This window comes from Curcuma longa, chromosome 18 (assembly GCF_044706935.1).
Source record: "Curcuma longa cultivar G26 ecotype Majalengka, Jawa Barat chromosome 18, ITB_CL_G26_1.1, whole genome shotgun sequence".
In the NCBI taxonomy this organism is placed as follows: domain Eukaryota; kingdom Viridiplantae; phylum Streptophyta; class Magnoliopsida; order Zingiberales; family Zingiberaceae; genus Curcuma; species Curcuma longa.
The window spans coordinates 6,003,495-6,075,583 of NC_133878.1; the positions used below are offsets into that span (position 1 = coordinate 6,003,495).

A 72,089-nucleotide genomic window follows, 5' to 3' on the forward strand; every position below is an offset into this window, starting at 1 on the left:
CTCAGGTTGCCCTCGTTTATCATTTTACTTTAGCAAAATGTGGAATTCACCACTCCAACGGTTTTACACGGTCGGCTCCATGATCATCTATGAGGAGGTAAATCGGGAAGCTGCAGTTGATCATTACGAAAGAAGACATTGTCTTGACTTCGCTGAAATTTAACTCTTATCCACTTCAACAAATTATCCCGCACTAATTAACTCAACTATTTCACGATTAAGGCACGAGAAAGTTAATTGTGATGATAAATGCAGCCTTTTGGTTTGGTTGGTGAATGACAATGGCAGACCATGCAGATCATCCTTTTAATTATTATTTTTCCTTGTCTTCATCTTCATCTTCATCTTCAGTGATTAACATGTGAAATTAAATGAAATTTTTTTTTTATGTCTCGAGGATGCACAGACGACACTGGTCAACCTCATGGGATCTTGAATGTCGTCTCATGCAGAGCATGATCATCACTGAAATGATCTCACATAATTAGAAGCAGGGAAGGGGACGAGAAGATGAGCACTGACAGGAGGGTAGCGTGGCTGCATCCAGCACCTTTAGAGCATTATTTAAAGCTAGTTTGGAGTTTTGTTGCCCTATTGATTTTGATGGCAAAGGGCAAAATGAAAACAATGTGGCCTACAAAACTTTCCTCTCCGTGTCAAAGTTCAAACAAGACGGCTTGCCCCTAGTATTATCAATACTCTAAGGGGGTGTTTGATTAGCGGTTATCATTGATAACCTTGGTTATCTGTCCAAGGTTATCGTTGATAACCTTGGTTAGGTTATGATTGATTCCCAAGTAATACAACATCACCGCCACATCAGCAAATGAGTTATAACCCGGTAATCTGATTACCTTGGCAGCCTAAGATTTTCTACAATTCCTGAGGTTAACAAAAATTTTTCCATGATTACCCTCCGATTTTAAAACTAAGTCAATTAAAAAGTACTATGAAATCTAATTAAAATCAAATTATTTAATTCAATAAATTTTATTTTAAATATTTATAAATTAAAAATAATTTATTTTAAATTTAAAAAATAAAATTAATGAATTATATTTATTAATTTAATGAATTATTTTATTAAAATAATTATTTTAATAAATTATTTTATTAAAAATATATTTTTTAAAATTTAAAAAAAATAAAATTAACCAATTATATTTATTAATTTAATAAATTATTTTATTAAAATAATTATTTTAATAAATTATTTTATTAAAATAAAATAATTAAAAATACATTTTTATGTCAAAAAAGCATTCTATAAAAAGACAACTTATCCCCTACATTTATCTTTCTGTCCTCAATTCACTCTTCGATTAAGTTTGATTAGTTTGCATATTGGTTCATGTTAAAATCCTAAATTAATCCTAAATTAGTTAGGTGGGCGAGAAAAAACTCAATACATTTAATATTTTGTACTTCTTAAAAACCCCGAACATTTCAAACCCTTCTTCTTCAAAATCCCTTGTTCGCCCTTCATCATCTTCATCGATCATCCTAAGCTTCCTTTCTAAACTTGTCTAAAGCTATTAGACATATAAGAAAAAAAAAATCTTATTCTTGCCCATAATCTTAGTGTGTTCTTATGTGATAATCTTCTATTATTATTTATCTTTTAACTATTCATCGTCTCATATTATTATTTAGGGTTTAGATTTTAATATTAATTTAATTCTCATTTGAGTGTCTGAATATCTTCCTTCTCTATAGTAGATATTTAACTGTCATTGTTGTAGCAAATACAGTATTGTAGCTGCTACAAAATCTTAACTACTATAATGCTCTAGTTTATGGTCTAAACACGTTGTAGCAGCTATAATTTCATAGCTGCTACAATATTAGCTAGTAGAGCTAAATTATTTATTATTCATAAAAAATTTTATATTATTTTCCTTTTGTAACTCACTTTATTTATTTTCAAGGACTCATCAATTTCTATTGATTTACTATCTTATATCGATAGCATCGAGTAATAGTGGATGTCTTCCTCATCCACTTAGCAAACCATCAATCAAGGGCATCATTGTCAAGCAAGTCTAATGGATTATTTCCAATAGCTTTTGCAGTTAAAGAAATTGAGAGTAGGCTTGCTTGGGAATGCTTCTTGTCCGAACTTTGAAATGAGATAATAGGGGATAAATGCATATCAATTATAAGGGATAGAAATCCTGACATACTACATGCTATTAAGAATGTATTTCTAGAGTCACACCATGGTTACTATCTTGTACACCTATCCAAGAACTTGGTATCATATGATAAAGATAGAGAGGCTGCAAAGTTGTTATGGGCAGCAACACGAGCATGCACTAAGCTCACTTATAATGAGTACATGGATAAGATGAGGATGTACCATATTGAAAGCTATGAGTGGGTTGCGAAAGTGAAGAAGGAGAAATGGGCTAATGCCTACTTTCTTGGACATAGATTCCACATGTTATCTACTAATGGTTTAGAGTGCATGAACGTAATCCTGAAGCTTGCATGTTAATTACCAATCTATAGAAAGTTGTCTGAATGGTTTCATTTTCGTAGATAAATCGGTGAAAATTAATAACCAGGATGACTCCCTATGTCAAAAATCTACTAAAAAGGTACAACAGTTTGGGCACGCATTACAATATTCACCCTTGTTCTAATACAAAATCCCAAGTAAGCATCAGTGTTGGTATTTATGTCGTGATTGGTTTGAAAGACATTGTACATGTTGTAAGTTCGACTTCATGATTTCCCATGTTCTCATGCAATGTGTGTAATTGGGCATGCTCATCTAGATCCTTAAAACTATTTGATATTATACTACAGAAACACACACAATGATGGTTATACATGGAACTAGAAGTAAGGAGTATTGGATACGTCGACCCATTGATCTCCCTTCACTCCCTCCTAGGTGTCGTGTACAACTAGGAAGACGACGAAAGACACACATTGAAAGTAGACAGTGGTAAAATTCAAAAAAGGTGTACAAGGTGTTCATTGCTAGGTCATAATCGTCGATCTTGTAGGAATCCTCCATCAGTTTGAATACGTGGTTACAATGAAATTATATGCATTTTGTATGATGCTTACAATGAACTTGGTATCATTTTGTATGAGGTTTGAAATATGTAAGTAAATATCATGATTGTTATAATGAAATTATGAGCATTTTTTATGAGGTTTAAAGTAAATATTTGATGCATGTAATTTGACTGAGCTATACACTTACAATACAACATGAGACTATTATATATTTACATTTAAAGTATTCAATATTTAAATATTTTTAGTATTAATTTATAGTTTCATTTTCATATCGACTGTGACTGCTACATAGAAGACTTAAATAAGTCTGTGTTGTAGCAACTAAGGATAAGTACCTACTACAACATGATTAAAGCGTTCAAGTTCGCGTTGTAGTAGTTATGGTTACGTAGCTGCTACAACTTCATATCTGTGTTGAACAAGTCAAGTCTGTATTGTAGTAACTACGAAACCGTAACTGCTACAATGTGATTAAGCAAGTTAAGTATATGTTGTAGCATCTACGGAACTGTAGTATGTACGACATGATTGAACAAGTCAAGTTTGTGCTACGGAACTGTAGCTGCTACAACATGAATGTAAATGAACAATTCAAGTCAATGTTGTAGTAGCCGCAGTTTCATAGCTGCTACAATGTCAAGTCTGTGTTGTAGCAGCTATGGAACCATTGCTGCTATGGCATGATTGAATAAGTCAAATCAGCATTGTAGCAGCTATGGTTTTGTAGCTGCCACAACGTGATTGAATAAGTCAAATCCGTGTTGTAGCAGCTACAGTTTTGTAGCTGCTACAACGTGATTGAATAAGTCAAGTTCACATTATAGCATCGCGGCTTGCGAGTCGCATCGGCGTCTGGTCCAATGTCGTGGTGGGTGTCGCAACCGCGTTGTGGTCGACGTCAAGACAAGCGTCGCGGCGTCACGACCGACATCGCGGTCGACGTCACGACTCGCATCACGATCGGTGTCACTGCCGGCATCACGGTCATTGCGGGCATCGCGATCACTGCCAGGGTCACGATTAGCATCGCGGCCCGCATCTCTATCAGCATCGCGATCGGCGTCGTTGTTCATGTCGCAGCCGTGTTGATCCCAACAATTGCAGGCATTGCGATAGGTGTCGCGGCTTCGTTCTGGCCTTCGTCGCGATCGTCATTGGGCAGACATGTCGCATCGACATCGGGCCAGCGTAGCGGCCGACGTAGCAACTCAGCCCAGCGTCGCGACATTTATAAAACATATCTTGAAATCTATAAGTTTTACATACCTGAGTTTGACGAAGAAGTCATTGTAATGCAATTATTTTACATATATTGGTTTCTCTCTTTTTTTCCTTTTTTTTTTTTATGAAAGGACTCAATTCATTCGTACGATGGAACATTATTATATTTTCTATTTATAGATAGAGAGAGGACCAATTTATGTATAATATTTTTATTTTCATGCATTCATAATAATAATTATTATTTAGATGAGTTACGTTTGATTAGTAATTTCAATTGCATGAAGTTATTTTACTTCTAGTTATCTCCTCTTTTTAAGGTCAATAATAATAATTATTAATAATTATCTAACGGTCCCTCCATATCCTTCAGGATAAAGAAAATTCTAAGGGTTCAAATCTCAGTGAAGCCGAACAATATCCTTCTTCATCGTGATCAACTGCAGTTTTTCGATTTACCTCCTCACAGATGGTCATAGAATCGACCGTGTGGGACCGTTGAGGTGGTGAATTTCACCTTACGCAAAAGAGGATAAAGAAAATCCACATCCCTTAGCTATTCCAATAAGTATATAATAACTGTCTTTTTCTATAAAAATGTCAATAACTGAAGCAACTTTTCATTTGAGTTTTGTATGCAATAAATATTTATAATGACGACGTAACTGCTTGGTTAACAATACTTTCAAAGTCGATGGAATTCCGTTCTAAGATTCTGAGTCTTTTCTCATATAGATCTAAAATATTAAAGCTGATATGACTTCTTTAATCTGAGTTGGAGAGAAATGATCCGATTTTTTTCAATAACGGATTTGAGTAATTAAGGGAAAACCATCCAACTTCTACAATGGATCAAATTTAGGGGAAAACAATCTGATTTCTTTCTATAAAGGATTCGAGTAAGGAAGAGACTATGACTTTACAATGGATCTTCCAACTTCATTTTATAATGGATCTAATGTGTCACCCATATGTGTCACCCATTTTGATCAAGTCAGAGATTTTATTACGTGGCAAAAATATTGATATACTCAATACCTAACCTACGAATCAATCATCATTAGTAATTCGCATTTATTTATTTATGCTGCTTAATTTATTAGGATTTTATAGTGTGCTCGAATCTTGACAACGCTTTTGCTCGAGTAGAAGAATTGCTGATCGAACATGGGTCGTCATTAATTCGATGGCCTGATGGATTTCTCTCAAGTAAAATAATAAATCAAAATTCAATTTTCCCCCCTAAACTTATGCACTTTTAAATCCAACAACTTCAAATGAAAACTTGCATTGGATAACTTTTGGCCAATTTTCATGGCGCACATGCGATAACATCAAAATGTGTCATGTTTCCAATTCCTCGCGCCACTATGCCCTTACCAGTCCCGCATTCACCGTGATTTACTCCCCCACATAAACCTTGTGGGGCCGGGGTGGGGGGGCCGCTAGGTTGGCGGTTCCAACCTTTTGCAGATGCAGTTGAATTGGAAAACTTTGCACTTCCTGGATTTATTTTTGGGTAGTCGATGGAAAATTTCTCGTACTAATGACCGATCACCTCCAAAGATAGTCAATGGAACTAATTGGAATTTATCATTTTTTTAAATTGGATAACTTCGTTATTATCAGGAGACAGATTCTTCCATGGTCGTCAGAACGGACGAGAGGAACAGTCGAGATGGGTGTTCCGGCACCAAAACAACTCATGCCGTGTCAAATTTCTAGTAAATAATATTGGTTTCTATGGACGGCGTTCTTGGGCATTATAACGGTAAAAAAGGCATGGAACGGAACAGAACAGCGGAATGGACTTTGAATTTTTTTTTTTTTTTGTTACTATTTTGTTTGCATTCAAGGCAGATTTGATTTTGCTTTGATTTTTTTTTTTAATGTTTTGTTTTGTATTTAAAGGAAAAAAAACAGATTTGATAAGTTGGGTATACGAAACATTATTACAAAGTCAATAATTTATATCGACACCCATATGTTGAAGATCAATTTAATTAACATGATACTTAAGGAGTTCTTCGTGGTATTAGCTTTGAGAATGTATAATTTTTATTGTATTCTTCTCATTATAATATTATTGTATGATAATTATGTACTGATGTATTAATTTTTTATGATTTTATGTATTTTATTTTTTATTACTAATGTAATTTATACATTTATTTAAAATTCTTTACTAATTCTCTATTTATCATTATTTTTTTATAAATCTGTGCCACAACCGTTCTGTGAAATGATATTGAAACTGGAATGGTAGAGTTGGTAGCCGCCACGACTGTTCTTGCGAATCTTGTGGTACATGCTAGTGTTCAATGTAAGTGTGTTTATAGTTAATGTTGTTATTATGAATTTTAAAGGCCTTTAAAACAACAATGTCAAAGATGTAGTTATTTATGATCATGGGAGGAGGATGTTTAAATTGACATTCAATTGGAGTTGTAAATGAATCAAATATTTATTTGATTCAATAAAGTTCATATATTTGTTCATTTAATTGTAAAAGAATTTATAAAATAAACAAGTTCAAACACTATATGAGTTCAGTTAGTTAATATTTATGAATAAACTTATTTATTCATTAACCTATATAAAATTTAATTGTAAAAAATTATATATATATATATATATATATATAATATTCATGAACAATTTTATAAATTTTTTGTTTTTTTCAAATCGAGTGTTCATAATATATTAAAAAATAAAGAAATAATATAAATTTCATAAAGAAATTAAAAAAATTAATATAAATTATAAAAATAACAACGTTAATAGTTGAGCTCGATTAAAAGCTCGAATAATATTCATAAACAAGCTTAAGTTCGGCTCAAGCTCTATAAGGTTTTTAATAAAAAATTTAAACAAGCTCGATAAATAAATGAACATTATCTTGTAATTTTGTAAAATGTTAGTTAAAGGTTTAATTGAGTATTTAGTTCCTAATTGAAATCCAATTAGCAATCAATAATTTCAATTAAGCAAAACAACCACCTTAATATATGTTAATTTCAAAAAGTAACAAACTTTGAAGAGTGAACTAGAACTTTCCTTAAACTATGCCAATGTGTGAGGCTTGCCAATGTGTAAAAGGCGTAGGAGTATAAAAATAGGAACGAATGAGTGAGGGGTGAATCGGAAGCGACGATACGACTGTCCCTCCTCAACATAAACACATATCATCAACAATAGCAATATTTCTATCATGTAGAATTATCCAACATCAAGAAGTTGGATCATCTCCCTATGACTCGTATCTATTACAAAAAAACTTGGATCATCTCCTCGAAACTTAGATCTATCACATAGAGAAGCCATATTGTGTCCATTATAAAGATCCAAGATAAGAAAAGACTCGGAGCCTCTGAGAGCTTGGTCGAGTTCAATAGTATTGTATTCAACAAAGACTTGATATTATGTCAAAGCAGTTAGACTACCAATGCAGTTATCTACTATGTCAGTCATAAAAAGTCAAATGAAAGATTGTATCAGTTACAAGCAATTGTATGCATGAAGCAAAGAGTTAGTTACTGATTACTTATTTAAAGTCATACTTGAGTATTTAAGGAACGTGATTGTGTAGGAAAAACGATGAGCCTTCGGAACGATTCCGGTGATACAAATTATCATTTCTCGATCGGATCGAAATATAGCGGAAGCGATTATATAATTTCACAAATTATTAATCAACACATATGAATATAAATCAATGAATAACTTAAATTTACAAAAAAAAAACTTTTTCTAGAAAACTAACCTCTTTGTAGTTTTCCTCTTTCGTAAATTCTAAGTGCGTAGAAACCACAGCTTTCCAGTGCGATCCTTCTATTGACGGTAGTGTATGGGCACTCCAAAATATAAATCTTAGAAATCTATTATTTTTCTCACTCTACGTTGTTTTTCAACTCGTGAAAACATAGAGGGAGAGAGTGGCTATTTAAAAACGAGGGAAGATCCTTTATTAAAAGAAAGATCAATCAAAGATTTACCGATTTATTTGAAGGATTTCCAAAATCCTTTTTCCCTTTATTTTCCACGGTAAAATCAAAAGATTTTCTTCTCAAAATAAAAGATCTTCACTTACCTTTTATAATATTTAATATATTCCAAATATATTAAAGATATTATTAATATTCTTTTGGATATTACCATAATAATCCAACAATTATAATTATCTCATAATTATAATTTTAATTAAATCTCATATTTAATTTATCTCCAAGCCCTTGAAATTATGGAAACAAATTTTCATCTTTACCTTTGATTTCTAAATTGAATTTTATCTTGTCATTGATAAAAATTGTCATTGATAAAGAAGACGTACTGGGGACCATGGACCTATAATAAGAAGCTTCAATAAATTGGATAAATAATTAAACTCTTTAATTAATTTATTCAATTTATTAATTCCATTATTACTCCACTAAAAATATGGAATTGCACTCTTCTTTATTATAGAATATCTTACTCTATGAAAAAAGTCGTCCATTGATATAATCATTACATACGGATTAATCCTCCATAGATAATTCACAATTAGAGCTAGAAAATTTTCCGCTTACCTCTCCAATTGTTTTTAAATCTCATTTACCATTAATCCACTAGTGAGTGGTTCAATTTATAATTCTATTATAAGTAAATTGGGCTCAACACTCAGTTTCAGAATTAACAAATGAGGGAATTATCATTCTGCTTCCCGCAAGAAGGAATGGATTCCATATTTGTAAATTTATATTCCCAGCCATTCATTTCAAATGTAAATCTAAAATGCAAGTGTTGAGAATGCATAATTGCAAACTTTAAACAAGCAAATTAAGAATCACATAGAAATAAATAGGAGTCTATAATTACTTAAGGATTAAGATATATCCATATATGATCATCTTTATGATTTAATTTAAATTTCATAGTATAACAGAATTTATTATGAAATTTCTAATTAAATCGGTCCAAGTCCTACATAATTTCATTATATATAAATGCCCCCATCTAGATGTCTCCATATCGACGGTCCGGATAAGACAGTCACATTCAAAATGTTCATGGGCCGCATTAGTGATGTTTTAATTAAAGATCCCATACTTTAATTAATTTTATCACAGACTTAATTTAAGTTTATTATCCATAATTTAATCCTCTTGTATATATAACTCTTATATATACTAAATTATGGGTACATCCAATAAACTAAGGATTTTGCTATGATATTCAAAATAAAATATATTCAATGATAAATGTCGCTTTTAAAAATATAATCCAATTACAATGCTTTGAGGGCACTATCCCAACATATTGTTCCTTGATTTGAAAGGTAATGATTGTTATAACTCATCTGATGAGACCTCAACCGTTAGAATTGAAGGAAATGTCACATTAATGAAGACATGGGTTCCTTCCTTTATAAAAGATATTTCACTTCTTCAATCAAAGATATGCAATTTGTAATATTCTAGCAACATTCTCGTACTCATGAGACCTCAACCATTAGAGTTGAAGATAAAGTCACATTAATGAAGATGTGGGTTCCTTCCTCTATAAAAGGTATTTCACTTCTTCAACCAAAGATTTGCAATTTCTAATAGCCTAGCAACATTCTCATACTTGCCATTCATTTTTTTTTTGTACACTATTCTGACTTGAACATCGGAGGGACAACTTCAAAGTATGTCTTGGTCTCATTCTAACATCTTGTTAAGTCTTCTCAAGGATAGCCGACTTCTCTGTAGCTGATTTCTTATGTCAATTACTCCTGTAAATTCCTCCTGCCCATTCCTTGAGCCGATTTCTTCTATCGACTCCTCTTGTCAATTTCTCCTGCCGACTTCTCCTATCGATTCCCTCTATCGACTCCTCCTGTTGATTTCTCCTATAATTAACTCCATCGATTCCTTCAGTCGATTCCTCCAATTGACTCCTCTAGGCGATTCCTGCAGTTGACTTCGTCTTGTTATTGATTCATCACAAAAGTCAACTACGCATGATCTGTCAAGGATTTGACCTACCTTCGTATTTAAACTGGAACACCAAGTATATGCGGTATCTATAATAGCATCTCAAGGCAATGGTAATTTCTCCTGTCAATTACTCCCATCGATTTCTTCAGTTGATTCCTCCTACTCATTCCTTCAGTTGATTTCTCTTGTCAATTTCTTGATTTCTCCTATCGACTCCTCCTATCGATTTCTCCTGCTGACTCCTCCTGTCGATTCCTTCAACCGATTCCTCTCATCAACTCCTCTTGTCGATTTCTCTTGCTAATTTTTCCTATCAATTCCTTCAATCGATTCCTCTAGTCAACTCCTCTAACTGATTCCTTCAGCTTCATCATAAAAGTAAATTATATGTGATCTGTCAAGAATTTAACTCACTCTCGTATTTAGACCAGAACACTAAATATATGCAGTATCTATAATAGCATCTAAAGACAATGACGATCCATCTTGGTGGAGCAAAGGAAGAGGAAACAGATGAAAAGGAGGCAAAAGAAAGCCTGGGGTAGTTGGTGGTCAGTAAGAATGGAGAGGAGGACAAAGAGAGAGACTCAAGAGAGGAGGGTATTTAGGGCAAAAAATACAAGGTGTAGTTAAAAATAAAAGAAACTCAAAGTCTATTTTTGAAAATTGTACCTTTTCCTACCTCGGCCTGAAAGGTGGCAATCAGTTTTGCATCATTCACATGATTCATCAACTCCAATCATCCCAATCAAATCCTACCAACTTAACATGTTCAAGAACAACCTATACTCAAGAAGAACCCTTTTAGCTAATTGTTACTCCTCCACCACTGACAAACTGACCAACACTGATTTGCACAGTAAAAGTGCATTGCCATTTGGAATTTTTACTGAACATTTTTGTCTCACTCAGTATCTGTCTTTCCTGCACAGTAAACAAGTGATTGAACATGAACAGTTATCTTCCAGAATGAGACCCACTCTCATCCTTAACCTTACAAGTTGCCACCTTGATGTCTCAAGACAGAACAGAGATTTCAGACATTCACATGTTCCCTGCTACATTAAGGTTCCTACAAGGTATCAAATGATTGCATGAAGATCTGATTTCCTTTTGAGTGCCATTTCATCCAGTCTGGTCATAGAAATTTGCTGCATGTTTGGTTAACTGATACAACTATTCCATTTCTTTAAGGATAATAACAAAAGAAAGATCACTAACAAGTTCCAGTAAGAAACAGTATAGATCATCACTGGATCAAAGATTTATCATCACACTTTTGACTCCATTTTTGTAGCACAGGAAAGGCAGAGTCCAGAGTGAGCATAAATGGCATTCAAAGAATAGGAATCGCAGAAACATAATGCACAACTGATCATTGAAACAATGTAGATAAATTAAATCTTTCTGAGGAAGGTTTCTTTCCCTTTTTCACTATATTTTTTCTCCTTTTTTTTTTTGTTTAGCTAGTTGTTTTTGGCCCCAAGGGCCTGATGCAAGCTAGAAGAAAAAATGAAGATCAACTACAGCAGTATCCTCGGTTCTGGATTCATGCTTTTTGCTCTTTCAACAACTGGTGCTTGTTTCAATCGCAAGGAACGAGTAGTTGGCTACCTATCATTTCTTACTCCTTGCCTTTTTCTTCAAGATTTTAGACAAAATTCTGCTGTATGCCTCCATTAATCAAATGATGCTAGTCGCATTGCAGTTCAGGGTTTATTATGAAATATTTTCCTCCTCTTGACAGCCGGAGAATCACGACAACGTGATGCAAATGAACCGGCAGCTGTATCATCACTCTTGTAGCTCAAGCATGCAGCGTCCAATACTCCAATTGGGCTTTGTGGTATGGTTCTAGCCGATGAGCTAGCAAGTTCATGTGACATATTCCTCGTTCCTATCGAGTCTTGTATCACTTTATAACATCTAAACACTCTTTCCTGGCAAAATAATCATAGCACAAAATCAGGGAAGAAGTTAAACATCTTTGAAAAGCATTCAGGGGGTTCACTACCGAAATACTAATCACATACAATCAAGAGTGCATTGTCTGAAAATATTTACAAGAGAAGAAGGTCCTCAAATACAAATTAAGTTCAGGAAAAAGAAATTCATAGGACAACTTCAACATTAATATCACCATTCAACATTTTGGAAAAGAGAATTAGAAGATCAAGTCATATGTACCTTAACCACATGGAAACAACATAAAAAAGCCTTTTCGAATTCCACAATCTTGAGTTCAACCAAGGCAAACAGCGCAACAGCTGCGGCAATTTCAGAAGGTCTGAATTCCAAGAAATCAATCCCTGAATGGCATTGACTCACCCTAGTCACGTAACTCAATCCACCCAACAAATATAATACAACATTGGTACAATTCTATGCAGGGAATGGTGTACCTCTAATTGTGTTTATTGTTAATTCGACAGAATGAGACACCAAAAGTTTGCTTGGGGCACTACCACCATTGAATTTATGGAGAAAGAAATCGATGTAAGAGAAAGGAGTAACTGCTTGCATCTTCCATTTGAGGGTACTAAGCATCAGCAGCTCCATTCTCTGGATAGTCCTAGATTCAAATACATATTTTGCATCCCCTACCTTCACGAAACAATTCACAAACGATTCATAACAAATTCACAATCAGAGAAGACCTTATGGAGTTTTTTTCATAAGACTGTTTCTCACTTGCAAGTCCAGAGATAGAGGGATTTCAGTTTCCTCCATCTTGGCAGCCAAAGACAAGCATGCTACAGATAATAGTTGTATCATCCAAGCCTTGTCCTTCTACAGATCGAAAAATGGAAAAGGAATTATATTAATAAGATTCTTTCATCCAACCAAAAAGGAATGATTTCACAGGTGAAACCACACATTAAAGAATGAATAGATGCAATGTATCTGCAAAGATCAGATTACAGACAATTGGGGAAGTTCTTACTGGCAGCTCATTGACAGAGAGGAACCGATCCAAGTAATTAACAGCTAAATATGCACTAAGTGGCCCAAAGTTGTAATGGGCATGAACCTGTTCGACATAAAATAACATTCAGTAATCACATTAGCTAGATTAGCAAATTTTGCCAAGTGAATAGCATGATATATATCAAAATGACAGGTAAACTGAAAGGGGGATAAAAAGATGTCAGCTTGAAGTGAGATTGTTGAGAAATCTACAGAACAAATAACCAAAATCAGATATAAGAAAAAGGAGACAACCAGATTTCAGTCCCAAAATGTACATTAAGAATCCCAAACGATGAATAAAAAGCAGTAAGATGAAGGATCAAAAGAACCACACTGATCATAGTGGCTAGAAACAGAAAACAAAGAGCAGATCAAGAACTGTGTTTTTTATGAGAAAATTATGAAAAGAAAAGATCGTTATAAATCCAACCAAAAAATGGCTTCTAAATCTAACCCATGAAGAAAAATGAAAGAAAACGGCCACCTTGCAAATCCAATCAATGGCATCTCTCCTGATAGCCAAATCTAATGCCCCGGACCGCAGCCTATCGGCATAGTCCTCCCTCGGCATATGCTCAGCTTCTCTCTCAACAAGCAAGCCCACGCACTCATCCGATTGAACAGGGAAGTCCACGAGGAAATCCCCATAAAAATCGCAACTTTTTACTTCTGAAACCCAACCACACCCAACCCCACCCCGTTCCTCATCATCGTCGTCAAAACCCAGGATGCTACTGTTATCCTCGGTGCAGAGGAGGGTAGATGCTGCGCATTCATAATTTGAAGCCATAGATTCAAGAAAGATGTTATCTTTGTAGTGACAAGGGAGCCCTTGTTCCTATTCCTCTCCTCTCCTCCTCAAAGATGACTCCTTTCCGAGTAAAAACTCAAAATAAGCTCGGTGGCAGCAGTATTCAGGAGGGTCACAGAGGAGGAGAGGAGGCAGGCAACTCACAGCTGTTGCACAGAGAGGAAAGGAGGGGCTTTGTAGGGCATTCGTGGGGGAAGGGAGAGAGGAGCATTTAGGGAAGGGAGTGCAAATGGCAGGCAAGAATATTAAAAAAGAGAATTAAACAGAGGATGAGAAATAGAGGGAAGGAACACAGAAATAATATGTTTCCTTTTTGTTTCTTGTTTTTTTGCTTTTTTTGGCTGCGTGCTAGGGTTTGGCTTATGGTTCTCAGTATCCCCAAAACCAGACTACAAGCCAATTCAACTCATTAGTTGAAGTGAAATCATCTTATTGAGTTAACAAAAGATTTTATAATTCAACCAAAGATCTTGTTTGATAACAATCTCCTAAATCTAATTTTAAGATTATTAATGTATTCGATATAGGTATAAGCATACCGCTTAGTGACTTAAGTAAAGCCTTCAATAGATTCAACCGATAGACGGTTTAGCTTCGTCATGGGACTTTACACAAGCTTATGGAAGGTACACCAATTGAAGGATGTACCATCGAATAGGATCGATAAATGGAAGGAATAATTCAGACGCAAAGGTTTAAAATGGTTTCTAGTTGATTGGAGACCAAGTAATTAACGAAAAGGTCGCATGAAGATATCTTGAATTCCTTTCTAAGCTTGTGCTAATTGTGCTTAAAGCTTTCAAGAGTTGGAACAAGGTTAAAAGTTCAACTCAAACATTTTGGTATTCTCTTATACCTTAGCTTTGCATTTCATTCTTATTAAGAGGAGTAAATTCATTATAAAACATGTCAAATGAATTATAGATAAAAATCCCCCATTACCTTTTGTCAAGATGTGGTTATATTAGAACCTTTGCTACACTCATGAAATTAATATTTGATTTTTTATTTGTGCAAAAAAAATTGATTTAAGTCAATTGTCTATTTGGATCTTACATTTGGTATAAGAGTCAAAAGCTCTATTTGCAAGACTAATTAACTTAAAAAGATGGTTGACAACTTCATATCACATCCTAAGTTTGATAGAGTAAATTTGGATCATTTAAAGATGAATAATAGAAATTGAGGTATATATAGTAACTTGAAAGGTTTCTAAGCTCCAAATCATAACAAAGGACAAATTTGCAAAAAAAAAAAAAATGGACAAGGGAGCAACTAGAGAAGTTTGAAGCAAAGAAGAGGCAAAGGAGATCATAAATGAGATTTTGTTCGATGAGATCTTATGTAAGATTGAGAGTGCTCTGATAGCTTCCGGAGTATAGCTGAGTTGGTTACGACGGAGTAAAATTACAGAAGAGGGCAAGGGTTCAAATTTCGACGAAGTCGGACAATACCCTCCTCCGTCATGGCCAATTGCAGTTACTCGATTTATCTCCTCACAGATGGTCGTGGGACCGACCGTGTGGGGTCGTTGGAGGTGGTGGACTCCATCTTTTGCATAAGAGAGTGCTTGATATAAAGAAATTTTGGAATTGTTGAAAAATGTAAATCGAAAAGTGATGGATAGAAGAAGATGTCATTGTAATGGGATGTTAGTCCCACATTGATAGTTAAGTGGGATTAAGGTTGGTTTAAAATAAATCACAACTATGAAAGTTGTGGATGTGCATGTGCGTAGCTTGTAGTGTAGGATTGAAAGTGCGTTAGAGGAGGGTGAATAATGCTTGTCGCTTTTTCACTTTTTAGAGATGCAGCGGAAAATAGAAATAAAAAAAAAGAAAGAGACTCTTTTTTTTCTTGATTTTCTACTCCAATTGTTACTGTTTTTGATGGGCAATTTACTAATATCTTCCTTCTAACAAAGTAGAAGGTTTCGTCTTTTACAAAAAGTAGAACCAATAACAAGTTCACTAGCCCTTACAAATTAAAGTACAAAAAGACAAGAAGAGAGTAAAAACTACCGACAAAAGATTTACGATTTGAGCAAAGTCATCGGAGTAGTACTTCGGCATAGAATCAAAATTTTGGAGCATAATGGAAGTAGGAGGCGATATAAAATTGTTGTTCAAAGCTGCTGGTCTAGACCCTCTTTTATTAGTCATTTCGAGCGTCCGGATCCCCTTCTGGGTGCCCCCAACCCGATCTGATTTGATATGATTCGATCCCACAATTACGTGATTATGTCATCTTTGGGCGCCTAGAACCTTGCCAGACGCCTAAACGACTAATGTGTCGGCAGTTGACAAAACGTATCTGATTCGTATCTGATTGCAACTTATCCATCCATGGGCACCTAAATTGCTTCCCGGCGCTTGGAGGGTGAGGTATCCCGGCCAATCTACGTTTATCACCTCATCTACTTTGCCGGCCTAAAATACACTTATTCGGGTGTTCGGATCTGATAGGGGCGCTCGGATCCAATAAGGGTGCCCAAAAACTCTTTTTTTTATTTTCCTTTGAGCTGACTTTTCTACATCATAGAGTTAAAAGAATACAAGCAAATGAAGAAATTTAAGTATTGATAGTTTTACAACTATTTAGTCTTGCTTTAGATTTCTAGTGAAATCCTAGGTCAGACCGACACATATTGTTCTCTTATACGGAAACTCGTCCTCACTTACTCCTCTCAAGAGATTTTACCTATTTGTCAAACATTCGATCATCTAAACCTATTTGGACTCTTACTTAGCATCTGATCCTTTAACCCCCAATCTCTGATCTGACTCGATCTTGGTTCTCTAGACCCTATCGAGTCCCTCCACTTGGTGCTCTTGATCTGTCAAGACTTTTGCGCAGTCCTTTCGACTAGGATTTTCTTGTCTAGCCTCCACCTAGGGCTTGCCTATTGTGCTATTTGCATGCTTAGATCAATTCATCAGTTCACAAACAATACTCAACTTTAGACCTTTGCTAACATCAAAACATGTGTTTGATTCTGGTGCTCCCTGCACCAATAATCTTCCTCTTTTTTATGTTTGACAACTTGGTTTAAAATTAAGTTTAAATTTTCATAAAGAAGGTTACTCCCCTAAGTTTAAGCTCTCTTAATTTAAGATCTCTTTTTTAAAATAAAAAACTCTCCCTTAAATTAAGATATTCTTTTGAAAATATTTTTAAAATTTTAAACCTCATTTCTCCCCTTTTGATATACATTAAAAAAAATAGGAGACTCATACTAATACTATTTTCAAAACTTAATGAGATTTTTAAAAATTAAAAGTTTTTGAATAAAAAGTGCATACATGAAAACTCTAAGTGACAATTTCAAAATTTTTCTCTATTTAAGATGGATTCTACTGTCAAAGAATAACTAAGTCATAGATTTCAAACATGCATCATATAAAAATATAATATTTAAAAATACAACATCTATGAAACTTCCTTATTAACATGTCTAACTTTTTTACTAGTTGACTATCAGAAGATGACAATTTTTATTAAGTTAGTCAAAGTAAATATGGATTTTCAACTAGTCATTTACTGTGATGGATCACTTAACTTGATCAATGTTAAATCATTTTTTTAGCCCAGATTTATGATGATGCACTAACATAAATATTTGAAATCCAGGCTTGACCCTAAGCATCTCACATCATTCTAAGTGGTTCAGTACACAAGCAAATTAATTTTAAGGTGCTTGTGAGATGTTGGTTGCCTAAATCCATAGGTTCATATTTTCTTTAAAAAAACATAGGCTAGGTCTATATTTTAATTTTGAAAAGTAGGTTTGAAAAACATAAGTTTTTGAAAAATAGGTTTGAAAAATTATGTTTGAAAAACATAAGTTTTAAAAACTATAAACTTAAATTTTGAAAGCTGATTTAAAACATATGGTTTGAAGACCATAGGTAAAAGTCCTACTCTACGGAGCACATTCTTAATTGCTATATTTAGTTAAATCCAGAAGTTCAATTAAATGAGTACTAAATCAGTATTAGTAATACGAAATCAAAGTCAAGTACAAAAGGTTAAGTACAAGAAATCAACTGTAGTCAACTGCAAACTCAGTACTGACTAAATGACAATCAAATGAGTAGCTACTGGCCTACTGGGAAGATAGAGGAGGATGATCCATGCTCCAAGATCTGAGCATCTCCATCATCTGAATATGTCAGGCCTAGTTCTACTCCTTTAGTCTCTGATATTTACTAGTCATAGTCTATTGATAACTGGTAACTAACTCATGAAGACTAGTGACTGAAGCATGAATACTAGTGACTACCTCTTTAAGTCTACACTCTTTGCTCTCGAGCGATATGAGATGGAGGTGGAGGAATCTGAAGGAGATATGCAAAATCAATATCATCCATCTCCTCTTCCTCTACTAGTGCTTGCTTAGGTTGAGGTTGGTTCCCTCGTCTCCAGGACATGATCTCATCATCATCTATATGTATCCAACTAAGGAGAAGTTTCTAACCCTTAACATGTCAAACTCACTCAAAGGTGTGACCTTGCCTGTGACAATGTAAATTCTAAGATAGGCTAGGAGTGAGGTCAAAATATGACAATATGACATGTGAACTCTCCTACTAGTGTTGATGCTAGATGAGTAAATAATAGTATAAAATATGTACAAACTAATATCTATGTCTAACTTGTGACAAAGTGCATATAGTAAAATGAATGAAATGGTCACATCATAATGACATTCCTAGTGGTCAATGGTAAAATGCATATCACTAAAACTCATAATGACATCCCTAGTGGTCAATGGTAAAATGCATGTCACTAAAACTCTATACAGGACTATGTCTTGTATCCTGAGTCTAACAGATGGAAACTGAGTAACTGTAGGGACCTCTCCTTCCAAAAAAATATGAGTACATTGTATCCAATATAATGTGAGAGTAGGGATTACCAAATGATAATTCCCTGGGAGGGTAGCATAAGAATGTAAATGATGGATATCTAAATCCTAGGTGCTCCCTAATGATAGTTGGAGATAGTAAAAAGTCCCTACCTCCAACTCTAGTGGAGTAGGTAAGGTCATCGACCTTAATCAAATTATTATATAACTCGGCACACAGACTTGTGTTAACCGAGCTAGTATAATAAACTAGGTTACCTATGTCATAATAGTCAATAACCTCCATAGTAGGTCTGCATGATCTCATAAAAAATGACCTACATAAATATCTAGAATGCAAACATATATATGAAATGGATGAAAACTTAATCCTAAGTTCCTCTATAAAAAATCTGAGATCGGTGCTAGGAGTACTAGAGGTACCAATCTCAGTGGTTTTTCTTTTAATCCTATCAACATAAATTAATAATTTATTTTTAAAAATAATTTAAATAAATATGAGCATAGTTTAGAGTATTACCTACGCATATTTGATCACTAATATTAGAATTGATGACCTAAGTAGCCTAGAAGACCGAGCAGAATTGAAACATGCGAAAGGATGAAAGATTTGGGATGCCTAGAACTGAAAGTTCAGGCGCCCTATATAAAAATTTTCCAGCCACCTGGATTCCCATCCAAGCACCTGATTTTAGAAAATCATGGGCACCTTTGCAAAATCATGGGGCAAAATCAGGTTCAGGGCAGCTGGATTATATCCAAGTGCTCGGAACACGATGAATCGAGTCGCCTATATTAGCTACAGGCGCTTGGTTGTTTGGTTTAATCAATTTTATTTGTTTCAAGATTAGATTTCAATTTTAATTATTTAATTTCAAATTAAATGATTTGTTATATTTGAGGATTATTTTGAATGATTAATTAAGTCAATTAATTTGTTTGGATTAATAGATTAAATTAAGTTATTTAGATTAATTCATTTTTAATTGAATTGAATTGATTAACATTAAGTCATAAGTCCATCTTACACATTTGTAGATTGTTAAACATGTTAATTTTATGAGTTATATGAACTGATAGTCAATTTTATCTTGATTTAATTTTAAATATGAACTTAGAGGTTTATCTAACCTTGTGTTAGATTTAGACTCAGCTTTGGATCTGCCAAACTAGTGTTTTTAAGATAAGCTTCCACGATGTGGTGAGTTATAATGGGCATCATTAAAGTAATCATGTGCCTAAGACAAAGCTTTCTCGAAACAATCAGTCTAAGAGACTTAATACTGACTTTTGGTCTAACAAGTTCATGTTGAACTAAGGTAATTTCAACTAGTTCTGCTAGACTGAGTGCACCAGGTAAAAGATATATGATTCAATCTCGACATATTTCGATCAGCTTTCCTAACCTATTATCATTCAAATCTCATTAAATGCTAGGGAAGATTAAGCGTGCAACAATTTTAATTTTGAGACCTCTAGGGGTCATCAAAGACTTTTGGTCAAAAGTATTTTACAACCTAAAATGGCTAAACATTTAGAGTAAGACACATTGTGTTAAAAATAAACACATGGTATTAGAAAATAAATTTATTTAATTTTTAATTTTTCAATGATTAAAATAATAAAGTAGTATTCTGATAATTAATTAATTAATTAAAATTAGTAAATTTATATAGAATGTGAAGCTTTAAATTAATAATTAATTAAATAGGTGATCATCTGCATTTAAAGTTTAAAATTAATTAAATAATTATTTTATTTTCTAATTAATTACTTATTAAGATACATATATTAATTAGTAATTTTGACATCAATTGTTAAATAATAATTATTAAATGATTAATTTAAGAGGGGATAGAGTGAATGATAAAAATCAAAAGGCATTCCAAATTATGAGAAACATCAAATAAGCATCTTATTTTTAAAAATTCTCCATCAATGATTTAATCTGAAAATGTCCCTTGACTCAACACTATTGTAGTAGCTACTGATAGTTGTTATAATGTGTAGAAGTTTATCTAGGAACTGCTATAACATATTTTAGGGTGAGTTTAGGATTTAAAGCTACTGAATAGCTACTATAATATGTAGAAGTTACCTAATAGCTGCTACAATGTGTTTAGGGTGAGTCAAATTTCTTTTAAACTAATCAAACAGATCAAATTTTTCAATAAAAATTGAATAAATCAAATCGATAAAATATCAATTAATTTGGTTTAAAATTGAATTAACCAATTTTTATACAAGTCCGCGCTGAGTTGTTGAAGCCGCAGGGGGAAAGGACGTCGAGATATCTCGATCGGCACCGTGGTTATCAAAGCCAAGAGGCAGAGTGTTGGGCAAAAGCGAGGAGGAGCTGACAACGAGTGTGACGAGATCAAGGAAGTCACGTTTGTCCTTGGTTGTCGTGAGGACAAGGCGTGGCGAGTTGGGCAAAAGCGAGGAGAAGTCGCGCAAGAGGAGCGTTCACCAATCTAGGGATTTAAGTTTGATTTGTTTGGTCTAACTGAAAAAGAAAGTTTAAAATCTAAACCGAATTGATTACCCGAATAAATTGATTTTTTATGAAAAAAATTGAAATTCAATAGTGTAATGGATGTCCATTTGATTTTAATTGAAAATGAGGCGTCCATCTCATGATTTTGTAAATGATGGACGTCCATTTGATTGTTGCCCAATTTGAATCTCATGGGGTTGTCAAATACTCTTGAATAAAATATTTGATAAACAACAATTGATTGACCCATACCTAGTCATAATTATTTTGGCCAAAGCAATTAGGACTAGTGACATGGCTAGAGGGGTGAATAACAATTTACTGTGTTTATTATTCATTGATCGTGTGCTTGTCTACAAAAGGTTAATACACAGTAGAAATATAAAAATTTAAAAACAAAACACAAGCATACAACATGTTAATTTTACGTGGTTCAGAACCTTGGATTCTATTCCACAGCCTAGAATATTAGCAATAGCACTACTATTCTTTTTCTTTATTTGACACCTTTCGGAGGTAAAGAAACCTCTTACAAGACTCTGTTTTGACAAGCAAATACAAATAAAATACAAAGATAGAGATAAAAATGAATAAAACATAAATAAATAAATTACATAAGAAATATTTATTTTGCTTATATTGTGGTTTCTTTAGATTGCCTTTGAAGATCTAGAATACAACAACACTTGCTCACAAAACCTCCCAGAATTGACTTGTGAAATCCTTCACAAAACTCTTTTTTATACGGTTGCTGTTATGACTGTATTCTGCTCAACAATCGAATGCTTGCCACCATCAGTTGATTGCTCTATCAGAATCTAAGTGTTGCTTTGCCCAACGCTCCATCTAGCTCAAAATCGAGGACAACAATTGATTGTTATACCACTATCAATTGATTATTGCATTAATAATTGAGTTTTTGGATCGATTGTAAAATATTTTGTCTGCTGCAATAGTGACATTAGTCGAGTGCACCACTTTAGAACACATCAGTCGATTGATCATACCACAAATCCTCTCAACCCCCCCCCCCCCCCCCCCCCCCCCCCTCAAACCTCGAACGCATGGTTTAGGATTTATTAGTCGATTGTCATTCCCATAATAATTGACTAAAACTTCTATTTCAACCTTACCAAAGCTGAACTTTTACTACGCCTAGTATCCGGTTGACTCCAATCCACTAGAAGTTCCTCCTACCTAGTATTTGATTAACCTTGACTTGTCCGAGTTTCTCCATAGCCAAACATTTGATCCTCCTGAATCTGTTTGGACTTCCTGTCTTATGTTTAACATCCAGTCAACTTTGACTTATCAAAACTTTTCTATTGTCAAACATCTGTTCCTTCTTAGCCTGTTTAGATTTCTCGTTTTATGCTTAACATCCGATCAGCCATGCCCTATTGGGATTTCACCCATATGCCTAACATTCGGTCCTCTATAGTCGGTTAGGACTTTACATTTCATACCTAACATCTAGTCCTCTATGTCCAATTAAGACTTTACCCACATGCTTAATATTGGTCCTTCATGACCTTCACTCACGTGCCTAATATTCAGTTCTCCATGATCTATTAGGACTTCATTTACATGTCTAACATTCGATCTTCCATGATTTACTAGGACTTCTACCATTGTCATGTGTCCGGTCGACTCGTGACTTATTTAGACTTTATCCTTGCTAACTCCTTATTAGACTTCCAACTACTAAGTGTTTGGTTAACCGTGATCCATTTGAACTTCTCCTATTGCCAAATTTCTGTTGTACTTTTAATTGTCAAGTGTTTGATCAACTATGATCTACTTGAACTTCGCTCTTACTAATTCCTATTGGACTTCTAATCGTAACCCACTTGGACTTTACGCGTCAACTCTTGTCAACTCCTGTTGGATTTTCAACTGCCATGTGATCTCAACCGTGAATACTTCTCAACTATCAAATATCCGATCAACCTTGACTCTTACTTGACTTTTCACTCAATCATCAAATATCAAAATCCAAATTGATCTTGACTTCTAGGTTGATTGCATTAATAATCTTTCCCTCTATTAATTTCTTCTTTTATTTGACGTCTCACTTTCAACCATTAAACATATTGATCAATTATCAACTCATCTGGTCAATCTTAACCTATTTGATATTTCACTCCACCATTAAATATTAAATATATTGATCAAATATCGAAATGCAGTTTGAGTCAATTCAAACTTAATCGACTTTGACTAGAGATCGATTGTATCAACAAAAACTATCTTAATGTCATGTCGTTTTGATCAAATTGATAGTGAAACATAGAGGAGCATTTTAGGTATTAATTAAATTATACGTAGGATTGTTTTGATAAATTTTTTTAAAAAAATGTTCTTTTTATGATATAAATAGTTAAGGGTGCCTTTCTGTTTTCTGCCAAAATAATTTATAATCTAAAGAGTGCAATCAAATTATTAATTCAAATTTATCCCTTCTTTAATAAAAGATGAAATTCGTCTTTCAACGGTTTATACGATCGATTTCATGATCAAATATAAAAAGATAAATCAAAAAATTATAATTAACCACAACAAGAATGAACAATTTATCCCTTCATTTACTTGACGAGGGCATTACAAATTATCCCTTCTTACACTTACACATGCATGTTCCTCGATGCTTTTCTAAGATAACTTTGGCTTTATCATCACAAATCTTATTCCTTTTTTTATATTTAATTATTTCTTTTTTCTTTTTTTTTTGCAACTTCGTCAGCATCGATTCATTTTTGCGAGGGATACAAAGTGGCCATTGCAAACTTGTTTAGCTTTATTTTGATCGACTACTAGTGCAAGAGAGGTGTGTAGATTGGCCAGCTTTTAGCTTGTAAAGCCTGTGTTTTGGGATATTTTAATTAGTGTGGAATAGACTTGCTAAAGTGGGTAAAATCAAATTTTGAGTCGAAGTAATTCCAAGTTTGAGTTGGGTTCAAATTGGATTATGCCGAAAAACAAATTTATTTTTTAGGTTATAAATGAGATAAATAAAATTAAATTTTATATTGTTTTTATTTCATAATATAAATTAAGTTAAAATGAACTAAATCATTGATAAATCATTAAAATGATTATTTATATTTTGAATTTTTTCATGAGCTTAAATTTATTTGTTTAAATATTATAGAGTTATTTATTTATTTTTATAATTTTAAGTTTGTTTTGTTGCAAACAGGAAATGGATTGAGTAAAAACAAATTTTATAAAAAAAAATCAATATTTAATAAATCTAATAATAATGATTTTTTTTTATAATAAATTTTTTTTTTTGAGAGTTCAGGTCCCTCATTAATTGATTTATGAGTATCATATTATAAATTTATTTGTTTATTTAAAAATTTTCTTTATTTGTTTACATATTTAGATTTTTAAAAAAGATTCATAAATTTTATCCTGAATAATTTAATTCATTAATTTTATTAATGAATATTAATAAATATAAATATATTATTCATTAAATTTAATAAATTATTCAAACTTAATTAATTGAGGAACAAACATAAATAAACTTGAAAACTTAATAAGAACAGCGTTAAATTCATTTAAAAAGATCAGTCCCTCATTAATTGATTTATGAATTTGATATTATAAATTTATTTATTTATTTAATTTTTTTTTATTTATTTACATATTTAGACTTAAAAAATGGTTCATAAATTTTATCCTTGAATATTATTTATGAATAATTCATAAATTTTATTAATGACTATTAATAAATTAAATATAAATATAAATATATTATTCATTATATTAATAAATTATTCAAACTTAATTAATTGAGGAACAAACATAAATAAACTTGGAAACTTAATAAGAAGAGCATTAAATTCATTTAAAGCCCTACAAATTCAGGTAATTTGACATAAAAATCCAATTTTTTTACTAATTACAAAGCTTGTCCATTTCCCTGTGATAAGAGTAAACAATCATCCAAATGCATGTTCATCTACTAATTTCGAGGTGATTAAGTTAATTAATTCAAAGTCAATGAATTAGCTTAACCACTAAGCACTTCATAACTTTAAAACATTCTGCTGAAAAATAAATAATTTTAAATAAAACATATTGCTCCTGAAAAATAAATAATTTTAAATCTAGACGAATTATGAATGTATGATACTAAATCTTTTAATGGCAATCTCGTGATTATGGTAAAGAATATGGGCAATTTCGTCATTCAAAAGAGAAATTCGAAAGCTGGGGGGAGGAAGTGGAGGACGTGTGCGGTGGACGCCGAACTACCCGACCACGTGCGCGGCGGATTCGCTCCACTCTCCATTCCAAAGATTGCCCTTGCAATCCCTGTCATCCGCTCCCACGCGTCCACGGAAATAGCGGATCAACGGTCCGATTTCAAAATCTCACACTGCCGCCGCCGAAAGCATGAGATCCCTACTACTTTTCGACGCTACCCCATTGTTAACCTACCTTCAACTGTGAACAGACCAGGATGGGACCCACTCAGTTACCAACCATGGCACAGGTACAGATAGGTCATCCATAAATTATTACCGCCGTCTCCCCCTGAATACCCACTTGGATTACTGGCGAAGACATTGGGGCCCACTGAACGTGGAGCGTTTTTTTTTAATTCGAAAAATCGAATTGGTAAAAAGAAAAATAACGGCAGAAAAATCAGAAGATACACTGCGCTCGATTCCTTCTCTTCGTCTTCTTCGTTCGGACTGCCCTATTTCTCCGTCGCTCCGCATTCCGAATCCTCGGTTGATTTTGATCGCATTCGGCGAGGTTTCTTCTTTATGTGGTTGGCGATCTCAAGCTTTGCCGCTTCGGCTGCTCGGTGCCGTTTCTCTCCCATGCATTCTGCTGTTTCTTGAATTTTTTTTGGTTTGTTCTTGGCAAAAGACCGTGTTATCTTCCTAAATTTTTGATTTTTATGGACAAATGTTTGAAATTTTCTTGGGTGTCCTCGGTACCGACTGATTTGGTTCTTTGCACGCTTTGTTCTCTCAAGATTTGTTTGTTTGTGCAGGTGAGGCGAGCTTTTCAGTTAGTAATCGCCGGCCGTGGTGGCCATGTTTACAAAAGAGATTGACCCCCACGCTTTCCGGTGGCTTCGCGAGGTTTGCATTCCCAATGATCTTTCTTTCCTTGTGATTCTCCTCACCATGCGTAGATTTTTTTCTTACTCAGATGGTTCTTGCAGGGCCATCCTTCGGCGACAAGCGTGCATCCCCGGATGGAGCCCCTCGTCAACCTGCGAGACGGTGGAAGAGGGCTTGGCATACCCCCGCCGGAGAAATTCCGAAGTGGCCACCTTCCGCCCGGCAGCATTTCTATGTCTCATGCCATCCCGACTGGGCAAGATAGCCAGTCTGGTTCTGACATGGATGAAACCTCCGATACTGAAGAGGAGATCTATGAGATACGCCATTCTTTTGATTCATCCCCCGTTGATGAGGTCTCTGGTAGGAGAGTCCCTAATGGAACATTCCGACCAGCTGCCTTTGGCCACAGGCATACAGGTCCTGGCTCTACACAGAATTACTATTCTAGTGATGGGTACTCAGACGTCAGCTCTTCAGTTGACACCACAAGGAAGCAGCCACAGCAGATGAGGAAGACGGCTCAGTCAGAGTACATGATAGAGGTGGATGAGGAGGACGGATTTTCAGACTCTGGTCAGAGCTTAGAATTTTCCAGTCAGGTAGAAAGGAATGATGGTTGTACTGCGCCGTTGAGAGGTGGATATGCTTCTGGAAACTATTCACGCAATGTGCCCCCGAGATCAATTGGAAATGAAAATGCTGCTAAAGGTGGTGTTCATTCAAAATTTAGCTTCACTCTCAATGTTCCCTCTATGGAAGGGGTTAGTGCGCCTTCTGATAAGCTTGATCCGGGCCCACAGACTGTTTATCATTCAAATGGCTATTCACAACATATTCCATTTGTGGAGGATCCTGCAGAAAAGGTTTCAGTTTGGTTCTTAGTGCTACTACTATCATTATTATTATTTCTTTCAGTTTTGATATTAGAACCAGTGACATTGTCCTCAATCGACTCCCTTGATTTCTTGATAAAGGTATAGTAAAATGGATTATCTAATTTGCCATTATGCTATATCATACTTAATAAAATATATCCAAAATTTTATTGCAAATAAAATCCAACCTAACCAAACATTAAATAAATACACTACGCAAAATGGTCACCAAAATTTACTACAAGTTGCAAAATCAGGTATGATGTTAGAAGTTCTTATACCTCTATAAGACTAAATGATCTTGGTAAAATTTGAACTCTTGAACCTTAATTTCATTTCCACTTAACATCATCTGTGATCTTTATTCCAGAGATGACCAAGTGACATGTTATTTTATGGTAAGTCACTCCAATATCTGGAAATTAGACTTCTCTAAGTTGTACAAAGTAAAAAAATGCCTCTAGCCTGACATCTGTCTCTTTTTTGCTATTTTGTCCAATTAATGTTCTTTGATTTGGGTACTTCATTTTAATCGGATACTATTGTTTCTTTTCTTGATTATAAGAATAATCTGGAAAGTCACAAATAAATGTGCAATACATAAGTTCTCTATACTTCATTTCTAGTGTCTACACTCCTTGAACTGTATGCCCTTCTATGCCCTTTTTGTTGATTGTCACCCTTCTTTATCAATTGATTGGTTTGAAGTGACTCTGTATGGATCTTTCAAAAGCTTTTGTCTTTCCTCCTGTGAACCATCAGAGATATTGAATGCTATTCTGTTAAAAAATGTCCATATTGAACTTTCCTTTCTCAAAGTTGCATCTCCGGCATGTCATTCTTGGTTATGTTTGAGATAATTAGTACCAATTTATATGTCATTATTGGTTATGTTTAAGCTAACAAATACCATTTTATATGCGGTTATTGACCTATACTCTTCTAGTTGTTTATATCATATTTGGTTCTCATTCTTGCCTCAGATGACAATTTAGGTTCAAAGCCCTACACATTATGAAGTTGTTTGTTTTTCCTTTGTCATCTATTGCATGCATTGTGCACAACAGCTGACTTGGATTGATTCTGTTGTCAATGTAATGCATGCAGGGTGGTCTTTCAGACTATCCAAGTGCTCCTCCTATTCATGGCTATGACAAGGTTATAGCTGATGATGCTTCAGAGCATATTGCTGGTGTGAGATCTCCTGCTACATCAAATGGCTCAATTTTAATGAAAGACTCAATGCTCCCTGCCAATGCTAGAACCAATCAGTCTGAAACAACTACCAGGTTAAATTATCCTTACTGTTGAAATGTTTTTTCATATGAAAGCATGTCTAATTTGCTATCTATATTATGTATCCCAATAACCAGCTTACCACAAAGGAGCTGTCAAAATACTGAAGCTGCTAGATCCTCTAGTTTATTGCCAGCTCGTCTTCCAACTTTTCATGCAAGGTATATCTGTTTCAATACTATTGCTATTGATATTTTCAGTGTTTCAGATTTAATGATTTTTTTTTGCATGTCTAACAATTTATTTAAATCGATAATGCATAAAAATTGAATTCTTGGATGATTGTTTGACCACCTCAAAAATGATGCTAGTGCTCAAGGTCCCTGGTTTTCTGTAATTGCTTATGATGCTTGTGTGCGGCTATGCCTTCACTCATGGGCTAGAGGTTGCATGGAAGCTCCCATTTTCTTGGACAATGAATGTGCTCTTCTACGAGATGCATTTTGGTGAGTCCTACAATTTTTGGTTATCTGAAGCTAGTCTTTTCTTATTATGCAAAAGGTTCTTAAAGGAAGTTCTGGTTTCTTGGACAATCAGTTAATATGCGTGGAGCTTTTTTTTTTTTTCTTTCACTATGTGAGCTTGATAAATTTTGAATGATAATGAATTATTTCAGATTTTCTTTGTTAAGAAATCTTATTTTCTCCACTCCCTTCAGAATATTTAATTGGATATTGTAGTGATGTACAAATTATGGATTGAACATTTTTCACCATGTGTATCTTGATGGATTGTGAAGGATATTGGCATGTATCAGATTTAATTCTTTGCGAAATCATATCTTTAATCATGGTTACATTGTTAGTGGAACTTGTTATAAGGGTAAGGCAATTGCACAACAAGGTAGCTTTTATGGAAGATGCTAGTTTAGGATTGGACAAGAGAGGGCATTTACTAGTTAGAAGTAATTTGCATTTTGTAGAACAAGCCAACAGGAAACAGGAAAATGAGAGAGAAGAGAGAGCAACCAAGCTCATCATCATACTCAAATCAATATTCTAATTAAGGATTAGTCATCTCATCCATTGCATGTCTATTTCAACAGTTATAGTCAGAATCATTGTTGCCTGATGGGACCTAAACCACTTCTTAACTTAGGCACTGACAAAACTGAGAAAACTCATTAAACAAAAGTATTTTCCTTCAAAACTCATGAGAATGACTTCTGGAAACCTTAACGAGAATTCCTCTGATAGGACTCTTGTTATAATAGATGGATGCAACTCTCTAAACAATATAAAATGGTGTTTTTTGAATTGTATAATGACATTTGGTGGAAAAAGCCTAACGTAGGAAGACACATATTGAAATTGCTTCCATACATTTGGCAGATTTTGGGATAAATCTTAATCCTTTAGCACTAAGAAACTTGAATTTGTTTCCATAGTGAATCAACCAGTTGTATGGTTTAGCTAGAGGGGGTTGAATAGATGACACACAAACTTGTTCGATTCTTGTACAAAGCACAAACAGTAGCATTAATTAATAGTGCTTGTTTGCCCCTGTTTGATTGGTTGGTCGTGTTTGGTGTATATGTGGCGGAAATGAAGGAAAATAAACACAATGCCAAACAAGAAAGATCTTATCTTATTACAAAAAACAAGACCCTATTTATATACCGGTTTAGGGATCTATTCTAGGAGACCTATTCCTATATATATATATATATATATATATATAGGCTAATATCCCTAAATATTCTAACACTCCCCCTCAAGCTGGAGAATATAAATCATATGCACCTAGCTTGTTACATATGCAGTTAATTCGAGGACCTCTCAGTGACTTGGTGAATATATCTGCTAGTTGATCATGTGAGTTAACAAAACCAGTGAATGTTTCACCAAATATGACTCTCTGATAAAGTGATAGTCGACTTCAATATGCTTTGTTCTCTCATGAAAAATTAGATTCGAGGCGATATGCATGGCGGCTAAGTTGTCACATATAAGTGACATTTGTGTAACCTTTTCAAATCTTAGCTCTTGAAGCAACTATTTAAGCCATATAAGTTCTTGACTGGCTATAGCCATAGCTCGATACTCTGCCTCTGCACTGGATCTTGCCACAACATTCTGCTTTTTGCTCTTCCAAGAAAAAGGTTATCTCCGACAAATATACAAAACCCAGAAGTAGATCTTCTATCAACGGGAGATTCTGCCCAATCTGCATCAGAATACCCTACAACTCGAGTATGTTCTTTGTCTTCGTACAAAAGATCCTTTCTTGGAGCGTTTCTGATATATCGGATAATGTGAGTCACAACATCCCAATGTTCCTTGCATGGAGAGTTGAGAAACTGACTTACTACACTTACTACAAATGAGATATCCGGACGAGAAACAGTAAGGTAGTTTTGTCTCCCTACTAATCGTCTGTATTGTTCAGGATCTAGAAGAGGCTCCTCCTGATTTGGCAGGAGCTAGAATATCCATTGCATACTTTCTTTGGGATATGATAATCCCATCTTTGGACTGTGCTACTTCTATCCCCAAGAAATATTTGAGTTTGTCGAGATCCTTTGTCTGGAAATGTTTGAAAAGATGCTGTTACACTTGTAAAATCTCGGGATGATCACTACCTGTGATAACAACATCATCAACATAAACCATTAAGTAGATGCAACCAATAGATGAGTGGCGATAAAAGACAGAATAGTCAGCCTCGCTCCGAGTCATGTCAAACTGTTGAATTATAGTACTAAATCTACCAAACCATACTTTGGATGATTGTTTGAGGTCATATAAAGATTTCCGCAGACCACATACAAGACCACAAGACTCCCCCTGAGTAACAAAACACGAAGGTTGCTTCATGTAGACTTCCTCGAGCAGTTCACCATGTAAGAAAATATTTTTGATGTCCAACTGATAAAAAGGTCAATGTCGAATCGCAGCAATGGATAGGAATAAGTGCACAGAGGACAGCTTGACAACATAAGAAAAAGTATCCCCATAATCCAATCCGAAGATCTGAGTATATCCTTTAGCAATGAGGCGAGCCTTAAGCTGGTTAACCTTTTCGTCTGGACTAACCTTTACCGTATATACCCATCAACAACCGACAACTGACTTCCCTAGTGGTAGAGGAATGAGGTCCCAAGTCCCACTGCTCTGTAAGGCACACATTTCGTCGAGCATAGTCTGCTTCCATCCTGGATGGGCAAAGACATCACCTGCAGTTTTCGGAAGAGAAATAGACGACAAAGAGGAAAGACAAGAATAATAGGAAGGAGAAAGACGATGATAACTCAAGGAAACATAATGAGAGAGAGGGATGGACATACGAAGTGCAATGAGGATTTCAGATTCAGAAGATGGGACTGGAGGAAGAGGTGAAAGACTCGGCTCCAAAGATGTGTCCATGGCAGTGTTAGTGTTGGGTGGCGACAAAGCAGGACAAGGACGACGCTGATAAACCTGCAATGGAGGAGATGGAGCCGGAGGTGACAGAGACTCTTCCGGAGGATAAAAGATAGCCATTGGTGCAGGCGTAGAAGAAGATAAATCGGACGGAGATTCATTAGACTTAAAAAATGGGATTGAATTAAAGAACGTGACATCAGCAGAGATGAAGTACCAACGGAGAATAGGGGAATAACACTTGTACCCTTTCTGAGACCGTAGGTACCTTAGGAAGACACATTTATGAGATCGGGGAGAGAGTTTGTCAATACTAGGATCGAGAGTATGATTAAAACATATAGAACCAAAGATCTTAGGTGGTAAAGGATGAAGAAACTGATGAGGAAAAAGTACATGATGAGGTATTTGACCTTGCAGAGCGGAGAAGGACATGTGATTGATGAGATAGCACGCAGTAAGTACAGCGTCACTCCAAAACCGATGAGGAATATGAGAGTGGAGAAGAAGAGTCTTGGTGGTCTCAAGAAGATGACGATTTTTGCGTTCGGCAACTCCATTCTGGTGGAGGGTATGAGGACAAGACGTCCGATGCAACACACCATAAAACGCCAAGAAGGTCTGAAACGGAGTAGATGGATACTCACATGTATTATTACTCTGCAAGATTAAAAAAGAACTACCAAATTGTGTTTTAATTTCATGGAAAAAAGATTGAAAAATAGAAAATCATTCTGAATGATCCTTCATCAGATATAACCAAGTACAACGGGAGAAATTGTCTATAAAGGTAATAAAATATCGTAACCCCAATGTAGAAGAAATACGACTCGGACCCCAAATATTGGAATGAACCAAAGCAAAGGGAGAAGTAGCCCGACTCACAGTGCGAGGAGAAAAAGAACTACGAACATGTTTTCCTAATTGACATTACTCACAAGACAAAGACTCTAAGTGAGAAAAAACTAGGATATAATTGTTTCAACTTATCAAGATCAGGATGTCCTAACTGAGTATGAATAAGAAGTGGAGACACTGTAGCCGAACCAACAAGAGAGGGCTAGTGAAGCCGATATAAGCCATGAGACTGACATCCGAAGCCAATCATCCTCTCCGTACTCCGGTCCTGTAAGGAAATAGAAGTTTTAGTAAACGAGATGACATAATCAAGAAACCGAGTAAGCTGACTAATTGATAATAAATTAAAGGGAGTTTCGGGAACATAAAGAACATTATGAATAGAAAGAGACGGAGAAGGATGAACAATACCAACACCCTGTGACCGAGTTTGAGAACCATTCGCTATGGTGATAAAGGGTAAATAACCAGAAGTAGAGATAGAAGAAAAAAGAGATCTATTACCAGTAATATGATCAGTGGTCTCGGAATCAAGAACCCAAGGACCCGAAGAGCGAGATATGCCAGTAAAGGAATTACTAGCGTGTGCAACGGCAGCATGGGAATTAGAAGCTTGTCGATCCTTATATTATTTCAGAAAGTCATCATAGGAAGGCAGTGGGGTCGGATCAGGTGACAACTGTGAAGTGGAAGCTGAAGGAGCGACAGAACTCTGGATGATCTAAGCAGCACAGAGGAGACGGCTCGTCGCAACGCATGGCGGCGGAGGGAGAAAAAAAACCTAAACCTAACCTCGCTCTGATACCATATAAAATAATACAAGAAAGATCTTATTTTATTACAAGAAAAAAGACCCTATTTATATACCGGTTTAGGGACCTATTCTAGGAGACCTATTTCATATATATATATATATATATATATTTTATAGGCTAATATCCCTAAATATTCTAACAGTGCTTGTGTGCCCCTGTTTGATTGCTTGGTTGTGTTAGGTGTATACGTGGCGGAAATGAAGGAAAATAAACACAATGCTAAACAAAGATATTATATGGCTCAAAGATGCGCTCATACTCCATGATCTATGATGTATACAATATGTCACTTTAAAGAGTTCCACTATGATCACCCCTTGACAAGAGGCAATAGGGTAAGCCTCTACAATCTAAAGCTCAAGCCTTGACCTAACCAATGAGGTTTTACTAACTATCACAATCTTGATGTTTAAGGATTTCACTCACAAATAAATCTCACTTCTCCCTAAAGACGATAATGAATGCAAGAGATAGCAAATTGCCAAGAGCTTGAGATGTTGAAGCATTTAATCTTTATCCAAGCTCTTGGATCCTTTTGAGCACTTGATTTGCTTAAGCACATAAAATTTTGAGGGGAAACAATAAGTTCTTAGTGCCCTAAGTCTTTCTAAAATTTATATAGAAAGCAATTTGATCGCCTTCAGTCGGCTGGAGGCTCAAACAGTTGGAAGACAACAACTATACAGCCAATCAACTGAAAATCACCTCCAATTGATTGATTGGAAATTGCCTAGAACCTCAGTCCAATGTTCAATTGATCAGTCGATTGACAGATTGCTGAATTGATTGACATAGGTAGTCAATTGAAAATCATCTCTAGTCAATTAACAACGTGGCAGTCTCTCTGGGACTTGAACTGATTGATACAATAAGACTCAGGAGTACATCCTACAATGCTTCACAACCAAGCCTAGGTATCTTACCTACTACCTAGACAATTGCCACATCATTGCAATGACGCTAAATATTACAACACCTAAATAAGCTTGTTTTGCTCAAAGAACAAAATATATACTCCTTTCTACACATTTGTGTAGTGTGCGCCAAGTTTTGTTACAATCGGAGGAGGAACTTCTAGCAAAAAGGTCATCGGAGCTTGTTTGTGAAGGTGCTGGTCCAAAGCCAAAAAAGATCATAGGCAAGATGAAGGTCCAAGGTGTGGTTGTTATGCTTCATATGCTATTTTAAATGTGTATCAATTTACTTTTATCTTCCTTGTGAAAATGCTTCTTATGGTGTTTGTTCCTTTTTTTTGTAGTCCGCAAGGTCAGAATGGCACTAGATATGCCCTCTGGATGCAGTTTTTCATCATTTAGACAACCAATTGTAAAACTGGAGTCACTTCGGTTCCGCATGTCCAATCTGCGATCAACTCTTTCATCAAGATGGGAATCAGTTCGCAAAGTTCGAGTTATGCCAAATCTACCAGCAAATAGTTCTTTCTCAAGGCACAGCTTGGCTTACATGCATGCTAGTGCACAGTATATCAAACAGGTGTCTGGACTGCTTAAAATTGGTGTTAGTACTTTGCGCAGTAGTAATTCATCATATGAAGTAATGCAAGGTTTGTGTTTTAAATTTGAATTATAAGTTGATTGGTGAAATATGTGATATTATCTCATCGATGTTGGTTTTCTCAGAGACATACTCTTGTCAGTTAAAGCTAAAAAGTTCACCTGAAGATGATTGTGTCAAGATGCAACCTGGATCTGGTGACACACACGTCTTGTATGTACTCTTTCTGTTTGAAATATATTTGGTGAAATATCACTGATCAGAACATACATCAAATTGTTACTGCATCTTAAAAGATTAAATAGGAGTTCTAATGTATTTTCCTGCAATGTGCAGCTTTCCTGATAGCTTAGGCGACGATTTGATCATTGATGTCTATGATTCCAAAGGCAAATCTTGTGGTCGAGTAGTAGCACAAGTGGCCTGTATTGCAGATGATCCTGTACACGTAACTATGCCCATGTTCATTTTATCAGCTTCTGCATGATTGTCAGACTGACCCTTCTATTTCATGCAGAATGATAAACTTCGATGGTGGCCTATCTATCATGAACCAGAGCATGAACTTGTTGGGCGTGTACAGTTGTACATAAATTACACAACTAGTCCTGATGAAAACAATGGCTTGAAGGTATAAGGGCTTATTATTCTTTTATTGGTTCTGAACAATATAAAAGATCTATTATAATTATCCTTTTAACTGTCCTGATGGATTACCAACCATGTTTTAGGTGCTTTCTTGAATGCTATGTAGTCATGAATCATGATTACTTCTGCAACTATTATAATTTGGTGCTTTTTGGATTGCTGAACCATTCTAATATGAGAAAAATGCACTAGAAAGCTGAAATATATTGCTCAGCAAGGTTTAAGATACTTGCCCAACATTGATATTGGGTCCCTTCTTGATTCTTTTTGAACTTTGATTATTTTTTGTATAAATTATGCGTCTGACAATTTTATTGTTATTGGATCTCTTGCTGGGATTTATTTTTCATGCATTTGTAGGCAAAACTAGCCCGAGTAGTTTCTAAAATGTTTTCTGACATATCAACTATTGAACATAGTACTTCAGGAGTTAAATCAGCCACATGCTTATTAACACAATTTTTTTTTTCTGTGCTACACCAATATCTTAATAGGGTGATATTATGGCCTACAATTCTATGTCAAAAATCTAATATAGCTCTTCCCTGTCTTATATATGAATATAGTCAATGGCTCTCTGGTCTTGATGCCCTTTTCTGCTTTAAGAATGATATTCCTTATGTTGCTCCAGTTATCTATTCAATTGAACGTTGGAACTTTAAGAGATTGTGGTTCTGTGTTTGCATTCTCACTTTGAACCTAACTTCGGACCAAATTTCTTACATATTAAGATCATAGTGTCCACCCTAACTGAGACTGAGAGTACCTACTTTTTTATTTGTGCTGCTTGTCATGGTTCAAGCTATTGGTCTCACTGAGTTCCTTGCTGTCAAGATTGCATAAAGTTGCTAGCAATGTGAGGAAAGAATAAAGATAATTGTATTAAGATATTTGGACTGACAAACAAGTGATGTGGTTTTTCAGCTAAATGATTTTAACAGTCAGCGAACAAGGGCAGTTGGGAGCTTGGAATAGAGATGTAAGAGGAACTCATATAGGTGCATAAGAAACACTAGACACATTTGTGAAGGTGTTTGAGTGAGGCCTTTGACAACCTTAAAGGAGAATGTAGAAGTACTCCTACTTTTTGGTTGAGGGAAAAGAAAGGAAAAGAAAGTGAGGGAAATCGAAGGAAGGCAAAGAGAGGGAAGGAAGTAAATTCCTTCTACTGTTTACCTATATTGTGTTCTGTCGTCACTCCAGCCTCATCCTTGACCACAATGCTTGACCATACGATTTTGGATACCTCCCTCCTTACTTCCCCCAGCCTCTGTGATGACTGTGCGCACCACTTCCCCTTGCATCGATGAGCACTGCACCCCCTGCATTGGCATGCATGTGATGCTGTGGTTAACTTTGCCATTGTGCTGATGTGGGAGAGCACGAAGGCGATCTCAGTGGTGCGGACAGGGGTGAAGGAGTTGACTCAGCGAGCATTGATGACATGGCTGACACTGAGGAGCTCAAGGATGTAGAGCGCTAAGGAGTCGACATGATGGTGTGGGGTGGGGGCAAAGGAGTCAACATGGAGGGTGACCTTGGCCAATAAGGGATTGAAGGCACCGTCAGTCTTGTGGGAGAGGAGCTTCATATATGTTAGATCTAGATTCCACTCATCATCTACGCTGGGTAAACAAGGGAAGGGCAGTACAGTGGCTTGGAAATAATGTTCTATAGATTTTAACTCCATTTGTCAAAACACACAATTAAAGTACTACATGTTGTACATCAGTACTATGGTTAGCAGTCTGAATATCCTAGAGTGCTGACACAAACTTTTTGTACACAAAGGAAGAGATGTGTTTTTGAGGAAAATAATCTCGCACATTTGTGATGGATACATGTGAATGATGTGAAACAGAACCATTTGAAGGTTTTAAAATGGCAATATTGACATTGATTGTCAGCATCATTGACAATTGCAGGCCGATTCCATTTTCCCCTCACTGTAGTGATTCCTGGAATCTCGTCCAGGGAAGCTAATATACAAAAGTAGCATCTTTCAGCCAAATAAAAAACCAATTGAAAGACATGCTGCCTGATCCCTCTTATTTAACAAAGAGGAAGAATAACAAAGTGGTTCAATCTGAAATCTTCGGGTGCAAATGGTCCTTCCTTATGTTTGATGTATTCACTTTTATAACAAAAATGAACATGTACTGACATGAAGATGATTAAGAGGTGGTAGCAATACATAAAAGATAATAGATGAATGATGATCTTTCTAATACCTCATTTTTAACTGTTTGCTTGATTTAGAAGGGCACAAAAAAAAACACCTTTCAATAACAAAACTTTTGTTTGATGATTTAAAATCGAGGGAGATATTGGAAGGTTGTCCTTATAGTAAGACTGATGTTCAGTTATTAGATAATAAGATGCACAGTGATAATTTGCTTGTATAGATTGTGGAACTAGATGTTTAAATTTCATCCAACTGCTTAAGTCTGCTTTGCTGAAAGGTTGCAGAGTGTTAAACAATTGGTTTCTGATGCCCCATTTCTGCATACTAGTTAATTCAATGAAATTCTTATTTGCATAGGTTTGTTTCCTTCAGTTACCAATTGTGAGGATGCTACATGTATTTTGCAGTGTGGTTCTGTTGCAGAAACAGTTGCATATGATGTTGTCCTGGAAATTGCAATGAAAGCCCAACACTTCCAGCAAAGGAGTTTACTGTTGCATGGATCATGGAAATGGTTACTGACAGAATTTGCCTCCTACTATGGGATTTCAGATTCTTACACAAAATTAAGGTACTGAATAGCAAGTTCTTGTAGAAAAATTATGCATCTTGACTTCATATTATTTGTGAATTATTTCATGTTGGATTATTGTCATGAATTTTGTAATGGCTGAAGGCATTATTGTGATTTAGAATTCCATGTTTGGGTTCTTTTACGGCAAACCGTGCTTCACCTGGGTTGTATTTTGTCAGGTATCTTTCTTATGTAATGGATGTAGCAACCCCGACAGCCGACTGTCTCACTTTGGTTCATGATCTGCTGCAACCTGTAATTTTGAAGAGCCGCAACAAGAATTCACTAAGTCATCAAGAGGTCCTTTATTTTGCAAAGTGTATTTTTGGTCTTAAGATTACATTTTTTCTCATTACAGCATCTCTAATTCCATCGTGGGAAATTTTCCTTCAGAAAAGGGGAAATACCAAATGCAGAATGATTTATGTTCTATCTTGTTAAAGAAAGACTCCAACCTGATACAGATACAGTAAACACTTTTTGTATAAGTTGTGTTTAGCAAACACGTACATGTTCGAAGAATGTTTTGGTAAATTCTCTTCAGCATGAAAGTTTCAACATGGGATCTTATTCTATTTCTCCAAAATAATAAGAGGAATGTTATGCTATGGCTTTCACATCACATTTATCAATTGAAGCAGAATTAATTCATATCCAATTTTGTTTTCAACCTTATGTCTCTGAGCTAAAAAGGCACAGGTTGTAGTTGCCAGATATTATGCATTCTTGAATGGGATATTAGTTTACTTAAAACTAGGGTCTTGTGGCAATGTTTGCTGTGTAGGATAGGCATGTTTTTCTTTTCCTTCTTTTCTGATCAGTAGTTTTCTGAGCAATTGATCATTGCCAATTATGTTTCCTAACTTGACTATCTTTGGACTGTCAGAATCGTATTCTAGGTGAAATTGAGGACCAGATTGAGCAAATTCTTGCCATTGTATTTGAGAATTACAAGTCCCTTGATGAATCCTTAACATCTGGAATGTCAGAATTTTTTCGACATGCCACTGGATCTCCTGCACCTGCATTGATCCCTGCAATGAAGCTATTCAGTCTTCTTCATGATATCCTGACTCCAGAGGCTCAGCTTAAGCTATGCAGTTATTTTCAGGTTTGTGATATAATTTCCAGTTAATACTACAGTTATATTACTTATAATGGTATTGCATTGTTATTTCTAGACTGCTGCTAAGAAGCGCTCAAGAAGACACTTGCTCGAAACTGATGAATATTTAGCAAACAGTGAAACAAATAGGATGGATGTTGTTGGTTTTGCTAATGCTTACCAGAAAATGAGGACACTATGCTTCAACATACAGAGTGAAATTTTTACTGATATTGAAATCCATAAACAGCATGTGCTTCCAAGGTGGCTATCTTTCCCTTTCTTGTACTCATATTTGGCAAAATTTTAGATGATCTTGTAGTTTAACATACAACACCCACTATAGATCATGTAAAACACTTGTAACAAAAATTCACTCATGTCTTTTTTTTGGTCAAAAGAAAGGCCCTCATACCTATATTTATTAAATATCAAATGATTACATGTCTCCTCTTACTTCTCCTAAAAATTGTCTCCACTCTGGTATCAGCTCCTGGACTTTTGTATCCCTGCATTTTGCACTCTATGCTTCCTTAGCCAACCAATGTGCATTTTGCCTTCTATTCTATCAGTCTCAGTCCTAGGGTGTTAATTCGGATGGGTCGGGTAGGTTCGGACCGGGTTGGATCAAAGCAAAAATATTATAAAAAAATCTCAACCCAAACCCGAACTTGAACTCAACCCAAAAATCTGAAACCCATACTTGTATAACCCGAATAACCTGACTGATCCGGAAAAAAAATCTTTTTTTTTTTACTATTTTCCCTGATAATTCTTCACTTTTATCTTAATACTTCATTATTGTTATACTAACATTCTGTTATTGATGTACATGAAACATCTTAATTTTCAAAATAAAATTTGATTTAACCCCAAAAAAATCCTTAAACCCTAAATGCAGGTCAATCCAGGTCAACTTGGGTCAACTCGAACCCAACCCGAACTCAATTCAACTGCAAAACCCGCAACCTGAATCCTAAAACTCCCAACCCTAATCTGATATTTTTCGGGTCGACTCGGGTCGGGTTGGTGGGTCAGGTTCATTTTTAACACCCCAACTCAGCCCTCACTTTGATTGCCCTCATTTCCTCACCTTCTCCAATCCTATAAATGTCCATCTCTGCTGTGAAGGTTGACTTGAGGAAATTCAGATTCAGCCCCCCTGTAGTTCCATAGAGTGGATCTGGTACTGCATCAACTTTCAGTTTCCAGGTATGCTCATGTTTAGTATTTCACTCATTGTTCACCATTTCCACCTTTGTATCATAACCATGTATCTCTACTTGCCGATATCCAGTGCCATTCTGCTTTTGTGATTGCATGGATGGTTCAGATCTTGAAAGTTATTCTCTAGAATTCTCTTGTTTCTCTGTACCATAAATTCCAGCATGTTGTTCCAAACAGAGTACTTCATTCCACCAGCAGAATTCTTTTTACTTTCCTGGATACGTTTTTCTCTATCCACTCGTTAATGCTCTCCTTCTCAAATAATTCTTCCTGCTGTCTCCCAGTTAGTTCGATCCATATTGTCCTTGCAGCTCAAGTCACTTTTTCCATGCGTTATGATTTCCTCCAGCTCAGGGCACCTTGGATAGCTTGCCTGGATGCTCATGTATTTCCTACATCTTTCGGAGTTGGCCAGTAGACCTTTGTTTTGTCACTTTCCCTAGGAAGTAATATTCCTTTTGGCCCTTCCTATCTCCATATTTTCTTCTGGATTTGCTCTTCCCCTCTTGGATCCTTCCTTTTGACAAGTAAAATTTTATGCTTCTTGTGTGCTGTATCTTCTTTTTGATGAGTAGATTCATATCTCATATCCTCCTTTTCAGGGCCATTCCTAGTTTTGTTTGCAGCAATCTCTGTAAGAACCTTGGTAGCACAGCCTGAAACACCTCCCATTACTATGCCCATCATCATTCACTAAATCCCCTACATTCCATTCATCTCCCGTCAGGTATTCTGCAATATTCTCCAGTGCCCCTGCTCTATTTAGCCAGAAGTCCTTCCAAAATCTCTCTTCATCCAATTCCCATGCTCCATACATATCCACTTCCTAAGCTTCCCCAGATATGGATTTTTGCCTCATTCATCAAACTGAGTTTTATACTCGTGTTTGTTTTGTCAATATATGTTTTACATACAAACTCAACTGGCTACTGAGGTTTCTTCTCCAGTATAAATACTTAAAATTATCAAGTTCAACCAGGCTACTAGTAATAAAGAGAAAATTGGTTTCTTTTTATTGATTTTTGAACACAAATGAGGAGAGATGAATTCCTTTTGGTTTTATGAAAAAAGTACCAAGAAAATGGAATTTGAGGAAGTCTCATGAAGTTCTGGTGTGTACCCAACAAACAGCAAAAAAAGTTGTTTACTTGCAGGAAATGTTAACATTTCAGGAAATCAAAAATGATACTAGTATAAGTTTCAGTCTTACCAAATTTTTATTTGAGTAATAGTGTTCTTTCTGCTATGATTTGACTGGGCTATCATAACCCCCAAAGCTCAACTTGTTTGGGCATAACTCTATTTATATAAATTCAAGAGAGAGAATCAAGTAAATGAATAATTAGAAAATAAAATAAGAGACAGGATTTTTCTTTTAAAATTTTAAATGTTGTACAATAATTTCAAAGACTATGCTATTAAGAACTTATCCTATTGGTATATTTGTGATCTCACTAGACATCTGAATAGTTTAACAGTTCAAAAGTTTTAATATCTAAGGGCAATTAATAGCATTCAGAAGATTTTCTAACTCACATTCCTGTAATGAATGCCTCTTGATATAATGTTTGTGGGACCTTTCCTCTTCTGTTGCTTTTCTTTACATTGATGTTGATACTATACCTTTTTATTGCAGCTTTCTAGATCTACCAAATCTATCTGCATCGATTTATAATGTTGAGCTCTCTAGTAGATTGCGGTCATTCCTTGTTGCATGCCCACCTAGTGGCCCTTCACAACCTGTGGCAGATCTTGTAATTGCTACTGCAGATTTCCAGAAAAACTTAACAAGCTGGAATATCTGGTAAACAGTATCGAGTTGTTCTTTACTTTCTTCCCTTCTATATGCCTTTTAATTATTTATTGTTTTGTTCTACTTAGTCCTGTCAAAGGAGGTGTTGATGCAAAGGAGTTATTCCACTTGTATATTATCTTGTGGATTCAGGATAAGCGCCTTGCATTACTTGAGTCCTGCAAATTAGATAAGGTGCCAAGTACATTTGAAGCTTCTGTCACATTTTCTATCTTTACTTCTTTCTTGCTCCTAAAGCATTGATTTCTTCCTTGTTAAAGAAATTATGAGATGTCCATCTTAAATTTCATTTGCATTATGCATTGTGTTATTTGTGCTTTTGATTATTTGTAGAGCACATAGCAACAAAAACACGACATGCTCACAGTTACATGGTCAGTGGATAATTCTTAGTTTGTCGGTACTTGTGGTGTAATGCCTATATATCTAAACTGGTTGTGCTACATCAAAAAATTCTTATATTAGTAATTCTTGGCAATGGTTTTTTCGGTTTGCTTCATATTGCAATTGACAGAAACTTGTAAGAGTATTAGGTTTAATTTGTATTGTGTAGTGGGTTTAATCCAACATTAATACTATAAGTTTAGGGTTATGTTTGAAATTCTATACATATACCTGTGTAATATTTATAATTATTCCATTTCTCTGAAGTTCACATGGTATTAGACTTATCATTTAAGAGTTAAGGTTTCAATATATTCTTCTAATGCCTAACGACGCCCACTTATCATTGTGTTCTCTCTCTTCTTTTTGATTGGGATCTATTTGTTGTAACTCCAATATGGGTATGAATCTAGGTATCAGATATGCAATTTTTTCGAAGTGAAGACACAAGAACTTGCTATAAAGGTGTCCAATTTTTGGACACAGATGTGGGGATGTTATAAATCTTATAATTCATCATAATATTTTTCATTCATATTATATTACAGCTTTATAATTATGAAAACTAATCAAATAAGTCAGCTACAAGTTAAATAGTCAGTACTACTATACTTTGAACAGTCAATACCAAATGTGTTGAAAAGAGGGTACACATACAATGCACATCAAATATTTTCCCATTTATCAAAAATCATTAATAGAGCATTAAATAAGAGATTTCTTCTTTCTCTTACGAAGAAACACTGTTCCTATCAAATAAAAGTATCTTCTTCCTCTTCATCTTCCTATACAACAGATCTTTACTTCTTGCTCCAGCCAACCTACAACCCATCTTCTAATTTCTTTGGTGAAAGACCACACATTTGGGGAGTTGGTGCGAGAAACTACACAACACTGTAGAAGAAAGAAAGGTTAAAGATTCACTCTTTCTGCTTGATTTCTGATTTTTTCCCCAAATGTTCTAAAGATCTGTATGGGTTTAGTTGATCATTAGTTTTTATTTATGTTTTTGAGGAGGTAGAACTGCAAAAATTTGCCATTAAAATATAATTTTTTTGTATGTCCATAGAGAAGTCCCAAGAAGAGTTTGGCTTCTCTTAAATTGTGAGACTCATATCCCATACCAATGCCCATGTTGTGTCGACATGAGTATGGGAGGACAAATGGAAGAGTCTAACTATCAAAGATAGAGACATAATGCAGATGTGAGTTTGTCAAAATCCTCCATAACAGATAATAAGAAGATTTGAGAGTAAATAGACAATCAAGTGTGTTCCACTAGACCAGTCATGTAAGTCAAATGGTTCTAACAGGAGAACAGCCAAAGAGTGGTGATTTTTGAAGTATTCCATTTGTTAAGTGGGAAGAATTCCAAGAAAGATTGATGTTAGACCTTGAGGGCAACTTTGGTAGATGATAGAAGAAGAAAATAAAGGAATGCATGCCCATCTGCAACAGATAAGTTATAAATGGATTTGAGAGAAATTATACCATCAAGGGTGATTCTCTGAACCTGTCCTAACAATAAAATGGTTTAACGGATTAGCAAAATAGAGTAAGAGGAGATTTTAATCATCCATGGAGTTAGTGACTGACTGATGTCAATGACTCTGCAGTAGCAGGGAAGAATTTCAAAAAAGGTCAATGTTTGATCTTTTAAAGGGAAAATGTTGGTATCTGTTAGGAGAGGAAAGGTAAAGTTTTGATTGTCATTGAGCCATTTGTTATGTTGGAAGTTTTAAGGGCGTCAAAACTTTAAGGGTGGCAAAAATTTAAGGAGAGGAAAGGTAAATTCCGCATGAATGCCATACCCATGCAAAATTTGGCAAAACTCTCAAAAGGGGGTGGCAACTTTAAAGGTGTCATTGCGAGTTTGATGCGATGCCATGTGAGTGAATGGTGATCTTGCCCACCCGGGAGAGATTGAATCATTTACATCCAGCATATCTTCTAGTAGTTTCTTTTTCCCACAGAATCCTTGTTGCATCAATGTGGATTTTTGGTACACATCAAAGTTGGTTGGGTGACTGATTGTGTATGTATAGTGTAAAGTTTCCTTACATGTAAAGCTAACTTAGACTTGCTCATGGAAACCAAAGGGAAGGCACTGTAAACTGAAATTGGGAGAATTTGCACCTACCCTATCAAAGTAGTGCACTTGGTATAGTGATGAGTATTCCAACTTGACTTTGCAACTTGGTACTCCATAGGTTGTGATTACCTGCAACATATCCTGTGCTTTTTTTATGGGTGTCGACTGAAACACTGTTTGCTGTGGCTCACAAATTAATGCCTGCTATAGATGCTTTCTAATATAAATGAGGAAGTGTTGTCATTTAGTTGCATCAGAATTATATTGATCCTGCAGATTCCCACAACTGTGTATCTCGTTCTTTTTAAAAATTTGTTGACTTGTTCATCTTATTCATTACCAGGTGAAATGGTCTGGTGTTCGCACACAGCATATGACCACTCCTTTTGTGGATGACATGTATGACCGATTGAAAGACACACTGATTGAGTATGATGTTATTATCTGCCGCTGGCCGGAGTATACTTTTGTTCTTGAAGATGTAGGTTTCAACGAAGTTTCAATTTTTAACATTACCTCAATCTGAATTACTACAAGTTTGAAAACTATGTTGAGTTCTTACTTCCTGTTTTCTACAATTACAAAGGCTATTGCAGATATTGAGAAGGCAGTTATTGAAGCTTTGGAAAAGCAGTATGCTGATGTCTTGGCTCCATTGAAGGACAGTTTGACACCAAAGAAATTTGGGCTAAAATATGTTCAAAAACTTGCTAAAAGAAATTCAGGCCTCCCATACGCTGTCCCTGATGATGTAAGCTCCCCTGAGATGCTTCAAAATTTCCTTAAAAGTTTCTGATTTATAGAATGATTGCTTATACATTACTCTACAGTTAGGGATTCTGTTAAATACCATGAAAAGACTACTTGAAGTCTTGCGACCCAAGATAGAAATGCAGTTGAAATCTTGGGGTTCTTGTATACCTGATGGTGGGAATGCAGTGCCTGGTGAACAGCTTAGTGAAGTAACTGTGACATTGAGAGCCAAATTTAGGAATTTTCTGCAGGCAGTAGTAGAAAAACTCATGGAGAATGTAAGTTCTATCACCTTTTTCCCCTTTTTTTTTATCGATATCCCATTTGGAGAATGTAAGTTTTATTTCCCTTTTTTCCTTTTTTATCTATATCCCATTTTTCATGAACTATTGCAAGTTGTTGGTACTTGTAAATTTGCATGATATCATGTTAGCACATTATTTAAAATTTGACTCTGTTAAAAAATTGATGCTTGGAAGCATTTGGTAAAGTTTATGGGGCTGGAGAGTTTATCAACTATGTAAGGCAGAACATCTGTGAAAGTGTTTCCAAATTTCCTTGTAAATTTGCATAATATCATGTTAGCACATTATTTAAAACTTGACTTTGTTAAAAAATTGATGCTTGGAAGCATTTGGTAAAGTTTATGGGGCTGGAGAGTTTATCAACTATGCAAGGCAGAACATCTGTGAAAGTGTTTCCAAACACTTGTCTCTGACAGAGAGATCCGTTTCTTTGACCGTGGTAATTTTAGTTTGTGATTAATGGAATCAATAGTAATTTTAGTATGTGATTAATGGAATCAATAGTTTCCCCTCTCTCTATCTTGGTGAAATCTAGGAATTCTATTTCTTTATAAAAATATTTGGTAATGTCTTTCTGACCATTATCATTGCCTTTTGTTCTCCTATTCTGAAACAAAAACCTTGTCTCTGTTTATGTTTCATATTTGGTATGTTCAGACTCGAGTGCAAAGCACCACAAAACTCAAGAAGATCATTCAAGACTCCAAAGATGCTGCAATGGAATCAGATATCCGTAGTAGAATGCAACCATTGAGGGATCTTCTGATTCAAACTATTAATGAGCTCCATAAAGTACTTGAGGCGCAAGTTTTCGTAGCAGTGTGCCGAGGCTTTTGGGATAGGATGGGCCAGGTAAGACTTTATGAAACCCATTTGTTTGGATTATGCCTATTGATCGGTAATTGTAACTATGCTCTCTGGCACACAGGATGTTCTCAAATTCCTGGAGAACCGAAAGGAAAATAGGGCATTGTATAAAGGTGCACGAGTAACAATTGCAGTAAGTAACATGGTTCTAAATTTCAACTTCATAACTAACATCGTTTTTTCTTGAATTTTTATCATAATGGTTTGGTTGTGCAGGTTCTGGATGATACGTTTGCATCTCAGATGCAACAATTACTTGGCAATGCTCTTCAAGAGAAGGATTTGGAGCCTCCCAGATCCATTATGGAGGTGCGATCAGTGTTTTGTAAGGATGCAGCTCTTCACAAGGATTCAAGTTTTTACTATTAGGCTCAGGCTGCATATATATATATCTGGCAAGCATTGAGGAAAAAAATAAGAGAGCAACTTCTTACAAGTAATTGCTTCAAGATCTTGCAGTAACAAGCGTGAACAAAGATGCTCCACCTTTTCGTTTTGAATACTTTGTACATGCACAAGCACATGAAGAAAGTTTGAAGAAATCTAAACCGCGAACTGCTTCAAATCCAGCACCAGGTTCCTGAGAGGGAGACAAAAAGAAATGAAGAGATTTTGTATATTCTATAATTCTCGTAACAGTCTTAGGATCTGCTCGAGTATTCCATCATATATCCATAACAGTAATTAAAGTACATATTGTGGTTCACCCTGTATCCAATTGGCTAAAAGAAGGAAGTAGTGTTCATATTTTCTTGTGTTCTGAACTCATTCTTTCAAGCTTCCAACACTAGTTGAAACTAAGCCAGCGAAGAAAATATGATTCAACCTATGAAAATTTTGTGCTTGTAAGGAATGCATTATTTGGCATATGAAAAGGTTCCTCTTCTTAATTCTTATGGATGTATTATTTTTAAGGTTGCTTTGCCTTCCTAGTCCATGGGGATGACTAGTTGGGGATGGTATTATTTTTAAGGTTGCTTGCGGTAGCGTGAGGCGACCTCACGTGTGGGGCTGTTGCTTGAGGCTGCACAAGGTCTGCGGTCAGTAGTTGCGCGAGGCCATCTTCTATGATTAGAGCCGTCAATTTGGATTAGGTCCATCCGATTGGCTTGCTCTGTCGAACAATTTAAGCAAATTAGGTTGAAATTTTATCAATCTATTTTAAAGTGGATTTAAGTGGATCGATCTGCTTAGGCTTGCAATCTGCATGGATTGGTCCGCGGGTTGAGAAAATTTATTTTTTTTTTCAAAATTTAAAATTAAAAGAGAAAATTTAATAAATTAGTCGGCTTGATTTGTCTAAATCACAATCCAAATTTAAAATCTTCAACTTGACCCATTTAAATTACAATTCAAATTTAAAAATTTTAATATTTTTTATTTTTTGATAGGTCCGTGAGTTGGCCTGTCTAACTTGCGATCCATCTTAAGTTGGGTTGGACTGAAAATTTTTCAATCTGCCAAGTTGATGGGCCGGCCTGTCTCGCCCTGTCATATGATAGATTTCTAACAGATTGACCCATTCTGTTATGAAATAGTCCGTTTGATAGTTCTATATATGGTTGCATGAAGTGACCTCGCCCTTAGAGCCATTGTCGTATGTCATTGTGTGAGGCGACCTTGCGGCCGTGCTAGGTGTGTTCGCAATTGCGAATCACTACAAAAATACAGCTGTTTAGCAACGAAGATTTGCGACAAATAATATTCGTCGCCAATTTGGGACGAATTTTGCGACGAAAATCGATTTTGTTGCAAATTTGTAACGAATTTTCCGACAAAAAATTTTTTGTTGCAAATATTGGGATGAAAATTATTCGTCGCATATTTCGTCGCAAAATTGGCGACGAATTATGAATTCGTCGCCAAATAGCGACGAAATCAGGGATTCGTCGCTAAATTTCGGGTTTAGGGTTTCACTTAAGTGGCTGGGTCCACATGATTTGACGACGAATCTGTGATTCGTCGCCAATTTTGCGACGAATCACATATTCGTCGCCAATTTGGCGACGAATCTGCTTATTCGTCGCCAAGCCCTAACTTAAGCGTTCCGCCGCCCGAGCCCCTTTCTTCCTTCACGATTTTTCTCTCGTTTTTTCCTCTCCTCTGCGCGGCGCTGCCTCCGGCGATCCGTTTTCTCCTCTCCGATCCGTCCTCCGGCTGCAACGGCGATGAAATCCAGTGATGAAGGTGTCTCACGGTATGATCTGCTCGTTTCTGTGCATTTAATCGCTTGAAATAGGGTTTAGGAAGGCTGGAAATGGAGGAGGATGACGGTGGCCGACCAGGGTGGGTGCATTGGCCGGCCGAAGGTGTGGCTGCGGCTCGTTGCCGACGGTCCGTTGCGCTGCAGGGGTTGCTGGAGAGCTCACCGGCTAGCAGCGCTAGGGTTGCTGTTGCTGGCCGGCGGCGGGCGGCTGCTGGTGGCGCCGACGGAGGGGTTTGCCGGAGTGGTACTGGCTGGATTTCATTGAATGGTGGAGGCTAGGGCTGCTGGTGGTGGGTTAGGGTTTATTGGGTTAGCTAGTGTTAGTGGTGGGTTAGGATTAGTGATGAAGGTTAGTGATTAAAAATAGAGTTTAGGGTTAGTCTTATAGTTAATGTTTAGGGTGAAGGATATTAGGATCGGTTGGTTCGCTAGAGGGGGGTGAATAGCGTTTTTCGATAAATGTTTATATACAAAAGAGCAAGTCTTTTCAGTATACATCCTAACAAGGGGCGTCACCGAATTTACTATCGTGACTTCATGCTTTCCCATCTCTTTTATCGTGTTTCCTTTCTACTTTCTCATGGTTTCTCAGCCTTCTGCTTCCACTCATGGTTGCTCCCTCGTTTTGGTGCGAACTTCAGAGTTCGGCTCATAATAGGGGTGATGCTGAGATCCTTCGCTTCCAATATCATATCCCCACTGATCACTCAATCTACATACATTTACCCGAACATCGTCCCCATAGGCCTCGTCCGGACCATGTTACTTGCTTTTTGAGCCAAATGAAAGGCGGACTCAGATTTCCTCTTCCCCCTTTTCCATGACTTGGCTATCTTTTACCATATACATCCGTGCCAACTTACGCCTAATTCCTTTCACCTGATATGTGGCACCGTCATCTTGTGTCGACTGTATCAAATTCCTCTGGACGTATGTTTGTTTAACACCTTATTTTGCCTGAAGAAAGCCGAGCATAGGGTATTCTACTTTGCCGCTTGGCAGGGATATGCCTTCCTGAGCAAATATCCCAACATAGATAACAAATGGAAAGAGCGATTCTTTTACGTTTTCCCTCTGTCTCCATACATTTGGCTGACTTATTGGGCTTCGGAGTTACCCCCTTTGCCCCCGCTAGGTCAATATAGGTCGTACCACATTTTCCAAGAGATGGCTAAACTCTTAGAAGGTCTAAAGTTCAATGTTAATGACCTGGTGGATAACGAGGCGCTGATGTATCGAGCAGGTCTAAGCCCAATTGTTATGCCCTTAGAAGGATAACTAAGTAAGTCGTTCTGGGTCTTTTAATGTTATTCATCTTTTTTGGTAACTGGGCGTGTCGTCATAGGTCAAATTATGCTGGATGCATCATTCAATAAGGTTCTCAAGTGGGATAGAATCTCCCAAATGAGTCTTTGGGTTGAAGGGGATATCATGGAGGCCGTAGGGGCCTTACCCTCTGCCCAGCCGACACCTACAAATCCTTCCTGGTCAAAGGGGAAAGGATTCGAGCGAAGCCAACTATTGCCCCGCCAAACTCCAGGACCATTGGGGATAGCAGGCCCTCCGCGATCCGACCCACTGAAGGGGTCGCACGGCTTCGGGGTGCTCCTTCGGGGGTGCTTGTTATATCTGAGCCTCCTAGTAAATGTAGGCATGTTGAAGGCTCATCTTCCCCACGTGTTACTCCCTCCCATGCCCAAGATAAAGGCAAGGAGAAGGTGGGTGAAGGTTCAGGGGCCCCGCGATCAAGGAGGGATGTTGTCGCGCCGGCGAGGCAAGACTTGTTATTGATCCAAGAAGGGGCGTCTCGTCCACTACTAGAGGATAGTCAACCAAGTTTTTTTCACGGTGATGAGAGCCTCCAAGAACTGGCCGAGAACGTGGCCGAACGCTTACTTGCATACCAAGAGAACGCCCTCCCATGACTCAGTATGATGGATCTGAGCAAGATCTTATGCAAGGCAAATGTGAAGGTCAGCCGCCGATTAATGTCTTATATTTTTCTACTTTCATAACGCACCTTTCTTGTTTATAGGCGACGATGCAGCAGAAGGTTCTTCACCGACACTTGGTTCGGGTCAAGAAACGCAACGCTAGCTTGGAAAGCCAGCTCACTCATCTGCGAAATCAAGTGGTATAGCGAACTTCGGCAGTAATCGGGCCTTTCGGAGGTAATGATGGGGTCAGGGTTGAACTGGCATCTCCCGTGAAGCCCTAAAAAAGATAGAGGCCGAGGTAGAGGAATGGCGTCTAGAAGCCCAGGGCCTTTCGTCCCGGGTTCGTGAGTTAGAGAAAGAACTGGAACGAGCGAGAGCTGATGTTCGTCAAATTCGTCGATCGGGGAGGGAGGCTCAAGGAACCCGTAATGAGGCGGAGCAGTCCCGGGGTAGTCCGGGAACTACGATTCCGATTACCATTGCCCAACTTTGGCAGGAGAATGAGCGGTTAAGTAAGCAGTTGCTCAAAGTTCAGACCCGCGAAGCCCGACTGACCCCTGCATTGGAGGCATCTCGTAGCGCCTTGGAGATCGTGAAATCTGAATTGACCGATTTCCAAGCTCATGAAGAGGCTCGTTTGGCTGAGCACCAACGAGCGTTTTTGTTGTCACCGGAATTTTTTGATATGTTGGTGCAACGGTCAAGGAGAATGATGGAGTATGGGTTCAGAGGGGCCATACGCCAGTTTGCCAGAGCCAAGGTGATAACCCGGGATAGTGATTTGAGTTTTTTGGACCTTCAATGCGTATGGGACGAGCTACCGGCTGATGTTTGAAGCGATGTTGGTAAGGGGGCCGACCCTTCTTAGTTTCATGCTAGAGTTCCAGAATCGAGGGCTCGGGTCTTATTTTCAAGTTCTTCTCCGAAGGACAAGGGGCAGGACTAGAAGATTCTCTTTCTTTTTTTGTAATTTGTACCGGAGACCGGTCCATCTATCCTTTTGTAAACCTTGCTGTGTTAATGTATTAAAGGTTGATCACTTTGTCTATATGGATTGCTACTGAGTATAATAGACATCACTTCCCCATTACTGACCGAACCGATCTGTCGATAGTCGAGAGTACTTTATTGAGACATCCTCTGGGGGATTTGTCTGACTCCTTTGGAGATTAAGTTGTTAGTGAATATTCCGTCTGATTTAAACTATGCGAGTTTACGCGGGATACTAAACCGTTACATCACCTTTGTGGCGGATCCTTAGGGGGGTCAATATACCTAACTCCTAATAGACCCACTCCTAAAAATGGTTTTAAGAACAGTCTCGGAAAAGTGGCCATTCGTATCTCCGAGGATCCTTGGTCAGGACGGAATACCAACCAACTCTGAATGACGGGTCATCACTAACCGCGAGACTGCATTTAATGGATGGGACATCTAATCTTCCTCGAGAAGGGAATAAGCCATATCTTAATGATGACGAAGACATGCGACATCATTTATGAGATCCGTACTATATTAGACATCCAACGCCATCAGACTTTCAATGGCGGCGATTGTGGGTTTGTTTTGCGGGACAAGGTTCGGATCACAGTTGTGATCGTGGGAGAGATAACGAATGCTCTCATCGTATTGGCTAAAGGTGCGACCCATTCTTAACCGTGAAGATATAACCGTCACAATCTGACGGTTGCTGGATGGCCCTGATAATCTTCGCGAGACTTGGCCTTCGAGTTTAAAAGGGGCATCCCCTCATGTAATTCTCTTTGTCTTTTCTGTAGAGTTGAGTCTTTGTTGTTTGGTTTTTCAGCTCTCGCTTCCTCCAATTTCTCATCTTCGTCGTTGTTTACTTTCCTCATAAGTCCCTATTCTCCTCACCATTACGCATTTTCAATCTCTCTTAACAACTATCATGGCTTCCGACCAACCTTGGTATGAGACACAATCTACTGTGCTCGACCTCGAAGATATTCAACGCCTTCGCGACTATTACCATATTTTGGACGACCATTTCATGCTTCTTCTGACCCTCGAGCAGCGGGCGCACGAACCACCTTTCGATTTTTATACTTGCTTCCAGGGCCAATTGGCAAGGGGACTCAGATTCCCGATCCCACCCTTCCTTCGGGATCTGTCCACCTTCTTCCATCTCAACCCCTCTCAACTTGCCCTTAATTCCTTTCGCCTGATCTGTGGGGTGGCTATAATTTGCAACCTTTACCGAATCCCCGTGAGCGCATCTTTATTTTTAGCTTTATTTGGTCTGAGGCGGGCCGAGCGGGGAATACTATACTTCTCAGCTAGGCAAGGGTGCACCTTTCTAATCGATTATCCTTCCTCACACAAAGGTTAGAAGGAACGCTTCTTTTATATCCGGCCTCCTTGCCCCTATCCTTGATCGGCGAATTGGGATTTCGCTCTACCCCCTCTACTTGCCTTGGGCCAATATCATTTCTCGTCAGCCTTTCTGAATGCCACTGAGGCATTGAGGGACTTGAAATTTAATGCCAACAAATTGATTAGCAACGAAGCCCTTTTGTATCATGCAGGGCTGAGCTGCACGGCGACTCCCTTGGATGACCGCCTATGTAAGTTTAAGTCACTACTCCTAATAATAGTCTACTGACTAACTTTGTTTTTTTTTGCAGATCAAGTCATGTATCATGCGTCAATGAACAAGGTTCTCAAGTGGAACCTCGCATCACTAGAAGGCATGTGGGCTGAGGAAGAGGCCGCCGAGGCGGCAGCTCAGGCAGGTTCTGATCATCCTGTAGCTGCCATGCCTTTATCCATACATTCTCCTGACGCCGAGCTACAATCTGTCCCTCCCCCTCTTGAAGAGATGGGACTCATCCTTCCCTCCACTGAAGCACCTCTTCTGAAAATAGGCGAGGGGTCGGGCGATCCTTCTTCAGCCCGAATCCACCCCTACAAAGAAAAACACTGCTCCAAAAAGTCCACCGAGTCCACTTCTGAGTCCCATCGTTCAAAGAAGCGGAAGCGGACAAAAATTGCAAGCCAACCGACCTCCTTTGGCTTCCCGCCTCCATCTCCTGGGAACTTAGAGCCCGTGGAGCCAGAGACGTGGGGAGCTGTTGAGGGGTCGGGGGCAGCCAGGACCCCAGAACTTGGCGCGTCTCCCGTGGCTGACCCTTCTTCCCCCCTTTGTCCCAAGTCATCCCCCTATGTCTCCCCGTGAGTTTTTGCTACTTCCTTTGTGAAGTTTAGCCTTTTCAGGGGGGATCCACGATTCCGCGACGTGGGTGACGAGGCCATCGACCGCCTCCGTGAGTACCAGGAGAGGGTTATCCCCCATTTGGGTCTAATGGACTTGAGTGAGAGTATGCCCGAATCCTTTATCAAGGTATGATAATTGAATCTATTAGTCTGATCCCTTCTACTACTAATCATCACTTTCTTATCTTTAATGATAAGCAGACATTGAGCTGAAAGCGATGCATCAGTACATTATCCGCCTGGAAAAATGGCATCGCCATATGGCGGCTTGCATTGCCAAGCTGCAAGATGAGTTAGCTGTCAGGGTTTCATCCGGTGATCCCTTTGATGCCAATAAGCAAGCTGCGGACCAGACCCGTGCTGACCTAACCTATCAGAGCGGGCTAAAGCGTCGGCAGAAGCGGAGATCAAATAATGGCACCAGTGGGCTCAAGAGAGTGCCGACCAATCCCAGGCCTTGGAGCAGGAGCTTGCTGACGCGCGCTCAGATCGTCGTTGTAAAATGAGCACGTCAACTTAATTTATACCGAATCCCCTAACTAAGTAGTATAGGGTAACTCGAGTCGTCTCCCAAACGATTGTAGTGGTGTATGGTAATTCTAGATGGTTATTGAAATTGGAGATTTGGATTTTTTCTTTTGTATTGGATGGGGGGTTGTTGTTTTGAGTTCTAAATCTAAAGAACAAAAAGAACACTAAGCATTGTAGATAGAGTTACGACTACAAAAGTGCTAAAAATAAAATGCATTAACTAAGGAAGTGCATCAACAAATTAAATAAATGCATCAACAAGTAAACAAAGGAAAACTAAGAACAATCAATATCCAAAACTATAAGGGAAATTTAAACAAACATCTAATGTGCAGAATTTAATCTAAGCTGATAAATAGATAATAAAATGACTCTCCCAATGTCCCTGGCCAGAGGTGGATGCGAAGCGGCAAAACTCCACGGAAGGATGCGGCGACGATGGAACCCCCAACTCCGATGCAAACTCCGTGTGGTTGAAGCGGTAGGTGAAATGGTATAAAGGAACAAGGAACCCCTTTGACTCCTTGGTGGATGGAAGATGGTCGGATTTGAAGACGGAACCCCCGTTGACTTCTTTCCGGCGGTGGTGATGGGTAGGATGATGATGACGGTGAAAGGAAAGTGGCGGCTAGCCCCTAGGTCAGGTCCAAAGGGAAGAATACCTTTTTCTTGACAAAAATCAACCTTTATACCCCCTTGAACTACTCTGCGACACGGCCGTGCCTCAAGGCACGACCTGGGGTAAGCACCCCCCTGGAAACGAGGCACGGGCGTGCCTCTAGGCACGCCCCAAACAAGGCACGCCCCTATGAAAAGAGGCACGACCCATGAATAGAATAGGAGATTTTCTGCAAGTGAGGCACGTCCATAGCTTTTATCATGACCTAGAGGCCGAATCTGTCTGAACTCCCTGAATCAAAGTTGTAGAGCTTGAAGTTATCTTCATTTTCGTAGGTAGCACGTCCCGTGGTTCCATCAGAGCTAAGAGTTATGTCCATTTTAGTTTTGATTTGCAGAACTGTCCAGAGGAGGCACGACCGTGTTTCGGCCTGGAAAGGTGAGGCAAGGCCTGGAGAAGTCACTTTTCTGTTAAATAGGCATGGCCGTGCCTATTAGACACGGCCTAGAGGGTCAGAGGGTGACCTTCGGTAAGATAGACACGGCCCAGATTAGGAAGTATTCTGTAGAAGTGGTATTGCCGTGCCTTTTAGCATGGCTTAGAGAAGGAATCCATGGTTGCACTCTGAAGCAAAGTTGTAGATCTTGAAGTCCTCGTCATTTTGATATATGGCACGTCCCGTGGTTCCATCTGAGCTAAAAGTTATGGCTATTTTAGTTTTAGTCTGTAGAGCAGTCCGGCTGAGGCATGACCGTGTCTTGACCCCTGGGAAGATGAGGCACGGCCGTGCCTTGTGAGACACGGCCTGGGCAAGGTGAGGCACGGCCGTGCCTGTGAGGCAGGCCTGGAGAGGTGGAGCACGGCCCTGGGAGCCTCTAAAACACTCCAAATGACCTCTAAACACTTCCAAATGCGCTCCAACTTCATCCAACTTCATAGCTCTTTGAGTATCCTACAAATATACATGGAAAATGTTAGATTCAACCCAAAATTTGTAGGAATAAGCAATAGGGTCCAAAATAAGTTCCTACTCGCAATATGTGTTAATATTCAATAGTTACACAACGAGAGGGTCAAAAACATCAAGTATTAGGGCCAAAATAAACTATGAAAATGAGTGTTATCAATTCCCCCACACTTATTCTTGCACGTCTCGGGCAAGGAAAGAAAACAAACATCTCCCTAAGTAACTCATATCAATACTTCAAAGAAAGTAAAAGGTAGTTACTTAGGCTTATCAAGTTTTCATAGATCAAGGCATAAAGAGATCCAATTCATACACAAGTCAACAAGCATGGTGATTTCAAGCACATGATTAAACTAAAACTTGATGTAATCCTCACAAGGTATATGATGGTGGTGCTCTCACTCTCAATAGCATGTAAGTAAATGGAGTTTCCACTCAATGCAACTCATGATGTTTCACTACCATATGCTTGCATGTCTCCTAATCTCCACCACTATAAACACAAGTCTCCATGATTCCAAAGGCTTATCATATCCATGAAGAACAACTCATGTATATCACAATGAAGCACAAGGAAACAAGATATATAAAGAGATGGTATGAATGTGGAAGAAAGAAGACATAAAACAATGAACTGTTATGATGTTAAACATGCCCATTAACAGTGCTTACAAGAATTTCACTTCCTTCTCCCTAAAAGATAAACAACTCTCATTCTCCTCTTCCTTGGATGCGCATCCAAACCTACTACTCATCATCATCTCATCACACTCCACTTCTAGAAAAATTGCACATCATATCAATGATTTTATTATTATTTTTTTTTCAACAAAATTTCTTTTCAATGAAATTTTTTTTTCTTTTTTTTTTTTTCAGAATTTCTTTTTTTTTGTTTTGTCTTTTTTTTGGAATTGTTTTTTTTTTTTTTTCTTTTTTTGATTTTTTTTTCAACCAATCTAAAAAAAAAACCTATCTACAAATCATGATATGATGTGCTATTACATACAAGTCTCTCAACAACACCTCAAATCATTCTCAACAAAAATATGGCTTCAAAGAAAATAAAGCATGGTTCAACCATGGTGATCAAGCACGGCTCACTCATGCTATCAATTATATCTAGCCTCATTTTTTTTTTCAAAACCACTTTTCCTCATTTTCAACATCTCCTCTATAAATGTACATCTCCTCCCCCACACTTAAAATTTGACCGTCTCGGGCAATAAATTTAACAAGATAACAATACATTATTTCAATCAAGATATACCAAGAGGGTCATGTATAATAAGGGAAAAGAGTGCAACTATCAAAGAGGTAAAAGAAGAAGACATTTACATAAAGAGAAGATAGCATGACAAGTTCTAGAGTTTCAAGAGTGTAGAGATAGCCTTCATCATCATCATCACATAACTTATGATATTGTGGTCTCAAAAAGAAGCATAGCAAGTTCTAGAGTTTCACAACATGAGTGCATATCACACAACAAGGAGAAAAATGATTAAATCATCCTCGCTAGGTGTATAAAGTCATCAAGCAAAGTCAATCAATTAGAATCCATCACCACACTAATGACCTTATGCACAAAAAATATCCAAGCATGTCATAAAATCCAAAACATGATAATCAAACTTAACTAACTTTCACATCCCATAAAGAATGATACGAGCATTTTAAGGAAATGAAACTTAAATTCCAAACACTATGTGTAAATGAAAATACTATGTATCTTATTCACCAAAACATGAATGCAAACAAAACAAAACAACTAAAGCAGGAAATAAAGAGAGAGAATAAAAAATGAACTCCCCTCAAGTTGGGTAGGTAGCATCCATGATGTCCACGTCATCCACCTCTAGCTCCTTTAGTTCTTCAAAATATTTCTTGAGCCGATGGACATAATCCTTTGATTCATTTATGCCTCACTTTGTACAGAATAATTTGGTAGATCCATGCCTTTTTCATTCTTGTAGGCTCCAACTCATCTTTCTTCACGACACCAAAAATTAATAGTTTAAGCCTCCATGGTGGTTTTCTAAATGAATTCACATTTTTCACCAAATAAACTCTATATATGCAAATGGTAGGATTAATCCCAATCATATCATCCAATGTTCACCCTGTAGCTTCTTTTTGCTGCCTCAGATCTTGCAATAAATTTTTCTCCTGCTTTGATATTAAATCTTGGGCAATAATAATTAGTGGACTCTCATTTTCTTCCAAATAATCTGGTAAAGGCTTCAACTCCAACTGTGACTGCTCAGTAGATATGGGTGATTCCTGGAGCTCAGTGCAATCCCCTACACTCACATATCTATCCTCTAAATTCTCTAATACGTCAATCAATAATGGTGGTCCCTGGGGTTCAGTATAATCTCCTACACTTATTTGGTTATATTCAACTGCAAGTGAATCAGAGCTAATCTCCATATTAACTTCCTCAGTAGCCAATGCATCCTCTCCATCATCCAAAATGAAATCAACCTGTGACACTATGTCTCTTGAATTTTGTTCACCATTAACCGTTGTAAAGTCCATTTCAGGGCTGATTTGTGTGGGAAAATGAGTTGCTGGAATTTCTTCATGAGAATCTGATTTTTGAGTGCTTGGACTTGAAGTAGACTCCCCACTTTCCAAAATTATTTCACTAAAATTTTCTTCAGGGTTTGGAAATTCTTGAGAAGGTAATTGACTTGATCTTTGAGCTTGTATTTGATTCATGCTACTTACAAGTTGTCCAAGTTTTCATTCAAGATTTTGCAAGGTTGTAGCAGCTCTTTGTTGATTTTGTTGTTGTCGTAACATTTGCTGCATTAACTCCTCTATCCTTTATTGTTATTGAATAAACTCACTAGAATTCTCATAGTCGTCTTGGTTTGAGTTTGAGTTTTGTTGATCTTGAAATGAGATGGGCTGTTGAAAAGGAAGCTGAAAACTTTGTGAATTATGTCCATTTTGATATGGCTGCAGTTGGAATTGATTTGGGGGTTGAATTGATTGATTTTAATGCTGAAAATTTCCTTGAAAGTTCAATGAATGTTGTTGAAAATTGTTGCCTTGAAAACTTTGATTTTGGGGCTGTTGAAAATTGCTGAAAATTCTGGTTTTGGAAGCTTTGAATTGACTGCTCAAAATTTTGAAATGGTTGCTGAAATTGTTGTTGGAATTGAGGCTACGAATACTGAAGTTGTTGCTGAAAATTCTGATTCTGATGTTGAAATTGTTGATCCACATATTGAAAACCTTGATAAGGTTGTTGGAATTCATATGGAGGTTGTCCACTTTGAAATTGTTGTTGAAAACCTTGATAAGATTCCTGTAAATAAAAATTTTACTGTTGAAATTGTGGACACTGTGGTTGTTGGTAAAGTGAGTTTCCATATATTTTGTAAACCAACAATAATCAAAGCAACAATAAAGAAACATGAGAATGTGCACAAACTCAAATCAAACAATCTCTGGATCAAATTCAAATAATGGTTCCTTAGATGTTCTTGTCATGCACTCTTATTTCACCTGAAATTAAGCAACCAAAACAACTAGGTGTAGAAATAATGTCTGACAAGTTCAAGTATAATAAGGAATTGAGGCAATAAAAGTTATTGAAAATGAAAAGAAAATAATCAAAATCTAGAAATACCTAACACCTCTATCAATCCCCAGCAACGGTGCCAAAAATTGACGCGCGCTCAGATCATCATTATAAAATGAGCACGTCAACTTAATTTATACCGAATCCCCTAACTAAGTAGTATAGGGTAACTCAAGTCGTCTCCCAAACGATTGTAGACGGTGTACGGTAATTCTAGTGGTTATTAGACAATTGGAGATTTGGATTTTTCTCTTTTGTATTGGATGGGGGGTTGTTGTTTTGAGTTCTAAATCTAAAGAACAAAAAGAACACTAAGCATTGTAGATAGAGTTACGATTACAAAAGTGCTAAAAATAAAATGCATTAACTAAGTAAGGAAGTGCGTCAACAAATTAAATAAATGCATCAACAAGTAAACAAAGGAAAACTAAGAACAATCAATATCCAAAACTGTAAGGGGAATTTAAACAAATATCTAATGTGTAGAATTTAATCTAAGCTGATAAATAGACAATAAAATGACTCTCCCAATGTCCCTGGCCAGAGGTGGATGCGAAGCGACAAAACTCCACGAAAGGATGCGGCAACGATGGAACTCCCAACTCCGATGCAAACTCCGTGTGGTTGAAGCGGTAGGTGAAATGGTATAAAGGAACAAGGAACCCCCTTGACTCCTTGGTGGATGGAAGATGGTCAGATTTGAAGATGAAACCCCCGTTGACTTCTTTTCGGCGGTGGTGATGGGTAGGATGATGATGACGGTGAAAGGAAAGTGGCAGCTAGCCCCTAGGTCAGGTCCAAAGGGAAGAATACCTTTTTCTTGACAAAAATCAGCCTTTATACCCCCTTGAACTGCTCCGCGACACGGCCGTGCCTCAAGGCACGGCCTGGGGTAAGCACCCCCCTGGAAACGAGGCACGGGTGTGCCTCTAGGCACGCCCCTGTGAAAAGAGGCACGGCCGTGCCTCTTAGGCACGACCTAGAATATGAGATTTTCTGTAAGTGAGGCACATCCATAGCTTTTATCATAACTTAGAGGCCGAATCTGTCTGAACTCGCTGAATCAAAGTTGTAGATCTTGAAGTTATCTTCATTTTGGTAGGTATCATGTCCCATGGTTCCATCAGAGCTAAGAGTTATGCCTATTTTAATTTTGGTCTGCAGAAATGTCCAAAGGAGGCACGACCGTGTTTCGGCTTGGAAAGGTGAGGCACGGACTTGGCAATATGAGGCACGGCCGTGCCTCATGAGGCATGGCCTGGAGAAGTCACTTTTCTGTTAAATAGGCACGGCCGTGCCTATTAGACACAGCCTAGAGAGGGTGACCTTCGGTAAGATAGACACGGCCCGGATTAGGAAGTATTTTGTAGAAGTGACATTTCCGCGCCTTTTAGCATGGCTTAGAGAAAGAATCCATGGTTGCACTCTGAAGAAAAGTTATAGATCTTGAAGTTCTCATCATTTTGATATATGGCACGTCCCATGGTTTCATCTGAGCTAAATGTTATGGCTATTTTAGTTTTAGTCTGCAGAGTAGTCCGGCTGAGGCGTGATTGTGTCTTGACCCCTGGGAAGATGAGGCACGGCCGTGCCTTGTGAGACACGGCCTGGGCAAGGTGAGGCACGGCCATGCCTTGTGAGGCACGGCCTGGAGAGGTGGAACATGGCCCTGGGAGCCTCTAAAACACTCCAAATGACCTCTAAACACTTCCAAATGCGCTCCAACTTCATCCAACTTCATAGCTCTTTGAGTATCCTACAAATATACATGGAAAATGTTAGATTCGACTCAAAATTTATAGGAATAAGCAATAGGGTCCAAAATAAGTTCCTACTCGTAATATGTGTTAATATTCAATAGTTACACAACGAGAGGGTCAAAAACATCAAGTATCAGGGCCAAAATAAACTATGAAAATGAGTGTTATCACTTGCTCAGGTCAAAGATCTGGCGGAAGCCGCTTCAGAAAAGGAGCGACAATTTCAAGAAGAACGCTCTAAGTGGCAAGCCGATCTGAGCGTTGCCTCTCAGGAGTAGATCCACCTGACCCAATAATTGATCGAAGCTCAGGAGAAGGGGGTGGAGCTGAGCCTTAAGTTGGAGGGCGTTGAAGCGGCCCAGGGAGTGGCTCAAGCAGAATTGGAAGTGGCAAGAGCCGAACTGACCGAATACCGAGCCGGTGAGATGGCTCGGTTGGCCGAACATAAGAAGAAATTCCTGTGATCCCCTGAATTTTTTGATCTATTATCTCGCCGATCAGGAAAAATGCTGGAATATGAGTTCAACGGGGCTTTGCGCTAGCTTATAAGGGCCAAAATTATCTTTCGAGATCAAGACTTCAGCTGTTTAGATATCAAGAAGGTTTGGAATGAGCTGCCGGAAACCGAGACAAGCGACGCACATCCTAAGGCCTCGCAAGACTTGGAACACCCAACCAAGACGAACTAGATATAAATTCCATTGTTTAATGTCTATCTTTTGTATTGGATTCCATCCTTCTGTTCTTTTGATCTGTAACTAAAATATTTCGAATGAGAAAGTGCACTTTTTATTTTGGATCATGACATTCCAGGTTTGTGTCCTTAGTTAGTACCAATCATGGATTATCTAGTGGTCCTCACAAGAGAGTGAGGACAAGTAAGGTGAGGTTGATATAAAAAGATTAGGCCGAACGAGACGCGCGAGTTTAGGTCAAGGTCGAGCAGAGCTAGCTGCGCTGAACTGTTAATGTTCAATGTAGGGCAAGAATCAATAATTCAAAGGGATACAGGGTGAGGACACAAATCTTTCAGCTCATGTAAAGCTTAGATAATCATATTCCGAGCCGAGATGAGGGGATCGTGCGGACCAAGCAATCCTAACTAATCAATGGGGGTCTATCTGAAGTTCCCGGTGTGGTTGGCTCGGGGACCAACCGTAGAGGTGCATTATTGTCGAATCTGATACTTGCAGACAGGTGAAGAGTAGTGGGGAGATGAGCATTTATCCGTGGGGGGCCCATCCAGCGACTGTAGGGCTTCACACATGTCTCTTACACCAGATGTGAAAGGAGGCGTAAGGTGAACCGCCACACACCTTTCCTTTCGTACTTACTAGGCATTGATGATGCTACTCATCATAGGGTTAGCGATAAAATCTTCCTAGGAAATGACGCATGATGGCAGCTTATCTTTCATTTTCGGCGTTCAAGAGGTCTTAATGGCACAGATCCCTATATAATCAATGGTTAGGGCATGCGTTATCAGACGGTACTGATGTCAATCGCAGGGCTATATATACTAGGGATACTTCAGTTTTTCAACTACTCTCTGAAGCTTCCCCACTCTTTATTCCGTTTCTTTTATCATCAAAGAGAAACCATGATCCGCGCTGCCATGGAATGCCACCTGAGGAGGCTTATAGGGAGCGAGATGGGCAATCACTACAGCTCGAGACTTTCGTCGACGAATGATGATATTTTTGTTGTCTCTACCCCCTTTTCTCCCTTTTTTTTGTACTCCACCTCAAATGAATGAACCTCAGTTGTCCGTATAATGATGTTATGGTTCTGAATCAACTGAACCATCAACGAATACAGGACTTCTAAAGTTAACAGTGACTAGGGAGGTTTTTGAAAAATGGTCACACGCCTGTAATGGAATATGCGTTCATCTCGATGTAGATGTCACATCTTATCCAACGGCTGTGGGGTTACGCACGCTCCTCTGCCACTTGAATGTGACTGGTGGTATAAGGCGAATCGCCATACCCCTCGTCTTTCATACTCACTAGGCAAGGGTGGCACAGATCCACAGACAATCGACAGAGAAAGAGGGTATGATCGGACGATCCCCTATCATGCCTAAGGATTATATATCAGAGGTTCTTTGGCTCGTCGATCATTATTCGAGGTTTCCTTATTCCTTATCGTGCATTTTGGCCCTTAATCCAACCGGTCCCCACGAGCAATCATGGACAATGTTATCGTGGAGAGGCAGTTGAGGCAACTAAGGGAGGAGAAGGAAGAAGCGAAGTATGAGGCAGGAAATAGGCACTAAGGGCATCGTTATATTGTGGGAAAGCACTGAGGCTCGAATGGGAATTGGACGAGGCCGACGAGCGGATTAGGAGGCTCGAGCGAGCACTAGCCGAGGCTGCTGGCCAAGCACGGAGGCTTGAGAGGGAGGTCGCCGAGGCAGGCGAGCGAACCAAACAACTCGAGCAAGAGCTGGCCGGGGCCACTGGACAAGCGCTGAGGATTGACAGGGATCTTGATGAGGCCTTGGAACGAACGTGGGCGCTAGAGCGGAAGCTGGCCAAGGTGGATCCTGCCTACGCTTCGTCCCTGCTGCCGTCACCGAGAAGTTGGCGCGACTGGGACGAATAGGACAATGATTAGGGGTTTATTTCATTTCATTTTTCCGCTCTATTTACTTTGTACTGCTTCCATATCACAATGAATGAAAATGAAGTTTATAGTTAATTTTAAGTTGCTGGGCCGTCCTGCTTTAAGCAAACAGGACTAAACCATCGCGGTCTAGTTGAACTTGGGTCATCCATGTGAGAGCTGAAAGAACTAAATCATTGCTAAGTCATACTGGGAGGATCCCCTAAGAGACCCCTTAGATATCACAACCATGGGCATGCGAGGCCAAAAGGGCCACAGACAAAGGACCACAGACCCCTACAACCTAACAATCCCCCCTCAAACAAAAGACCACAGACCCCCCTCAAACGGAAAGCCTCCATTTGATGTCTGAATCCTCGATCCACCAGGACTTTCTGCCCCTCGGTTCACCCGACCTACTAGGACTTCCTGCCCCTCGGTCCACCCGACCTATTAAGACTTTCTTCCTAGCCGCAACTAGGACTTTCCGCCCCTTGGTCCACCCGACCTACTAGGACTTCCTGCCTAGTCGCAACTAGGACTTTCTGCCCCTGCCCCTCGGTCCACGCGACCTACTATGACTTCCTGCCTGGTGTCTGGTCCTCTTGATTCAGACTTTGGAGCACTCACTTCTATTGTTTAAATGTTCAACCTACATGGTTAGATCTGGATCATCGCTCTTCCGGTGGTTAGTCCGGTGAAGAGCGGCTTGGCTCTGATACCACTTGTTAGTACCGATGGAATCAAAATATCTTCACAATGGCATGATATTGTCCACTTTGGGCCTAAGCCCTCATGACTTTGTTCTTGGGCTCTCCCCAAAAGGTCTCATACCAATGGAGATATCTTTCATCCTTTTAAACTCATGATCTTTTCCATGTGTTTTAGAGGTGGGACTATGTTTGTACCCTTGCAACCCAACAATCCCCCCCTCAAACAAAGGACCACAGGCCCCCCTCAAATGGAAAGTCTTCGTTTGATGTCTGAATCCTCGACCCACTAGGACTTTCTGCCCCTCGGTTCACCCAACCTACTAGGACTTCCTGCCCCTCGGTCCACCCGACCTATTAGGACTTCCTGCCTAGCCGCAACTAGTACTTTCCGTCCCTTGGTCCACCCGACCTACTTACTTCCTGCCTAGTCGGACTTTCTGCCCCTCGGTCCATCCGACCTACTAGGACTTCCTGCCTGGTATCTAGTCCTCTTGATTTAGACACGGGAGCCCTAACTTTCATTGTTTAAATGTTCAACCCACATGGTTAGATCTGGATCATAGCTCTTCCGGTGGTTAGTCCGATGAAGAGCGGCCTCACTCTGATACCACTTGTTAGTACCGATGGAATCAAAATATCTCCACAATGGCTTGATATTGTCCACTTTGGGCCTAAACCCTCATGACTTTGTTCTTGGGCTCTCCCCAAAAGGTCTCATCCCAATGGAGATATTTTTCATCCTTTTAAACTCATGATTTTTTCTATGTGTTTTAGATGTGGGACTATGTTTGCACCCTTGCAAGCCAACAATCCCCCCCTCAAACAAAGGACCACAGGCCCCCCTCAAACGGAAAGCCTCCGTTTGATGTCCGAATCCTCGACCCACCAGGACTTTCTGCCCCTCGGTCCACCCGACCTACTAGGACTTCCTGTCTGGTGTTTGGTTCTCTTGATTCAGACACGGGAGTACTCACTTTCATTATTTAAATGTTCAACCCACATGGTTAGATCTGGATCATGGCTCTTCCGGTGGTTAGTCCGGTGAAGAGCGGCCTCACTCTGATACTACTTGTTAGTACCGATGGAATCAAAATATCTCTACAATGACATGATGTTGTCCACTTTGGGCCTAAGCCCTCATGGCTTTGTTCTTGGGCTCTCCCCAAAAGGTCTCATCCCAATGGAGATATCTTTCATCCTTTTAAACTCATGATCTTTTTCATGTGTTTTAGATGTGAGACTATGTTTGCACCCTTACAACCCAACATTGAAGACCTATTTTTATTTATGAGATGCAGAGTTACATGTTACATATCAAGTATGGTAGGGGCGCAAGTGTGTAGCATGCCATGGCCTCAGAAGCTCCTTCTCTTGGGCGTCGGCCAAGTAGTAAGATCTGCCAGTGAGCCGACAAATGACTCGGTAAGGTCCTTCCCATCACGGCTCGAGCTTCCCGACCTCTCCCATGGGCTTTCTCTTTTTCCACACAAAGTCTCCAACGTGGAAGGTGCGGGGAATTACTCGTTTATTGTAGACTTGGCTCATGCGCAGCCGGTAAGCTTGGAGTTGTTTGGAGTCGTCTGTTTGTTTAATCTTGAGTTTCAATAATGAGATCGAGCTCCACAGCTCTTTGAGCAGCGTTGGCGTCCGCATCGGTATAGGATTCGATCCGTGTTGAAGCACATCCGATCTCGATTAGCACCACGACCTTGCCTCCATAGACGAGATGGAAGGGTGTCAGGTCAGTGCTATTCCGGGGTGTGGTTCGATACACCCATAGGATGTCAGGAAGTTCTTCGATCCAAGAGCCTGAGGAATGATCTAATTTAGTTTTTAACCCACGGAGTAGTTCTCTATTGATGACTTCAGTTTGCCCATTACTTTGTGGATAATACACGGAAGTAAATGCTTGCTGGATTCCCAAGCCATGACACCATTCTGCGAGCTTTCGACCTTGAAATTGCCTTCTATTGTGAGATACCAACTTGCGGGGGATGCCAAACCAACATACAATATTCTTCTAAAGGAATTTTAGGATACTTCATTCTGTGATCTGTGCCAAGGGCTTAGCCTCCACCCATTTGAAAAAATAGTCCACTATGACTAGTAAGAATTTCTTTTGGCCCGAGCCGATAGGCAAGGGGCCGACAATATCCATGCCCCACTGGTTAAAGGGGCAAGAAACGGTAGAAGTCTTTAGCGGTTCAGTTGGGTGGTGGGATAAAGCTTGATGTTTCTGACAACTGGAGCAGGTGTTGACAAGTTTGGTTGAATCAGCTTGCAAGGTAGGCCAGAAATACCCCACCAGCAAGACCTTCCGAGTCAGGGTTCATCCTCCCGTGTGACCACCACAACATCTCTGGTGTATTTCACGCATAACATAATCTGCTTCATTAGGCCCAAGATATTTGAGCAACGGTCGAGAAAAGGCTCGCTTATACAGAGTATCTCCAATCAGGGTGAATCGACTGACTCGTCGATGGAGAATCCGAGCTTGCTCTGCATCGTTGGGTAAGGGACCTCCCTTAAGGAGGGCAATGATAGGATCTCTCCAATTAGCCAGCTCGATATGTTGAGACGCCTGATCAATGTGTCCAATGAGTTGTTCCTACACTAGAGGTTCTTCAATGCTCCATGTTGCTAGCATACTATCTAATTTTGCCAACTCGTCTGTCTTCTGGTTATCCGCTCGGGGCACTTTCTGCACTATCACTTGCTGGAATTCAACCTTTAACTTGTCCACTGCATCCGCATAATGCTTGAGTCGTTCATTGTGAACTTCGAAGGTCCCCTTAATCTGTTGATCCACCAGTTGAGAATCTGAATGGATGACTACTTTGGATGCACCCATATGCCAAGCGGCTTGGAGGCCTGCCAGTACTGCTTCATATTCAGCTTCATTGTTGGTGACCTGGAATTGCAATTTCACACCGAGTTATATGGTATCTCCTTGCGGCGAGCATAGCAGCACCCCTACTCCACTGCCCTTCTTATTAGCAGAGCCATCCACGAACACTTTCCAAGTTTCTGTTGACTCATGCCCCGTTATTTCAGTTAAGAAATCGGCCAAAGCTTGGACCTTGATGGCAGTTCGAGAAAGATATTGAATGTCATATTCACTCAACTCAGTTGTCCATTTGACGAGCCTTTCAAAAGCGTCTAGATTGAGTAGAATTCGACCCAACCCGCTATTGGTGAGCACCACAATTGGGTGTGACAGAAAATAAGGGCGCAGCCGCCGAGCCATCAAGGTGAGTGCTAGAGCCAGCTTCTCTAAGGAGGTGTAACGAGTTTCTGCATCTTTTAACAAGTGGCTTGCAAAATAGATTGGGAGCTGTGTCTGCCCCTCATGCTTAACTAGGACCGAACCCAGCGCCTCATCAGAGGCGGAGAGATAGATCCATAATGGTTCTCGAGGCATGAGTTTGGCCAAAATGGGAAATTTAGCCAGGTACTACTTCAGATCCACAAAAGCCTTGTCACATTTATCGTTCCATGAAAATCGGGTGGCTCAGCGTAATATTTTGAAAAATGGTAGACTCCTAGCGGCTGAATGAGAAATGAAACAGGATAGAGCTATAATTCACCCCACCAGCCTTTACACCTCCTTAGTGTTTCTTGGAGGGGCCATGTCTCGTAGAGCTATGACTTTTTCTGGGTTAGCTTCAATCCCGCGCTCTATAATAATATACCCCAGGAAGCAACCACTCTTGACACCGAACAAACATTTATTTGAGTTTAACTTGAGACCGCATTCCCTCAAAGTGTTGAAAGTCTCCTCAATGTCGGTTGTAAGCTGCTCAGCATGGAGAGACTTAATCAAGATGTCGCCAACATAGACTTCCACATTACGACCCAGCTGCTGTCTGAAGACCCGATCCATGAGGCATTGATAAGTGGCGCCAGTATTTTTGAGTCCAAATGGCATGATGGTGTAACAAAAGGTGCCACCAGCGGTGACGAAGTTAACTTTTTCCTGATCTTCTTTAGCAAGAGGGATTTGATGGTATCCCTGATAAGTATCCATCATGCATATGAGCTCATGTCCAGAAGTAGAGTCCACCAGCTGGTTTATTCTGAGCAAGGGATAACAATCTTTGGGACAAGCTTTATTGAGGTCTCAGAAGTTAATACAAACCCGCCACTTACCGCCAGGTTTGGGCACCAACACGACGTTGGCCAACCTGGAGGGGAATTGCACCTCGCGTATTTTTTCGGCCTGCAAGAGCTTATTGATTTCTTCCCGTATTATCTTATTTTGGTCAGGCGAGAAGTGCCGCCATTTTTGTTTGACTAGCCGAGTCCCAGGAAGGAGATTCAACCGATGCTCCATGACCGTTGGCGCTACGCTAATGATTTCTATTGGCGACCACGCGAAGATATCGTGGTTTCAAGTCAAACACTCAACCAATTGTTCCTTTAGTGCAGCGGACAGGTCGACAGCTATTTGTGTGACCCGATCCGGCTGATCGGGCACCACTTGTATCTTGATCTTTTCTGGTGTTGGTAGTGTAAGGGGTGCATCTTGCACGGAATTGACCTTGGCCAGTCGCTTTCTTCGCACCGTGCGAAGGTCATTTTGGACCATGTCAATATAACATTTGCGAGCCATACTCTAATCGCCGTTGACCGATCTGACCTGATCATAAACAAGAAATTTCATCTTCTGATGAAAGGTAGAAATGACTGCCCCAAAAGAGCTAAGAGCAGGTCTCCCAAGGATGACGTTATAGGCAGAGGAGGCGTCTACCACTATGAAGAGGATACTACGGATTCGTCACAAGGACTGACTTCCCAGGGACAAGGGTAGCTGTATTTGTCCGAGGGGTCGGACTTCATGCCCCGTGAACCCAAATAAGGAGGTGCCCATAGGAAGCAATCCCTCCCGATCAATCTGCATTCTGTCAAAGGCGCCTTTGTAAAGGACATTAACAGAGCTGTTAGTATCCACAAAGACTCGAGCCACATCATAATTAGCTATCGTGGCTCGGATGACTAGGGCGTCATCATGAGGGACGATGACCCCTTCTAAATCCCTAGACCCGAACTGAATGGAAGGGCCATACTCCTGTCCGCGCCCCGGGTTGATACTATACGTCTCTAACCGACGTCTGTGAGCTTTACGGGCTTGATTGGAGTTCCCATCGGTTGGTCCTCCCGCGATCATATTGATCTCTCCTCGGTGGGCTCTATTATCTATATCATCCTGGCGATCATATTAATGTCCCCATCAGTGGACATCAAAAATATTTTCTTACATAGTGACCTGCTCGAGGAAATCTACATGGAGCAACCTCCGTGTTTTGTTGCTAAAGGGGGGGGGGGTCTTCTGGTCTTGTATGTCGCCTGCGAAAATCTTTATATGGCCTCAAACAGTTTTCCAGAGCATGGTTCGATAGATTTAGTACTATAATTCAACAGTTTGGATTGACTCTGAGTAAGGCTGACCATTCTATCTTTTATCGTCACTCATCTACTGATTGCATCTACTTAGCAGTTTATGTTGATGATATTGTTATCACAGATAGTGATCATCTCGAGATTTCACAGGTGAAACAACATCTTTTCAAACATTTTCAGACAAAAAATCTCGATAAACTTAAATATTTTTTGAGGATAAAGGTAGCACAGTCCAAAGATAGGATTATCATATCCCAAAGGAAGTATGCAATGAATATTCTAGAAGAAACAGACATGTTAAACTCAAAGATAGTTGACACACCTATGGATCCTAATGTCAAGCTCATGCCAAATCAGGGGGAGCCTCTTCCAGATCCTGAACGATACAGACGATTAGTAGGGAGATTAAGTTATCTTACTATTACTCGTCTGGATATCTTTTTTGCAGTAAGTGTGGGGTAAGTCAATTTCTCAACTCTCCATGCAAGGAACATTGGGATGCTATGACACGCATTATCCGATATATCAGAGGTGCTCCAGGAAAAGATCTTTTGTACGGAGATAAAAGACATATTCGAGTCATAGACTATTCTGATACAGATTGGGCAGGATCTCCCATTGATAGAAAATCTACTTCTGATTTTTGTATATTTGTCGAAGATAACCTTATTTCTTGGAAAAGTAAAAAAGCAGAATGTTGTGGCAAGATCCAGTGCAGAGACAGAATATCGAGCTATGGTCATAGCAAGCCAAGAGCTTATATGACTCAAACAATTACTTCAAGAGCTAAGATTTGGAGATATTACACAAATATCACTTATATGTGACAATCAAGCCGCCATGCATATCGCCTCGAATCCAGTTTTCCATGAGAGGACAAAACATATTAAAGTTGACTGTCACTTGTTAGAGAAAAAGTCATATCGGGTGAAATATCTACTAGTTTTGTTAACTCATAGGATCAACTAGCAAATATATTCACCAAGTCATTGAGAGGTCCTCGAATTAACTACATATGTAACAAGCTGGGTACATATGATTTATATTATCCAGTTTGAAATTAAATTGTATAATTCTCATAACAGTCTTAGGATCTACTTGAGTATTCCATTATACATCCATAACAGTAATTAAAGTACATATTGTGTTCACCCTGTATCCAATTGGCTACGAGAAGGAAGTAGTGTCCATATTTTCTTGTGTTCTGAACTCAATCTTTCAAGCTTCCAACACTTGTTGAAACTAATCCAGCGAAGAAAATATGGTTCGACCTATGAACATTTTGTACTTGTAATGAATGCATTATTTTGCATTTGAAAAGGTTCCTCTTCTTAATTCTTATGGATGTATTATTTCTAAGGTTGCTTTGCCTTCCTAGTCCATGGGAAAGACTGGTTGGT

The 72,089-nt window shown here is 38.3% G+C and overlaps 4 protein-coding genes and 1 pseudogene across 4 annotated transcripts; 1 reads left to right on the forward strand and 4 right to left on the reverse strand.

Moving 5' to 3' along the window:
* Window positions 1–4,106, reverse strand: part of LOC141812148 (uncharacterized) — a 5,125-nt pseudogene extending 1,019 nt beyond the window's left edge.
* A 7,480-nt stretch (window positions 4,107–11,586) lies between these two features.
* On the reverse strand, window positions 11,587–14,182 carry LOC141812179 (cyclin-D3-1-like). The gene is made up of 6 exons (XM_074700214.1): window positions 13,669–14,182; window positions 13,159–13,245; window positions 12,906–13,004; window positions 12,617–12,818; window positions 12,402–12,523; window positions 11,587–12,154 (listed from the first exon to the last, which is right to left on the reverse strand). Exons 1-6 carry the CDS (start codon window positions 13,972–13,974, stop codon window positions 11,924–11,926), a joined length of 1,047 nt encoding a protein of 348 aa, XP_074556315.1. The 5' UTR covers window positions 13,975–14,182; the 3' UTR covers window positions 11,587–11,923.
* A 12,198-nt stretch (window positions 14,183–26,380) lies between these two features.
* Window positions 26,381–47,936, forward strand: LOC141812193 (uncharacterized). The gene is made up of 22 exons (XM_074700226.1): window positions 26,381–26,467; window positions 26,551–27,315; window positions 28,435–28,616; window positions 28,701–28,784; window positions 28,935–29,069; window positions 34,696–34,814; window positions 34,917–35,222; window positions 35,299–35,386; window positions 35,510–35,615; window positions 35,691–35,804; window positions 38,414–38,577; window positions 38,760–38,880; window positions 39,467–39,691; window positions 39,762–39,949; window positions 42,549–42,716; window positions 42,794–42,899; window positions 45,545–45,682; window positions 45,788–45,952; window positions 46,032–46,232; window positions 46,917–47,111; window positions 47,188–47,259; window positions 47,343–47,936. The coding sequence occupies exons 1-22, from the start codon at window positions 26,420–26,422 to the stop codon at window positions 47,493–47,495; spliced, it is 3,843 nt and encodes a 1,280-aa protein (XP_074556327.1). The 5' UTR covers window positions 26,381–26,419; the 3' UTR covers window positions 47,496–47,936.
* Window positions 47,937–66,877: 18,941 nt separating this feature from the next.
* LOC141812149 (uncharacterized) lies at window positions 66,878–68,710 on the reverse strand. Its single transcript, XM_074700183.1, has 3 exons — window positions 68,261–68,710; window positions 67,939–68,200; window positions 66,878–67,098 (listed from the first exon to the last, which is right to left on the reverse strand). The coding sequence occupies exons 1-3, from the start codon at window positions 68,708–68,710 to the stop codon at window positions 66,878–66,880; spliced, it is 933 nt and encodes a 310-aa protein (XP_074556284.1).
* A 1,356-nt stretch (window positions 68,711–70,066) lies between these two features.
* Window positions 70,067–70,456, reverse strand: LOC141812150 (uncharacterized). The gene has a single exon (XM_074700185.1). The coding sequence runs from the start codon at window positions 70,454–70,456 to the stop codon at window positions 70,067–70,069; it is 390 nt and encodes a 129-aa protein (XP_074556286.1).
* Between the last annotated feature and the right edge of the window lie 1,633 nt (window positions 70,457–72,089).

Coding starts and splice junctions, on each gene's coding strand:
- LOC141812149 (XM_074700183.1), bottom strand. CDS start 68,710: ATGCCTCGAGAACCATTATGGATCTATCTCTCCGCCTCTGATGAGGCG. Junction 68,201..68,260: donor AGAAGGGCAGTGGAGTAGGG/GTGCTGCTATGC, acceptor TTGCAATTCCAG/GTCACCAACAATGAAGCTGA. Junction 67,099..67,938: donor CGAGTTGGCAAAATTAGATA/GTATGCTAGCAA, acceptor ATCATTCCTCAG/GCTCTTGGATCGAAGAACTT.
- LOC141812193 (XM_074700226.1), top strand. CDS start 26,420: ATGTTTACAAAAGAGATTGACCCCCACGCTTTCCGGTGGCTTCGCGAG. Junction 28,785..28,934: donor CTTCCAACTTTTCATGCAAG/GTATATCTGTTT, acceptor AAATGATGCTAG/TGCTCAAGGTCCCTGGTTTT. Junction 39,692..39,761: donor AGCTATGCAGTTATTTTCAG/GTTTGTGATATA, acceptor TGTTATTTCTAG/ACTGCTGCTAAGAAGCGCTC.
- LOC141812150 (XM_074700185.1), bottom strand. CDS start 70,456: ATGATCGCGGGAGGACCAACCGATGGGAACTCCAATCAAGCCCGTAAA.
- LOC141812179 (XM_074700214.1), bottom strand. CDS start 13,974: ATGGCTTCAAATTATGAATGCGCAGCATCTACCCTCCTCTGCACCGAG. Junction 12,524..12,616: donor AACAATAAACACAATTAGAG/GTACACCATTCC, acceptor AATGCCATTCAG/GGATTGATTTCTTGGAATTC. Junction 12,155..12,401: donor GTTGTTTCCATGTGGTTAAG/GTACATATGACT, acceptor TTATTTTGCCAG/GAAAGAGTGTTTAGATGTTA.